Source organism: Trifolium pratense, linkage group LG1, assembly GCF_020283565.1.
Source record: "Trifolium pratense cultivar HEN17-A07 linkage group LG1, ARS_RC_1.1, whole genome shotgun sequence".
Classification (NCBI taxonomy): domain Eukaryota; kingdom Viridiplantae; phylum Streptophyta; class Magnoliopsida; order Fabales; family Fabaceae; genus Trifolium; species Trifolium pratense.
Genome location: NC_060059.1, coordinates 50,922,648 through 50,994,736, shown reverse-complemented (window position 1 = coordinate 50,994,736; position 72,089 = coordinate 50,922,648). Strand labels below are relative to the sequence as shown.

The 72,089-nt window shown below is 32.7% G+C and overlaps 4 protein-coding genes and 4 long non-coding RNA genes across 14 annotated transcripts; 4 read left to right on the top strand and 4 right to left on the bottom strand.

The window, feature by feature from the left end:
• Positions 1 to 1,384: 1,384 nt before the first annotated feature.
• On the bottom strand, positions 1,385 to 4,007 carry LOC123903277. Of its 6 annotated transcripts, none has more exons than XR_006807882.1 (8): positions 3,993 to 4,007; positions 3,354 to 3,645; positions 3,171 to 3,245; positions 2,997 to 3,070; positions 2,719 to 2,825; positions 2,455 to 2,557; positions 2,094 to 2,250; positions 1,385 to 1,564 (listed from the first exon to the last, which is right to left on the bottom strand). It is a non-coding gene; the product is annotated as an uncharacterized LOC123903277 (long non-coding RNA). The 6 variants fall into 6 exon arrangements; XR_006807881.1 differs by having other exon boundaries at positions 2,094 to 2,206; XR_006807880.1 differs by having other exon boundaries at positions 2,455 to 2,825.
• A 20,367-nt stretch (positions 4,008 to 24,374) lies between these two features.
• On the bottom strand, positions 24,375 to 27,651 carry LOC123903276 (ubiquitin-conjugating enzyme E2 variant 1D). 2 transcript variants are annotated; one of them, XM_045953225.1, is made up of 4 exons: positions 27,445 to 27,651; positions 25,787 to 25,926; positions 25,067 to 25,198; positions 24,375 to 24,894 (listed from the first exon to the last, which is right to left on the bottom strand). In XM_045953225.1, the coding sequence occupies exons 1-4, from the start codon at positions 27,476 to 27,478 to the stop codon at positions 24,754 to 24,756; spliced, it is 447 nt and encodes a 148-aa protein (XP_045809181.1). In that variant the 5' UTR covers positions 27,479 to 27,651; the 3' UTR covers positions 24,375 to 24,753. The 2 variants fall into 2 exon arrangements, with proteins under 2 accessions (XP_045809181.1, XP_045809182.1); XM_045953226.1 differs by having other exon boundaries at positions 25,073 to 25,198; positions 27,445 to 27,635.
• Positions 27,652 to 28,883: 1,232 nt separating this feature from the next.
• On the top strand, positions 28,884 to 34,447 carry LOC123903275 (serine/arginine-rich splicing factor 4-like). Its single transcript, XM_045953224.1, has 3 exons — positions 28,884 to 29,161; positions 29,620 to 31,672; positions 33,512 to 34,447. Exon 2 carries the CDS (start codon positions 29,620 to 29,622, stop codon positions 31,633 to 31,635), a length of 2,016 nt encoding a protein of 671 aa, XP_045809180.1. The 5' UTR covers positions 28,884 to 29,161; the 3' UTR covers positions 31,636 to 31,672; positions 33,512 to 34,447.
• A 3,379-nt stretch (positions 34,448 to 37,826) lies between these two features.
• LOC123903274 lies at positions 37,827 to 39,820 on the bottom strand. Its single transcript, XR_006807876.1, has 2 exons — positions 39,215 to 39,820; positions 37,827 to 38,818 (listed from the first exon to the last, which is right to left on the bottom strand). It is a non-coding gene; the product is annotated as an uncharacterized LOC123903274 (long non-coding RNA).
• A 7,935-nt stretch (positions 39,821 to 47,755) lies between these two features.
• On the bottom strand, positions 47,756 to 48,482 carry LOC123903272 (40S ribosomal protein S17-like). Its single transcript, XM_045953223.1, has one exon. The coding sequence runs from the start codon at positions 48,327 to 48,329 to the stop codon at positions 47,889 to 47,891; it is 441 nt and encodes a 146-aa protein (XP_045809179.1). The 5' UTR covers positions 48,330 to 48,482; the 3' UTR covers positions 47,756 to 47,888.
• A 782-nt stretch (positions 48,483 to 49,264) lies between these two features.
• LOC123903270 lies at positions 49,265 to 52,624 on the top strand. Its single transcript, XR_006807874.1, has 5 exons — positions 49,265 to 49,530; positions 49,614 to 50,883; positions 51,580 to 51,803; positions 52,066 to 52,373; positions 52,499 to 52,624. It is a non-coding gene; the product is annotated as an uncharacterized LOC123903270 (long non-coding RNA).
• Positions 52,625 to 52,902: 278 nt separating this feature from the next.
• LOC123903271 lies at positions 52,903 to 55,093 on the top strand. The gene is made up of 3 exons (XR_006807875.1): positions 52,903 to 53,508; positions 53,631 to 53,696; positions 54,058 to 55,093. It is a non-coding gene; the product is annotated as an uncharacterized LOC123903271 (long non-coding RNA).
• A 3,467-nt stretch (positions 55,094 to 58,560) lies between these two features.
• LOC123903269 (2Fe-2S ferredoxin-like) lies at positions 58,561 to 62,432 on the top strand. Its single transcript, XM_045953222.1, has 7 exons — positions 58,561 to 58,862; positions 58,953 to 59,011; positions 59,970 to 60,085; positions 61,204 to 61,310; positions 61,645 to 61,694; positions 61,782 to 61,864; positions 61,959 to 62,432. The coding sequence occupies exons 1-7, from the start codon at positions 58,799 to 58,801 to the stop codon at positions 62,071 to 62,073; spliced, it is 594 nt and encodes a 197-aa protein (XP_045809178.1). The 5' UTR covers positions 58,561 to 58,798; the 3' UTR covers positions 62,074 to 62,432.
• The last annotated feature ends 9,657 nt before the right edge of the window (positions 62,433 to 72,089 follow it).

The window sequence follows — 72,089 nt, the reverse complement described above, 5'->3', positions numbered from 1 at the left end:
AATCCTGAGGTAGATTATGATGATGCCGACGAGAAAGATTAGGAGCTAGCTAGGTTTGTGTGAAGTTACAATGGACTAGTTATGATTATGTTTTAATTTGTATTTTGGATAGATTAGTATTAATTATTATGATGTTTGTATTTGGATTTCAATGGTTGTACTTTAATGACATTATTACTATATATATGTTGAATTTGGCTACGGATGTTGAATTTTAGTATTATGTTCTTGATGCAAGTTATGTTATATTGTTGGCATTGTGGGTTAGATTTTTTTTAATAAAAAAAAGGATTTAAAGTATTAAAAAAAAACGCAGGTTTTTGAAGAAAAAAAAAGTTACGATTTCACATCTGGTGGACTTGGTCAGATGTAAAAGGTCCAATTTAATTTTAAAAAATAATATTTGATTTTCGCCTTGGTCAGAGGTAAAAAGTGTTTTTTTACATCTGACTACGCTAGATGTAAAACGTGTATACTTACTAAGCCTCGTGCGCCTACATCTGACATGTTTCAGATGTAAAAAGTGTTTTTCGCCAGATGTAAAAATGTTTTTTTCTACTAGTGTTATTTTATTAGTTTTTATATAGCCAGTCATGGAAAATACCTAAGAAATGAAATTATAATTGAAGCAAAAGTTAGGATAAAAAATTGAAGAAAATTTTCACAAGATCCATCGTGCCACAATGCATGGGAAGATTGTGAAGGATCGTGCCACGATGGGCACGATAAGCACGGGTTCTATGCACAAGAAATCCTATAAATAGAAATCCAGACCACCATAATTCACAACTCACAACACATTGAAATTGAGAGTTCAAAAACGTAAAGATCACTCCAAGTTGAAGGAAGGCAATCTCTCACCATTGGGAGTAGTTTTTCTAGCGCTTTAACACTACAAGAAAATAAGTACTTTGCGACGGTTAAAATTGCACTTTGCAACGGTTGAAACTGTTGCAATTATACATTTGCGACGGTTGGCAAACCGTTGCTGATTTGTGTGTCGCAAGAGAACTTTGCGACAGTTCTGAAAACCGTTGTTACAACAGTTTCAAACCGTCGCTATGTTTTTCCCCACATAATACTAAATTTAATAGCAAATATTGTTGCAACGGTTACAAAACCGTCGCAAACTTGTTTTTTTTTTTTAAAAAAAATAATTTAAAACATTTTTTATTCACTATAAAAAAAAACATTTTATTCATTTTGATGGCTTATTAAAGAACAATTACGATATCCATGCCGGAGTAAAAGAAATTAAAATGCACAAATATATAAATATAAATAACTTATTCTCATTTATATAATTCATTCAATAGTGACAAGATCCATACATCAAAAATTTAATTCAAGTACTTGAAGTTCCAAACGAAAGAAACTAATGTAGTTCAAACATTCAAAAACTAAAACATAAATATTAGTAGAGTGGTTAAACATAACATTACGTCAAAATTAGTTCATAAAATATCTAAATATCCCTAGTATGTGATGTTGCTTCATAATCCTTAATTAGTGTTAACTTGACTCAGAAACGCCTACCATCGCTCGACTCTTCTTATTCGGTTACCTGAAAAAATATAAGTATATATTAGCATACTTAAAAAAACGAATTGAGATGTACAAATTGACTTGGTTCATGGCATAATTCCACAAGATAATGGTATTTTCAAACATAGCATAATGCATCTCTTTTTCAAGAAGATCAAATAAATGAACTCATTAACAGATGCCAAGTTAAACTGCACCATATAGTTTGCTTCGCCTCCTAGCATCACCCAACACAAATAAAGGGAACAAGAACTAGCAAGTAGATAAAAAATTAACACTAGTGAAATTGAAATTGAACATTGTTGCATTGAGCAATTTGCAGCTGATGTGGGATATCCCATACATAACTTTGAGCCAACGGTCCAACTAAATAAATTATTAAGAGCAACAACTTTCATATATAGTTCTCCTAACATACTTAATTGAGACAAACTCAAACTTAGACATTAACCATTTGCAATCTAAAATAATAGGCTCTATGGCAGCAACATAACAATCATAATGACTAAAAATTGGAATAAACCCAAACCATAGTAGAGTATACTTACATTATCCAACTTCCCATGGGGATAACATTTGTGAACATATATTTCGTCCATTCGTCCTTCACTTCATCTAACTCATCCTTAGAGTATGCACCACATTTGTATTCATCAAAATACTTCGAGGAAAAAAACAAATTGGTCTTGAGCATTTAAGTGGAAACTATCATGGCAAGGTTGACAAAATCAAAACAAGACTAAAATGAAAACAGAGCAACATAGACTCATACTCTAATATTGTATTATCACTTATCAAATATGATGGCATCAGCTGATAAGCAAGATTCAATAACATGTCCTAAGATTACAATTTTCATGACATATGTTACTAAAACTTCTAAATATATTGCAATAAAGTCAAACTTACCCCATATTCAGACACATGGATACCCTGTTGGGAACGCACTGGGTGTGCTTGTCGTCAAGTCAACCGCTGCAAGGGGTTAAGCCAAAATGATTCCTGCAACAATCTAGATATGAAATAATGAAGATGAATAATATTTTTTTGCAGATATTCTATGTTTATAAGTTGTTAAGAACAAGAATAGCACATCAAATGGAGTGAAAAGAGATTGTGAAATGGTAATAACTCAAAGAAATATCTAATGGTTAATAAAGCATCAGCACAAACCATCCCCACTGACATGCAAGCAATGCAAAGAAGTCCATAGTAGCTAAAAAGTAACCAGATAAGAAATCCCCATTTCTGCTCCTCTTCAGGCAGCTGCAGATGATTAACTGCCGATGATTATAAAGTGTGGGTTATTGTACATTTAGATATAGCTTAACTTCAATTAGATAGATTAAAAGAAACACATCAGAACAGTGTAACTCCACATCTCATCTACCATAGTAATAATGAAGAAAACCAGCTAAATATATAAAAAGTGAATGGATGGAAGGGCTTACAAACTCATTCTTGCAGCAAACCCATTATCGACAAACATCAAGAGCCGGAAAACAAACACGGCAGTATAGTCCACCTGAAGAACATCAAGGGATTAATAATGAAGATAAAAATCCTAAGCGATCTTAAAAAGTAAAAATGAATAAATAGGAGGAGGAGTAAAGGAAGTTACTGACCACAATTAATCCATATGTGCAATGGGTATGTACAAGAATATATGATAGCGTTTCCAATTAATTGAAACAATAACTCTAAGAATTCAAGTGTCAAGAATACAAGCATACTATGTGGCAATTGAAAATGCAAAATGATAGAAAAATTAGGGAAAAAAAGCATGACGGTGAATTGAAAAAGGATACACTTGAAGGAATTTTGGAGTATAACATGAGAAGTGGTCCACTTGATATGGTCCACTTGATACTAATGGCTCTAGCATTGGCAGAAGTGATCCTCTCAAATTGCTTTAGTATTCAACCATAGCAGTAAATCAAATAATCCACTTACTAAAAATATAATTACAAAAACCATGAAGTTGGAAATATCTTCTTCAACGTCTAAGTATTAGATACATTATAAGTAACTGTGTCAAAAAAAAAAGCTAACAATAAGTAGCAGAAATGCTACATACACACGCAATGGAAGTCGGCGAATCTGCACATGTAACTGGAATGAATGGATACATACTTGTAAGTCTAACTGGGTTAAGGTGACCAATGTTTTCATGATTGGAATAACCATATACAATCCTCAAGGCTCGGTCACTACTACTACAAAATGCATTTGTTCCATACATCATCAATATATCATTAAAAATTAAAATCAGCACAAAGATTAAAACTTCATATCCAGGGAAATAAAAAATAGTACAGTATAGCAAAAGAAACAAAGCATAAATTGAGAGTGAAACAAAAACAAAGGGGCTTCTAAGGGGAAATAAAAAAATGTATTAAAAGAAACAAAAACACAAAGCATAACTTGAGACCATAAGAACAACTCACAAAGGGGCTTCTTTGATTCACAGAGAGAACAATTGAATCGATACCTAACAACAAAACAACAAGCTAAAGATAAACAACAAGCAATCAATCAATCAATACAATAAAACAACAGAGAGATGGAGTTACTCGATACCTCAGAACCGCGGAGAACGGTGGAGAAAGGCGGAGGAGTAAAGGAAAACGGCGGAGAAATTGACGAATTGAACGAAGGAGAAGGGCGAAGGGGTTTAAGTCTTCGATTAGGGATTCGGCGGAGGGGTTTGTGGTTCCATATTTGCGATTCGGTGGAGGATTTGCGATTCTGGGAAATTTGGGGGAAAGATAAACAATAAAAAGGTTATATGTTGTTTCTATAGAAAAATAAAATAAAAAACAATTTGAGTAATTTTTTTATTTACTAGAGGAAGAGGCAAAATTTTAAGGGGCGGCAAAGCCAAAACATTGGGACAGTTCATATAACTGTCGCAAAATTTTAAAATTAAGTCCAAACATTGCAACGGTTCATATAACCGTCGCATAAACTGTTTCAAAATTCTAACATTTAGCACATTGCAACGGTTTTGGTCAAATCGTCGCAATGCAAGTGTCGCAAAGTGACAATTTTCTTGTAGTGTAATGAGGTTATTTTTTATCTGTAATTTTCTAAACTCTTTTGTTATGTTTTTTTCTGACAAAACAACTCTTTGATATATTAATTATGCATATGAGTAGTTAATTTCTTAGGTTAGGTTGAATAAATGAACTCCCCTAAGATGATTTGATCCATGTAATTTGTTTGAACAAAATTATATTAATTGCAATTCTGTTTATCATTCATTTAATTATTTATGTTTATGTTTTTCATGCTATATTCATAGGTAGACATATTTATGAATTGTTTAAAAAGAATTAATTGATCAGTAACATAACTTTTATATCCCTCTCATTCTCAACCATGTTTCTTTCTCCCTCCCCCATAGTTACTAAATTTTATTTTCTTTCTTCAAGTCCTTCCCTAAATTTTTCGATAATCAAGATGCATGCTTCTGAAGCTGGATTTAGTTTTGTCGGTAGCAACTACAAGCGTGGAACATGTTTTTTCAGCTGTGAAGTTTGTCAATCAGCTATGTAACAAAATGAGTGATCAATGATTAAATCACCGTCATATAACTTTTATAGAAAGAGATGTTCTTGAAATAATTAACCATAATGTTATTTTAGCTCATTTTCAAGAAATGAATAGTAGACGAATTTGATTGTAAATTTATTACGTTAAATAAAATATTTTTTATTTTCAGTATAATTTAATTCATAGTATCTTTAATTTTAGTCACGCCAATATATATTTTATGTCTGGATCCGCCCATACTCTCCTTCCTATTTTATCTGGAATATTTTTATATATATATATATATATATATATATATATATATATATATATATATATATAGAGGAGGGTTATATTGACTCCAAGAGTAAGTTATAAAAGCTACTCCAAATCATGGCCTTTGATTTTAATATTTATTAATGGTTAAGATTGATTGATCATAAAATACAATCAATCTAATGTTCTTGTATAACTTACTCACTTTGTATTTTATGATCAATCAATCTTAACCATTAATAAATATTAAAATCAAAGGCCATGATTTGGAGTAGCTTTTATAACTTACTCTTGGAGTCAATATAACCCTCCTCATATATATATATATATATATATATATATATTGAATTAATAGTATATACTCACTTATCGACGTTTTACATGAGGGATTAAAAAACAACATTAGATATTAAGTATATTTTGAGGCAATTCATGTATTATATATGTGTTATTACATGGGAGGGGTAGGTGTGGCAAAGTGGTCCACTCTGTTTATGTCCGTGTAAAAGTGGGACGAACTAATTTAGATGTTTAAGTTTAAAATTTAAGTTTATTCCATTTCTTGGTGAGCTGATGGGCCGACTCAAATAATTGTTTTTACTTTTTAGTGATACATTTGTTACATGATTTTTATTTTTTTTTCCAACAAATTTTAATAAATAATAACTCAAAAGATTAACAAATTAAAATCATGTAATAAATTAAATTATTGAAGAAAACGTTTTAGCCTATGTCTCATGTCTTGATTGGAATGAAACCTTGGTAATGAAAATATTACAAACAACCCTTGAATTGGAATTGGTTAACATTCTTTGGTGTCTCTGTTAATGCTTTGTGGAAGGATCAAAAAGATCTAATTTTCAATCACTATGTTGTTCTCTATGAAGATTGGCTCCTTCATATTGCTAGTCAATTAATTAAGTGCAAATGGTAGTTGATTGTATTGTGAACATGTTGAGTATAAAATGGCTCCTACATGTACGAATAAGTTTATTATAGATGAAAACTCATGGCAAAAACAATTATTCTACACCTTGGCTAAAATAATTTGCAAGGAACTACGATATGGAGTTTACTTCATGTGCATTGCTTATAATTTACACCTTTATCGTGTCACTTTTGAAACTCCTTTTTTTTTCTTCTTCTAGTTATTGTTAATTTTAACTAATATTTTCTTCATGGTCTTTTGGTCTTTTCTTCATTTTAGTTCGCTAATCCATTCCTATTACTATAAAAAAAAAATCTCATTCATCCAATAAATTATTAATTTAAAAATATTTAATTAAATAATGTGACATACAACCTGGTAATAATAAATAATCAAAACTCATTAAAATGTATTGATTTTTGTAATCTAATAAATAAAATGTAATTATAACTAATCCACTTGAATAAATCTACATCATCAAGTGAGCAAAAGTTAGTCATTTAAAATATATTAAATCGCTGTTTTTAACTATAAAAATCTGATGAAATGAGCAAAAGTGAGTGATTTTAAAATATGAGACAAATTAATTTCATGAGTTAGTGAAAATAGAGGGACTATAACAGTAATTAAGCCAAAATTATAATATGATGTTTTTAACTTATATTTAAATCTTATATTATTTTTAATTTCAAAACTAGTCAAACTAAGTAAAGTAAAGTCATTATAAAGAAAATAATAAAGTAAAGTAAAAAATATTTTATAGTATTTCATCTTTCAAGACCAATTTACCTAATATTGACTATAAGATCAAAATAATAAGCCAATATATCATCTATCTATTAAATATATGAACTATTTGAAAATAATACTTTTTTTTATAAGGTGAAAATAATTCTTTTGACTCAACCTAGCAAATGAATCATATATAAGAAGTAAATATAGAAAATATTCGAAACAAATTATAACAACAAATGATTATATGCATAAAATATAATAAGTATTATAGAAATTAATTTAATAATTGTAGTTACTTTATGAATTCAAAATTCTATAAATTTGTCTGTTTTTGCATGGTGAGATACATAAACAAAACATTTTCAAGTTTATTCATCTAAACCCCAAACCCACATATTTTATTTATTTTTTCTCTATGGATAGTCGCAGATGTTATCAATGTTTGTTTTGTGGCCTAACTTTTTCAAAAGCTAATGCCTTGAATGGTCACATGAAAGTCCATAGAGAAGAAAAAAATAAGATGATGAAAGAAAGAATTGTGAAATTCAACCAATATGAATTGAACCAAACACAAGTCACTTCCAATAGCCAAAATGGGGTATATACCCCAAACACAATGAGTCACTTCCAAATGGGAGAGTGCGGGGGGTCTATATCCCAACCACAAGTCACTTCCAATATAAGTCAAGAAAGTGAAGAAGTAGATTTGGAACTAAGACTTGGTCCAAGTAAGGCTAGTGCTAATGCTAATGAGTTGGACCTTGAGCTCAAGCTATAAACTAGTGTGGAGTAATTTATGGATGTATTTGTTTTTTGTTTTATTTGTCAAGGGCTAGAATGCCATTTTTTAAAGGTGAATAAGTGGGAGTACCGGGGTTTGAACCTCGATCTCTGCAATAATTTGCAATGTTTCTGCCAATTGAGCTATGCTCACCGGGACTTTATGGATGTATTTCTATATTTTATTTATTTTCATTATTATGTCTTGAGTCGAATAATATGTTTGTTATCTTATCTTTTTTATTTGATTTTATCTTGTATTACAACTCATTTGATGAATGAAATATAATGAGTTTATTTTGATAAACAAAAAATGGGCTTTGGCCCCTTTGTTCAACAAAAAAAAATTAATCATAAAATTACATGTGATGTCATCCTTCTAACTCATCCTTCTTCTAGCAATTAAAATCCGTCATGTTCTTATGAAAAATGTTATTTCAACCCAATATTTTAATAAAAATACAACAAAGTTTCACTTTATGCTTTTTTTAATATTTTTTGCACATCCCGATAATTGTGCTGTGAGTGGAGAAAGGTTGTGTCGTATTTTTGTCCGGTTTTTTTGTGTTCATATAACACTACTCTGTTCTTATTGTAAGTGACAATTTTAATCGTTCTAGTTGTTACAATTACAACATAGCACTAGTTGGTTGTAAAGATTTTATGTGAAATTTCATATTTGAACTTGAGTTATTACATTCTCCTTTCGTGTGAGTGTTTAATGTTTTTTTTTGAGGTTATGTTGAACAAAAGTGTCAATCTCAACAACTCTTCTAATAATTTTGTTGCACATTAATGGTATAAAATTAATTATATCGCACGATAATAGTTTAAAATTAATTATGTCAATTTTTAGAAAAATGTCAATCTCATCAATTTATAAAATTAACTAGATACTATTATGTATGTGAATTCGCACGGGTCATATATATATATATATATATATATATATATATATATATATATATATATATATATATATATATATATATATATATATATATATATATATATATATATATATATATATATATATATATATATATATATATGTAATTTAATGTAACATATTTTGAATTGGGTACCCTTATATAGTACCTTATTATAATTTTGCTTATAAAAATTTTAGGGTGCGTTTGATTCGTAAAACAGCAAGAACTGGACAGAACAACACATGACAAAACAATATAATACAGGACAAGAAAAACTGTACCGGGGAGATATAGGGCGATAATATTTTTATATTCAAAAATAAAATGAGTATTTTTGTATTTTTATAGTTGTACTGTGGACAAAAAGTTGTCATGTGGTTTAGTGAGGGACAAAAAATCTTGATTTTGTCCTGTCCCTTGCTACCTTATTTGTCTAGTCTCATAACCAGTTTCAAATCAAACAGGGTACAGCAAAAGTTGTTCAGTCCTCTATTTTTTAGGAGATCAAACACACCCTTAAATGTTAATAAAAGTTTTTTCTAAATTAGGCCCGATACATAATGAAATTTATGATAAAAATCAGTTGGTATCGAATGTAACATCTAAAAATAGGGCAATTCATTGAAACTCCTTGGTCAACTATGGCTACATAGTACATACATAATATCATTGCAACTCTAACTTGGAAATCTCTATATAGGCTTTGGCTAATGGAAGACTTCAACAAGTCTTTCATGGTGCACAAGTTGAGAAAATTATTATAACGAATACGAATTTTATAAAATCGATCGTTGGACTGAATGTTTATATTATATAGATCATCCATAAATTTTTTTTAAAAAATTAAAAATCATTTGATATGTTATTGAGACACATCAAGATTAACAGTATTTAATTAAAACTCATAAACCGTTAATTTTGATGGGTTTCAATAACATATCAAATGATTTTCGATTTCTTTAGAAAAAGATATGGATGATCTATATGATATAAATTTTCAATCCAACGGTTGATTTTATAAAATTCGTATTCGTTATAATAATATTTGTAAGTGATGCATGGTGCAAGACTTAATGCATTTGTGCATGGTAGACATGGCCATATATATATATATATATATATATATATATATATATATATATATATATATATATCACTGTTGCAGCAACACCATACAATCTTTCATTTTAGTCACAATAATATCTTATGTCTGAATCCGCCAATACTCCCCATGATATATTAACTATATTTTGAGGCAATTCATGATCGATTAAATATATCATACCTACACATATATTATATAGAGGAATTCTTATTTGGGCACAAACTCAAGAAAAAAAACTATTTAGACACACACACATATGTGCAAAAAAAAAATTAAATGAAAAAAGATTAAATGATGTGACAATTTAAATTTTGTTTTAACTTTTAAATTTTTTAAATGTGTGCCTAAATAGTTTTTTCTTGAGTTTATGTCTAAATTTTGTTATTATATGGAAGGGTAGGTGTGGCAAAGTGGCCCACTTTGTATATGTATGTCTAAAAATTAGGAATGGCAACGGGCGCCCATATATGCGGGTTTGACACTTACCAAACTCACACCCGAAATCATCACCCAAATCCAAAGACTGTTCGGGTGACAAAACAACACCCACGCCCATGCCCATTGGGTTCGGGTTTTTTCCACCCAAACCCAAACTTGCAACACATTTGAAAATAATTTGCAAATTTAAGAAATTAAATTCCAACATAGACTTTGAATTAAATTACAACTATAATTAAGGTCTTCCAAGAAAATTCAAACATAGACTTTCAAGAAATTAAATTACAACTAAAATTAAGGTCTTCCAAGGAAATTGAGGGAGACTATGAGGGGTAATTAGGTAATTATAAAATATTTTGGGTGGGTGTATGAGTTTCGAGTGTGAGTTTGACTGATATCAAACCCCACACCCATATTATCGGGTGTCACCCGAACCCAAACTCAAACCCAGTCAAATCGGATTTCGCCCGTTGACTTGGGTTTGAGTTCGGGTGGGTCTCTCGGGTTTGAGTTTTTTTGCCATCCCTACTAAAAATGTGACTAACTAATTCAGACGTCTGAGTTTAAAATTTAAGTTTATTTTATTTCTTGATGAGCTGACGGGCCGACCCTCCAAACAATATTTTTATTTTTTAGTGATACATTTACTACATGATTTTCATTTTTTTTAACAAGTATTTTTCAACAAATTTTAATAAAAAATAACTCAAGATTAATAAAACAAAATCATGTAATAAGTTAGATTATTGGAGAAAGAGTTTTAGCCTATGTCTCATATCTTGGTTGGAATGAAATCTTGGTAATGAAGATATTACAAACAAATCCTTGGATTGGAATTGGTTAACATTCTTTGGTGTCTTTGTTAATGCTTTGTGGAAGGATAAAAAAGATCTAATTTTCAATTAGTATTACTATGTTGTTCTCATGAAGATTCGCTCCTTCATATCGCTAGTCAAATCTAAATGGTAGTTGATTGTATTGTCGAACATGTTGTGTATATAGAAAGTTCTAGCACCACCATGAATATAAAATGCCTCCTACATATACGAATTATAAGTTTATTATAGATAGATGAAAATTCATGGCAAAATAAATGTTTTTTCACCTTGTGGAGGATTGTTTAAAGACTCGAAAAATAATTAATCTTATCCAAGGTTTCTACACCTTGGCCAAGACAATTTGCAAGGCACTTAGATATGGAGTTTAATGTTAGAATGTTTTCTAACATTCTGTGGGCTGCAATCAATTATGGGTTTTGGTTTTAATAAAAACGGGTTGATGTTGTTGTGATCCATTTGATGATGCTTAAGCCCGGTAATTGTGATCAGTAATAATGGGCTTGAACACTAATTCTGATTTGTGTAGAAACAAAGTGTAGGCCCAACTCTAGAGTCCATGATGGGTGGTACTAGGGTTGTTATCTTATAAATAGATAGGCTAGGTCCCCTTTGCCGTCACGTTGTCAAGCTAGCAATCAGCTGAACGCTCATTTGTTGTCTTCCCCATCAAAGACCTCAAAGACCGGAGCAAGTGATAGGCAAAGGAAGACCTTGTCTAGTATATCGATGTTTTCGATATTGGTGCGATTCCGGTAACGATGGTTTGTGATTATGATTATCAAGTAAGTGTGTTCTAATTTCATATAATATGTCGATCTCTTAATTATTAATTATTACATGTGGTATCAGAGCTTGTTATTATATGATTTAGAACCCTAATCTTTTATCGTGAATCATAACCGTTTTTGATCATTGAGAAAATTTTATTCAGCTATGGTGTCTTTTATGCGATTGATGATCTGGGTTTATAACAATTTTCCAGCGATTATTATGGGGTTTTATGTGATTTCAATCTCTCAAATTTTTATAACCTTGCAATTGTTTCGGCTATTGCTACAATATTGTTTTCGTCAAATAAATTTGAGGATATTCTTGTTAATTAGATACTTTGCAAATTCCGTGTCTTGTTTGCAATTGAGGTAGTAGTTTTTTATTCTGTAATAAGGTTTGATTTATCATTTCTTTTAATTCCGTATCTTTTGTTGCGGTGCTATATTTTTGAGCACCTTATTGAAAATCAAGTTATGCGCTGCTTCGCAAACAAAATTAAAAGGAATTGTACATGTGATTGAATTATCAAGCCTAATTTTAATTTTAATTGTGAAAGTGGATCATATTTGTTTTCCCAAGGTTTAACGATTATGTGAATACAGTCGGCTATAATATATTTTAAACTGTATTTAGCATGTTTAGTTTTTCATGCTTTACTGTTGAGTTTGGCATTTATGCGAGAATTAAGAATCGTTTTGGCCATACCATGTTATGATATTTATTTGTGTTTTGGCCATATCATTATTCTTATGCTGTGCTAAATTTTTATGCACATTATCTCAAATCAGGGTTTATAAATATTTGTTAAAATAAATCGTATGTGTTTTGAGAGATCAAAGTCGTTTTCTGAAACCATTCTCTTTCGAACCTTTTATATCATACATATAAATTCGAATTGGAATTCATGATTCAAGACTATCATCTTGATTTTTTTTTTCCTTCTCGAGGGGTTATCTTCATTGCTATTGTACTGAATATATTGAAATGTATCGGTTTATGCAGTCATTACTCTAACCTAAACATAATCAATTTTGTTTTGTGTGACTGCCATGGCTTCCGATGAACTTTGAGCCTTTAAATTAATTTCTCATTCATATGAACACTTTATATCCTCTGATGATGATTTGACTTTGAGGCAGTATAGTTAAATCGACCAATCTTAGAAAATTTGTGTTGTTCTATTCTGGATATTAAGTCAGGTTGAACGACCCGTTTTGCAACCTGAGTTTGCACCGTGTGATTTTCAGTAGACCACTTGCTGTATACTTAAAATAAAATTACTCGCATACTATTTTTTGGGATCACAGTGCACAATATAATTTGTTGGCGCTAGAACAAAACTTTTTCGATTGGTATATGTAAATTTGCTGCGTACCATTGTTGTTCTCCTGTCTATGATTCAAAAATTTATTCTGCTTTATATTTTGGCAATTGTGATGCTTCCATTTACTCTCGGGTTTTGTTTTAATCAGATTATAAGTTTTACTGAGATAATTCTGCAACTTTGAACCTATGTCATTCAAATGACTTTATTTTGTTCAATTGCCGTCATATAAGACAAAATGTGTGAATGAGTTTCACAGTTTCATAATTTATACCTTTTATTTGAGTCGGTTATTATTGAAGTCATTTTATTATGATATAACGGTTTGTCTTTGATTTGTGGCTGTTTGAGATGACACCGTCAAAGATTTTATGGAAAAGTCATTGATGCTTATCGACTCTATTTGCAAGGATGAATGTCACACTCTTAGAGGTGAGTGGTGCAATTATTTATTCTCTTGTGACTTATTATATAATTGCACATAAGGATAAATTCTTTTAAGAATATTATCGACTCCTTTTGAAATAATAAATATGCAATTATATATGAAAGTTTTATTGTTTTTTCAGAATATTCTAAATTAGAAACTCTCTATATAATGATTAATTGATTTCATGTTATATACTCCAATTTTTTAAAAATTTACTCTATTGAGTGAGAGTATTTCAACTTTAATATTTCGAGAGTTTTATTCTGGAAAAATATAAATTTGTGTGACATTGTTTGACATGTCCATTGTGTGATAGAGAAAATAGTTGAATATTTATTTAAATATTTTAACACTTTTGGATTGGTAATTCAACTATAATTCTCTATCAAGTGGGAGAATTTTACATGTCAAGTATTTATAAATGTTTATAGAGACTTATATTGAGGAGTCCTATGTTATTTATTAAAGTTCGGGACTATTTGTTTTATATCCTCAATTGATTTAAAATTGAAGTCTCTTATTTTTCCGCTGCATAAATTATATAATTATTATATTGAGTTGATTGTTTTACAGTAATGAGCTCTCTCCCCAAATAATAACACATAATATATTAATACCTTTCTGTGCTTTTCTTATACCACTTCTCCACTACAAATGAATGGAAATATGTTGAGAATGCGAATTAAAATAATGGATGATTAGTTTAGATGCATTTAAATGATGCATATTTTTACTGAGTCGTGTTCTGACAAGTGATATTGATTCCTATGCAAGAGATTTTGTGCGTTGGTATAGGACGTTACCACCAAAGTGGGACCGCTTATATTGATTGATGAGATTTTCTTTGTAGCTTGAGGAATGTTTTAATTGTGACATGTGATTTTCTGCCCAAAGGTGATGATTATATGTTATAATTAAAAATAAAAAAAATAAAATAATAATTTACGATGAAGTTATTGGAAGATGTATTGATCAGAGGAATTTGTCTGCCTAAAGGTGACAAATTTCAAAGTTCAATGTATACTCATTGATTAACTCATCTGAGATTTTGACTGAGGATTTGACCTTAGTTTGTACATTCTGCCCAAAGGTGATTGTACTATTATATTGGCCTCTTATGATAATACTACAAAATGGATTTCTCCACTCATAATTATGTTTCCATTGAAATGTTGAACATCTTAAAAATTATAAGAAATGGAAGCAAGTATTGGAGTTTTCTTTAAAAAAAAAATTGTGAAGGAACATTTGGATAAGTGGGAGTTTTAATATACCACTTGATTAGTGGGAGATAACTTATATTCTTTTGATATGCTTGATTAGTGGGAGTTTGAATTTTATATTAACTCCTTTTATAAATTTGAAATTATTTGAAATATAAAAATATTTGAGCTCAGTGTTGTTGGGATCACTATGCCGGTGATCAACACTATTTTGGAGCTGAGGCATTATATAAATAAATATTATAGCTCAGTGTTGTTGGGATCACTATGTCGGTGATCAACACTATTTTGGAGCTGAGGCATTATGTGAAAACATAAATAAATAAGCTCAGTGTTGTCGGGATCACTTAGCCGGTGATTAACACTATTTTGGAGCTGAGGCATTATGGTATCTTAAGAACCATGTAATTTCCCTGGCTTTGAAGCATTTGAGAGAAATTATGTCTAAAATATTGTTTTGGAGCTTGAACTTGTGGTATCTTATGAACCATAGAATTTCTCTGGCTTTAAGGCATTTGAGAGAAATTGAGGACTGGCGAAGAAAATGATAGAATAGTTGAGATCACAAACATATCATTTTCTCGCTACACTCTACACAAATGACTAGTCGACGGAGTTTGGTGGTATTTGTAACCATGGAAGGTGTTGTGTCGATAATGATATAATTACCGCTATGATTCGATATCATTTAACTTTTGTTGGACGGAGTCTTAATTAGATGTTGCATCTTGGGATCAATGTGGCCACGTTAAAATATGTTGTCAACCCGAGAGTCGTTTTCAAAATGTTTTCTTCAAATTAAATATACACAATTGATTTTGCCCAAGTGGGAGAATGTTAGAATGTTTTCTAATATTCTGTGGGCTGCAATCAATTGTGGGTTTTGGTTTTAATAAAAACGGGTTGATGTTGTTGTGATCCATTTGATGATGCTTAAGCCTGGTAATTGTGATCAGTAATAATGGGCTTGAACACTAATTCTGATTTGTGTAGAAACAAAGTGTAGGCCCAACTCTAGAGTCCATGATGGGTGGTACTAGGGTTGTTATCTTATAAATAGATAGGCTAGGTCCCCTTTGCCGTCACGTTGTCAAGCTAGCAATCAGCTGAACGCTCATTTGTTGTCTTCCCCATCAAAGACCTCAAAGACCAGAGCAAGTGATAGGCAAAGGAAGACCTTGTCTAGTATATCGATGTTTTCGATATTGGTGCGATTCCGGTAACGATGGTTTGTGATTATAATTATCAAGTAAGTGTGTTCTAATTTCATATAATATGTCGATCTCTTAATTATTAATTATTACATTTAATTCATGTGCATTGCTCTTAATGTTCAGTTTGATCGTGTCACTTTTGATACTCCTTTTTTTTCTTCTAGTTATTGTTAATTCTAGGTTTAATTACAATACTGGTCTCCCTATTTTAGTCATACATGAAATTGATCTTCCTATCTTAAAATTATGATTTAATATATTTTAATTGATGTGACATACAACCTAATGATAATAAATAATAAAAAGTCATGGAATACAATAAAACTCATTAAAACATCAATTTAATTTCAGAATTTATTGATTTTTGTAATCTAATAAATAAAATGTAAATAACTAATTCACTTGATAAATCTACATCATCAAGTCATATGTTATGTCATTTAAAATATATTAAATCACCATTTTTAATTATAAAAATCTGATAAATGAGCAAAACCGAGGGATTTTAAAATGAGACAAATTTTGTGAGTTAGTGAAAATAGGGGGACTATAACTGTAATTAAGCCAAAATTATAATATAATGTTTTTAACTTATATATAAATCTTATATTATTTTTAATTTCAAAACCGGTCAAACTAATAAAGTAAAGTAAAGTCATTATAGAAAAAAATAAAGTAAACTCAAAAATATTTTATAGTATTTTTATTTTTTTTTTGACATAATTTTATAGTATTTTATCTTTCAAGGCCAATTTACTTAATATTGACTATAAGATCAAAATAATAAGCCAATATATCATCTATCTATTAAATATATGAACTATTTGAAAACAATTTTTTTGACTCAACCTAGCAAATGAATCATATATAAGAAGTAAATAATCAAATATAGAAAATATTCGAATCAAATTATAACACAAATAATTATATGCATAAAATATGATAGGTATTATAGAAATTAATTTAAGGGTAAATAGTGTTATACCCCCCTGCAAAATAGACGAGTTTTGCGTTACCCCCCTGCAAAATATTTTTTTGAGATTACCCCCCTGCAATGTCAAGATTCTTTGTGTTACCCCCCTGACTTAACAAGTGGGCATATGACATGGAAGAATCTTGACGTGGCATGACACGTGGAAATTAATTTATTTTTTATTTATTTTTAATTGTTAACTCATTAATTAATGTGGGTTTTTAATTAAAAAAATGAAAAAAAAACTTAAAAGTTGTTATATTTTTATGAACTTACTTAAAAGAAAGTTTTTTTTTTTTTTTTGACTAAAAGTTGTTATTATATATAATAAAAAAATTCTTATATAAATATAATAACTAATAATAGAGTAACCAACAAAAAAAACGAAGATGAAAAAAAAACTAATAATAATAATAATAGTAACCAAAAAACTAATAATAATAATATTATTATTATTAGTTTTTTTTTTCATCTTCGTTTTTTTTTGTTACTCTATTATTATATATAAACAAAAAATTCTTATATATAAAAGTTGTTATTATATATAAAAAAAAAATTCTTATATATAAAAGTTGTTATTATATATATAAAAAAAAATTCTTATATATATATATATATATATATATATATATATAATAACTAATAATAGAGTAACCAAAAAATAAACGAAGATGAAAAAAAAACTAATAATAATAATAATATATAATATTATTATTGTTAGTTTTTTGGTTACTATTATTATTATTATTATTAAAAACTAATAATAATAATATTATTATTATTATTTTTTTGGTTACTATTATTATTATTTGTTTTTTTTTCATCTTCGTTTTTTTTTGTTGATTACTCTATTATTAGTTATTATATATATATAAGAATTTTTTTATATATATAATAACAACTTTTAGTCAAAAAAAAAAAAAACTTTCTTTTAAGTAAGTTCATAAAAATATAACAACTTTTAAGTTTTTTTTCATTTTTTTAATTAAAAACCCACATTAATTAATGAGTTGGCAATTAAAAATAAATAAAAAATAAATTAATTTCCACGTGTCATGCCACGTCAAGATTCTTCCATGTCATATGCCCACTTGTTAAGCCAGGGGGGTAACGCAAAGAATCTTGACATTGCAGGGGGGTAATCTCAAAAAAATATTTTGCAGGGGGGTAACGCAAAACTCGTCTATTTTGCAGGGGGTATAACACTATTTACCCTTAATTTAATAATTGTAATCACCCTATGAGTTCAAAATTCTATAAATTTGTCTGTTTTTGCAGGGTGATATACATATACAAAACATTTTATTTATTTATTTTTCTCTATGGATAGTCGTAGATGTTATCAATGTTTGTTTTGTGGCCTAACTTTTTCAAAAGCTAATGCCTTGAATGGTCACATGAAAGTCCATAAAAAAGAGAAAAATAAGCTGAAGAAAGAAAGAACTGTGAACCAACATGAGGTGAACCAAACACAAGTGACTTCCAGTAGCCAACATGGGGTCTATACCCCAAACACAATGAGTCACTTCCGTATGGGAGACTGGGGGAGGTCTATATCCCAACCACAACAAATCACTTTCAATATAAGTCAAGAAAGTGAAGAAGTAGATTTGGTACTAAGACTTGGTCCAAGTAAGGCTAGTGCTAATGCTAATGAGTTGGATCTTGAGCTCAAGCTATAAACTAGTGTGGAGTAATTTATGGATGTATTTGTTTTTTTTGTCAAGTAGTTTAGTGGCTAGAATTCTACCTTTTAAATGTGAATAATTGGAAGTACTGAGGTTTGAATCTCAGTCCCTGCAATAATTTGTAATGTCTTTGTCAATTGAGTTATGCTCACCGGACTTTATGGATGTATTTCTATATTTTATTTATTTTCATTATTATGTCTTGAGTAGGATAATATGTGTGTTATCTCATCTTTTTTTGATTTGATTTTATCATGTATTACTACTCATTTTATGAATGAAATATAAGGAGTTTATTTTGATAAAAAAAAAAAAAGAGCTTTGGCCCCTTTGTTTCAACAAAAAAGTATTATAAAATTACATGTCATGCCATCTTTCTAACATTCCTTTGAAATCCGTCATGTCCTTATGTCCTTATTGTAGTAGTAAAGATTTTATGTGAAATTTCATATTTGAACTTGAGACATTGCATTCTCCTTTCGTGTGAGTGTACAATGTTACTTTAAGTATATGTGGAAAAAAAAAATGTCAATCTCAACAACTTTTCTTATGCTATAAGTCTTCTTCCTTAAAAAAAAAAAAAAAAAAAAACCTTTCTTATAATTTTGTTGCACATTAACGGTATAAAATTAATTATATCGCACATTAATAGTTTAAAATTAAGAGGAGTGCTAGCAACACACTCCAATAATAAACACACTCTAACACACTCTCTTCTATTGGTTAAAATTTATATGGGTCCCATAAAAGTTATATGAGTCCACTTTTTTTATGGGACCCATGTGAATTTCAACCAATAAAAGAGAGTGTGTTAAAGTGTGTTTGTTAAAGAGTGTGTTGCTAGCATTATTCTAAAATTAATTATGTCAATTTTTAGAAATGTGTCAATCTCGGCAACTCTTCTTATAAAATTAATTGTTGTAAAAATTGTGTATATCGTGAAACTGCATGGCATAGTAATTGCAACGGATTTTGCAATTAGTTATTGTGGAAATTGCGTATATCTGAAAATCTTCATCTATTTGTCCTCAGAGGTGAGGGCCGATTCCTTCAAGCGTGCTTAATCTCATCGAATCTCTGTTTACTACCTAACATAGCAAGATATCAGACCATATTCTTGTTCAGCTCAATAGTTAGTTCAAGACAAACGATGTTGTGATCTTCAATAAATTTGCTAAGTAGGCCAGAAAAAACATGGAAAACATAGTGATCGTTATTGGCAACGATCGTCATGATGGAAAACATAGTGATCGTCATGGAAAACATGGAATACGTACTCGTACATAAAAATAGGAATTGGGCTATGTTGGGCCAATTGCGTTTTGCTGGTGCAGCTGAAGCAGGAGTAGGAGACGTGCACTCTTCTGACTTACGCCTGATGACCGCGACACATGTTTGTCCGGATGCAAGGAGTCCACATGCTCAAAAAAAAGAAGATGAACGCTTAGTAGAACAATCCTCCCGACTATAATGCAAATACAAAGTTTCTGTATTAATATGCTTAACCAATGCTTCGAGATAATGTTTAGCATTTTCATTAAAAATATAAATCATCACATACTTAGACAATTTTGTTTTCCAACAACCTAGTGGCTATTTTATGATAAACGATAATTCAATTTACTTTATTTCAAACCTGAATGTCTTCAAATAGACTTACAATAAAAATCCTAGTTAAAATAGGTTAATTGTGTTTGTCCCTACTTCTCCTTAAAAGAAGTAGAGAAGTAAAAAATAAGTAGGGTCAAACGAGCACTAAATAACATGTTGTGGAAAATGATGTGTTTTAGAAAATTAATATTTTTATAAAAAAATAATATTCTATACCTAAATAAACGTCGCAATCTAGCAGAAGAGATAATTCAGGACGATCTTCCTTATTTACTTCAGCATCGTCAAAATTCAAGTGTTTCCAATGAGTGTGAATTTCAGACAGACAAATGAATTTACCTCCTTAGTATTTTTTGGTAATGTCCCCCAAACTATTTGCATCGGCCCCAAAATAGTACCCTCCACATATTCAATAAAATTTGGAAACTTTGCTAGTGTACCCTTCTCTAAACATACGGAAGGAATCCGCATATGTTTCCTCCGAATCTAAGTCCACTATATTCTCCCAAGCCTCCATGATATTTTGCCACACCTCATTTGCATTCGGTTTCCCTTTTTATCTTCTTTTGACTTTGCATTTGGCCTTGCAATTTTCTTTGATGTTTTTGGAGATGTGAAACTGACAAAGTAAAACAGTGTACTTGGGAAAAACTTTGTCAACAAGATTCATCAAAGCAAGGTCCTGGCCAATCACAATTATCTCGGGATTATCTTGACATTTCAACAGATCACGACACCTCTCTAAAGCTCATATATGAAGTTGTCTTCCTTTTCAGATGTCATAAAAAGCAAATGTAACAGAGTATGTTATCTCAGTAGAAGTGACACCGACAAACTCAATAAATAGTAGTCTATATTTCTTGGTCTTTTAGGTGGAGTCAATGATGTGCACAGTGGGGAAAATGTTGAATAGCTTGATAGAATTCAGATGGGACCAAAACATATCACTGATTGTTTCGGTACCAGAAACCAATCTGTAGTTATATGTGTACTTTCCATCGGTCAAACACTTTAAATTGAGTTGTTAAAATCGCGTTTTAACGCATAAACTCGTTCGATTTTACGTTTTTAGGTATGAAAAACGTGTTAAATTGGATGTAAACTCATTTTCTGGTAAACTCGGAAAAAAAAAACGAGTTTACACCAAGTTAACTCGGTCAAACTCGCTGGAATCGTGTAAACTCGTCACAAGAGTTTACTTGTGATTGCGAGTTACCTTTAAATGCCCATTTTCATTTTTTGGTCCAATTGTTTTTTGGTCTAACTGTCAAAATAAACAATTTTTCTCGGCTCGACCTTCAATGAATTTGATCTTTGGTTCGAATATTGAAAATTCTTTATCATATGGAAAAGAATTTGATGATTTTGGAGATGAATACATCAATGAAGATATGATGGTGTAGACTTCTAGTAGAATTAAACTTTTGAAAAGAGTAACTCTAGTTTTTTTGTATACTTTAACTTTTTAACGATTTTAGAAACTTACGAACTTTCTTATCTAGATTGTTATTTGGACGTTTATATGATTTGTTGGAATAATTGTATATATACAAGTTTATGGACATAATGCTATTTATATGATGATTTGGTATATTTTTCCTTTATAATTAAGTTTATATTTTGAAATATTGACGTTTTTATAGTATTATACTAGTATATATAATGTCATGTACATAATAATTTTAATATTATTTTAATTTTTGGTAAACTCGTACGATTTTACTAGTCGATTTTACGTGTTGAGTTTACCTAGGCAAAACGAATTGAGGTAAAAACTCGATCCTGACAACCTTGACTTCAACAGTTGTTGCATCTCTGGTTTTCACCCCAGGCTGAGTTTCTGTATATATGACGCGCATTATAAATATGCTTGATTATAGTCGAACTCATTGAACTTCTATTCCTCAAGTGGATGGATATTTCTTAGAAGTACTAAATTCTTCGTCATCTTGCGCATAAGTACTGTCTCATCCGGATTAAGCCTCCCAGCATATTTGTGACCTTCAAATCTTTTTGCCATTTTATGATTGTGTATTTTGTCCACGACATTAAGACTCCACTTACCAAAGCTCAACAGATAACTCCTAAGGTTAAACTGAAAATTACATTTTAAAGTTATTGTAGCTTACCATTTCTTGTTGATGTACGCCCTATATTTGCCACTTCTCTGACAGCTCATCATAACAAAAGTTTTTCTATAATTACCCTCGTTGTCGGACTTAGCAACCACAACTATAAATCTTAACTTCTCCACTTCAACACAAACCCATGCTTGCATCTCTAGTCGTGAAGTAAACTTCTTAACAATCGTGAACTGTATGCGAAAATCAACTGCGGGTTCCACAACCATCGGTTTTTTGCTTGGTTTCCCATCGTCCTTATGATCTTAGAAGTTACACGACGTCTCATCAACCTTAGGTTGTTTGTTTGAGTTAACTCCAACCTTAGGTTCTTTGCTCCATTTAGGATCACCTATAACTAAAACAATTAAAAAAAAAACGTTATTTCTCAGCTCCAGTATGAGAGTGATCGGCTACTTAAGTAGCTAGCTATTGGGTTTGCTACTTAAGTAGCGGGTGAGAACAAAAATTTCCTATGGGTCTCTAGGGCGTGAAGTCTGAAAACATTGATGAATTTGAATATTTTTTTACCTATTTACTACCTATGTAGTAGCAGATTTGGTACCCTGTCTAAGTAACGATCAGGGGTATTTTGGGAAATTTAGCAGGGACCGCTAAAAAATGAAGGGGGTGCCAAAAAAAGCTCTTACTCTATTCTTTCTTATATTTTGCATTATTTATTTATCAATTTAGTACTACTTAGATTTATTTATGGTTAAATAAATTTTTGGTCCCTATAAATATTTTAAATTTCATTTTTAGTCCCTATAATTTTTTTAACGAGTTTTAATCTTCAAATATTTCATGTCACAACTTTTAGTCCCTCATTTTAAGCAACTCATATGTACTCTTCACATTTTTTAACGACTTTTTGTATTTATGTTCATAATAGTATAAGAATCTCTCCCACAAAAGTTTAAAATTTTTTTTAACAAAAAATGAATTAAATATGATTTTTATTCGCCAAAATTTAAAAAATCATATTTAATTCATCTCTCTTTAAAAAAAAATAATCTTTTGCAACGGAGATTTTTATAATATATTAAACATGACCGCAGAAAAAAAAAATCAAAATTTTGAATGATACCCATAATTTGATTTAAAAGCAGGGGCCAAAAATTGTGTTAAAAAATATTTGGGGAAGCAACACTTGCTGAAATTTTATATAGGAACTAAAAATCAAAATTTGATATATTTATAGAGAACAAACACTTATTTAACCCTTTATTTATTAATAATCAGATTCAACTACTTAACCCATCAAAATTTTTTTAAAAAAAAATTATGGATGATCATCCATAATTTTTAAAAAAAAAAATTAAAAATCATTTGATATGTTATTGAGACTCATCAAGATTAACGGTATTAAATTAAAATCCATAAACCGTTAATTTTGATGGGTTCAATTAAATATCAAATGATTTTTGATTTCCTTAAAAAAAATTATGGATGATCTATATGATATAAACTTTCAATCCAACGGTGAATTTTGTAAAATTCGTATTCGTTATAATAATATTTGCAACTTGTGCATGGTGCACCATTTGGGCCACTCATGCACATTAGAACCCGCCAAGAGCATTTTAAAGAAGAATTTTAAAAAATTCAGATAATTGCAAGCATCAAATAATGAATTACGTTTATAATGAAACTACGAAAGGACTCAAGTCTTCAATATCTAACTCCATGAAGATTGAAGAGCTTGCCATCGATAAGGGATTGATGAAAATCATTCTGATGACAAACCTCTAGGTCAGGCAGACCATCACCCCATTTGTACAAAATAAAACAACTCATTCTATGAAATCAAATTAGTCACAACCATCCAATTTCCGAACAGACAAGATCACCCTAGAGTCACTTATAACCATAGGGAATCCGAATCCGCATTAAACTAACGAAAACCAATTACCAAAATATAAAGGCACACATCCAAATTGATACTTCCAATTTTCCATTCAGCTCCAGATTACTTACAAGGCAGAAAGAAAGTAAAGCAAAAGGATGCAAGACTAAAATTGAAAATACCAAGTAATCTGAAGAAAAATACTACTTAAAAGAGTTGCTTTCAATATTTGACACACATAAATTCATCAAACAGCATCCCTTCAGCACAGTTGACAAAGTACGACAACAAAAATAACTCTGAAGCCATAGAGATGGAAATAGGAAGCTTTTTGGGGCATTCCCCAATATGTTCTTGAATTCAGAAGGATCCAAAGCATTACACACTATATATTGCATACTGCAAATGCAATATGATCCGACAAATATGTGATCCTGGATACTAAAAGTAAGTTCCTTCTGGAGGCTGGACAAGCTTTCGGTTATGGGGAGATGCCATTTCTTTCTTCAGCTGGGTAAGTATATCCTCCATGCTGTACTCTCTTTGCCAATTTGCAAGAAGCCCAAATTTCTTTGGTTCAACCTGTTTCATATAAATCTTGATTACATATCTAATAATATTGGTTTCAAGGTTATCACGAAATAGCAAAGCGGTCGTGTTAGCACAATTTGCAACTTCGTATATCCATCAACAGCATGAACAATACAAATAAAAATATTTAGAAGATGAAATGAAAGCATGTGGAAGTTGTAACTGATACCACGCCAGTTTCATGGTTAACACAAGTCATATTGATTCGTGAATGAAACCGAACACTTGGGGGCTTTTCTGGGTAGTCTTTATCACAAAACAGCTTCAGTTGATAAATTCTTCCTTCATGTACAGTCTGACAGAAAAGATGAAAGAAAACAAAATTATATGACCAGCAAGCAACCTTTAAGTATACACAAAATGAAAGCAGTCACAATATACAGAAAAATAATTCATACTCCATAATCTGCCTTAATCAAGCCATGCAAAACAGATCAGCAAGAACATTGGAAAAGCATATATATTGTATATATATTAAAGAAAGCCAATAATATTTATATTATAAACATTGCCTATATTAGAATTGTAATCAACTTTTCAACTGATTTAATAGCCTTAGACATTATGCTCAATGCAGTTGTAGAATGATTGCCATTGTTCATGTGCAAATACAAAGAAAGTGTAAGCTCACAAGCATCCTAACAAGCTACTATATCAGAACAAGAACTCAAAAACATGCTGGTGTACACTGCAATTTTCAATGAAAGTGGTTCAAACTAGACGCAAGGACTTAAGAATGTCCAACATCCACACAAACTGGTTCTGACATTTTTAGGCAGATTGCTGCATTCAAATTTACTTGTTCAAAGTTCAAACATATTAAAAAACCTGACATTACACATACATAAGAATGGATGTTGAGCAGTTACAGAGAAATAATTACATTATGGGGGCCAATGATGGTGCCAGTCCATGAGCGCATGTAAATGTCGTCACCATCATCCATTCCATAGCTGACTGTGCCATCACCAATACCTTTTTCTCCTCGTTCAAGTTCCTCCAGCAATCTGAAGTTCCTTGGAACTGCATTGAAACACACATATTTTTATTTTGAAACAAACTAAATATAAGAATCTTTAATTAGAATAACAAAATGTAACTATGCATTGTATGTGCATGTCAATAATGACTGTGATATTAATATAATTATTTCTCCATATTTTAACTGTCCCCAATTCAAATTCTTAAAAACTTATAGACCAGAGCAAGTGCACTTGAACTTTCATAAGATCTTCAAATGTTTAAAAAACTTTTATCCAAGAATTATAAGTCATATAACAAATAGAACTTTCTATATTCACAAGACATATGAATGAAGTTTTCAAATTTTCATCATCTCAAGACAAACACGTGACAAACAGAATGTTAGCTGGATAAAAAGAACAATAAAGAATTGTATTTTAATTACAGAAGATGGAAATCTATTCCTTTTCTCCCATCGAACCAACAATTATATGTTCAGTCTAACTCTCTTTAAGTCTTCACTATCCATGCATTCTCTAATAGGAGAAATTGGCTACTTATGTTTTGGGACAAATATGTGTTTCATTTTAACAAGAGCACATTCTGATGACAAAAAACTGTACAAAAGCATCACTGTCAATTCCACAAATTAATTTTTCTGAAAAAAGGATAATCTAAATCCCCAAACACACTTATCCTCCATGTATCAGAAGTGTCTGACACATGATGGTATCCAACACCGCGGACACCAACACAGGTAGTAACATTATCAATATTCAACAGTGACAACACGGACACATGCAGTAACATTTGTTCACTTAAAAAGTATCTGACACAGGTAGTAAACATAGTCGGTATTCAACAGCAACGACACTGACACATGTAGTAAACATTCGTTCACTTAAAAGTGTCCGACACATGTTGGTATCCAACACCGTGGAGACTGACAAAGGTAATAACATTGCCAGAATTCAACAGCGACGACACTGACACATGCAGTATATAGGACTCGACGACACTGACGCATGTAGTAACATTTGTTCACTTCAATTTCTTTAAATTATTTAAATTATATAGGAGTCTACATGACGGTGATTGCGTCTTTGCTTGATATAGCTTAACATTCAAATGTATGAAATTAAAGAAATATATCATCAGATAACAGCAGATAAATCACATCAACTCCTAATAAGCAAGAATACCAATGAAATATAACACAATTCACAGAAACATAACAATCAATAACCTTATGACAAAAACCATAATTAACACTTTACAAAGAAAAATTATATTATTTATATTAAATCATCAACAAAAAATTCCCAGCAAAAAGCTTCAATCACCGATCCTAAATCCCAACGGTTAAAAATTAAACAAACAAAAAACCCCCAAAATTAACAATAATTAAACAATTAACAAAACCGAAATCAAATTTTTTAGGTCAACGGCAAGAATTGGATAACAAAATCTACATAAACAGAAAATGAAATTGAAAAATAATAATAATTGACCAAAAAACGAAAGAAAAAATTGTGGTCAAAAAGAAAGAAACGATGATGAGTTTGAAAGGTGACTAACCGACGACACTGGATCCTCCTGAGCCAAGCGTCATGGATGATGAATTTGTTGAAGTGAGTGTTGTGTAGATCTGATCGGAAAATCGAAAACTCCGTTGAGGGAAGAAAAGGGGAAAAAGGAGAATCTGAGAAGAGAAAACAAGAACGCGAAATGGGGTAAAGAACTTTTGTGATCGATGATCGGGTTAAGATTGATTTTCACCAAAATTGGATGGATTGTACTTTGTCGTTTTCTTTATGGACTTATTGGCCCATTTTGTTTTTGGCCCAATTTATCATCTACTAGTATTTATTTAGAAAGATTTTTTTAGTTTTAAAAACTATAGAACATAGGTCGATTTTGATCCCTTACGAATTTCTGACAGAATAATTCAGTTTGTAACAAAAATAAAAATTAAATTAGTTTATGATATTTTTATATTGAGGATAAACTAATCCCCAATTCGTTATAAGATAGGACTAATCACGTGATAGATTTAAGTAAACTAATGTATGTCTTTGATTGAATTGAAATATAAAGGAATAAAGATTTGGTGTCAAATTAAACTAATCACCCATCTTGTTAACAATAATAACAATAATGTAGTTACTATTCTTCCTAAAAATATTTCAATGTTTTAAAACCCAAAACCTAAAAAATTCTACCAGGAATCCTTATTAGGCACATCAATATCATGCTTATTGCAAATTTCTATAACCTTAGATACAAGTCCTCTTTACTTATTGTAATGAGGATTTGAGTGAGAAATTAGTATGTGTCTTGATTGGTGGAAAATTTAGGGAAAAAAATAAATTAAATTTGGTGGTTATGGCTACGAGGAAGAGGCTATGGGGAAGATTAGGGCCATGAAGAAGAATATGAGAAGGAGAGAGAAACGCGATTGATGTTGAAGTCTCTAAGAACAATTTTGATTTTTTTTAGTCTTTTTTTTTATAGTAATTGGTATTCACTCTTGTCTCATATATAGCCAAAAATTTACTTTTTATATTCATCGAAAAAATAATGTATCCAGTCTATGATATATACTGGATACATGATGATTGTTTTAGCAAGTGCACTAATCTTATCAAGTAATATTGAAGATATCGATCCCACAAGAATTGCGACTAATCGAATACAGGACAAATGAACATATTACTTAAATTGAAGATAAAGTAAGGAGAGTTGATTGAGTTAAGTGTTAACGAGAGTTAGAGATTCAAAGTTTAAATATTGGAAAAAGAAAGAAAAAAAAACTAACATAACAAACGAGTGCCCTCGTGTATTAGTTGAACATATAATAAATAATTTTTATTTTGAACCTTGCATATTCAATATTCAAAAATTTAAATTTTCTTTTTAACATTAATCTTAAAAAAGTTTATTTTTCAACTTTAATATTATTTTCTATTTGATTTTTCAGTATGCTTAACAAGTGTACGATGTTAGGGTTTAAGATACATATAAAACCAAGTAAACGAAACGCTACTACCGCAGTGTGTCACTCCTTCATCTCCCCTCCAAGCTTACACAGTACAAACCCAACACTGTCCGTCTACTCATCTTCCATTTCTTCTCCAATGCTTTTTCATCACCTCATTGATCTCGTACCAAACTTCTTTCACACATTCCCATTCAGATTTTGACGATTCGTTTCTCGCACGTCGCGCACCATTTCCCTGACACGTTACTTTCCAACTCTTCTCAACTCGGAAGGTTCAAATAACGATTCAAGAAGGTTTGTTACTTCACCTAATCACTCTTACTATTTTGCTACATTTTCATTCACTTGATCATCGCATTCAGTAAAATATGTTGAATATCTTAATGTCTTGTTTTTAGGGTTTCTCGTTAGTTAGTACTACTATATTCATTCATGCATTTTACGTGTTTGATGTAATTACTGTTCCATTTTTTGTTCATGTATTTGTCATTATAAAACATGAAGTTGTTAGTCCACAAATCCTAGCTCAACTGGCAGAAATACTGAAATTGCTCGTGTCAGACGCCACGACCAGGGTTCGATCCCCGGTCCCCCACTTTGTGGGTGTGAGTTTTCAATGACTTTTCATTTCGTCTATGTACCTAAAAAAAAATGAAGTTGTTAAGTTTGTATCTGCATAGATTTTTGTAACTTTCTTTAATGATGTTTGTTTGCTTGGAAATTGGAATGAAATGTGTGTTGTTATGTTATAGATGTCGCTGTATATCGGTAAACTGTCTGGACGCGTTGGGAGAGATGAACTTGAGCGTGTTTTCCGTAGATTTGGGCATTGTAATGTTCAGATGAAAAGTGAAGGGTATGGGTTTGTGGTATTTGACTTCCGTAAGGATGCGGAGAATGCTTTGAGAGCATTGAAAGGTAGAAATATATGTGGGGAACCATTGACTTTGATGTGGTCCAAACAACAACCCAAGTCACATTTTACAAAATTTGATAAGGGTGGTGGAAGAAGTGCTCATGAGTTGCAAGGTGGGAGGGTTTTTGACAGATTGGGGTATGGAGGAAAGAAACAGGGTTTTGATGGACGGAGGAATCACAATATGAGTATTGTTGAAAGGGGTAAATCCGATGATATGTCTGGTGTAAAGAGGGGATATAATGAAGATGGTTTTAAGGATTGTGGTGGAGAAAAAAAAGATCACGGAGGAGACTTTCCAGATGAAGGTGGTGGAGTTGTTCCCAACCAGGAGGAAAATGGTAAATGCGTTGAGCCAACTCATGATCTGGAAATTGACTATGGGAATGGGAATACTTTGGAATTTGATCGTTATGAACCTTCCCGTTGCTATGACAGGAAGAATGGCAAAGAAGATTACTCTGGCAGTTTTAGAAAAGTACATTCCCAAGAGAATGTAGGCAGAGCACAGATTGGAGAGGACACATTGAATTGCCCAAATGGTTCAAAATTCCAGCAAACTTGTGGAGAAGCAGGTCATAAAATGCAAAATTGTAGGAAAGAACGCACTTTACAGAGAAAATATAACAGATCGGAATTGGATGATGGGAAGGATGATAAAATAGACAAAAGGCGTAGAGTTGAAGATGATATTAAACCTGTACATGGTTCTTGTGTGAATCCACAGTCAAATAGTGATGCTTCATTGACGAGTCACCAGAGAGATAAGTGGAGGGTGTCTGATTCACAGCATGATTGTGCACCATTGAGAAATGTATCATCCCTGGTAACAAAGGAAGCTGATATATATCAAAGAAAGGAGTATGGAGGAAGAAAGCAAAGTAAAAATATTATAGAATCACCTAAAAGATCTAGGGCAAAGATATCAAGGCAGTCAGTCTCATCATCTATGCTTTCAGATTGCTCTGCATATCGCTCACTGACACATTCCCAATCATCCAAGTCATTGCCCAGGCCTTCTCCATATTGTAGATCAAGATCAGTGTCTTCTAGAGCACACTCTTCATCTCCAAAGTTAAGGTCTTCCTCAAAATCTCAAAATTGTAGAGGAAAAAAATTACATTCAATGAGTTCAAGTTCCCCTACATCTTTGTCTGGATCACTCGATCAGCCTTTACTGTCATCTCCAAATAAAATCCAGTTTAATTCAAAAAGCTCATCCACTGACGCTGATGCTGCACTTGAGCCTATGGATCATATGGTTGCACAGGGACAACAGATTGGCAGTACAATGGGATTGGAGAATTTACAGTCCAAGGACTCAGGTATTGCTGTAAATGGACAGGCTGCAGTGTCCGCTACAGCAGTGGATGCCACAGAAAAGGATCAACATGAGCAGGTGGACAATAATGGGGATTTAACCAAACCAATTGTTGCAGGGAATTTGTATCCCAGGAGGGTGAAAGAGGCAGAGGGCTTTCAGAATTCTGGAACACTGATGGTGGATGATATTGATATTACAACTGAAGTTCAGAAGCCAACTTTGGAAACCCATATTAATTCCAGTTCTGGCCGCTCAACCATCATATCCACAGAGGAAATGCACATGGTTCTTAGTAAAAGTGGCTTGGATCTTCCGAAAGGCCATGAAATAAAGTTAACAACGGATGACTTCTTTGGTGCTGCTCGGTTGTGGCCTTGGTATATTATATATTACCGTAGGTTGAAGAAGGGCCCAATTTCAATTGAGAACTATGCCAGGCGGGTTGCTCAAAATGAGGAATTCTGCATTGTTGATAAGTACATAAGAAGCAGTAGTGGGTGGGGAGAATTCAGTCTTGAGCACTCTTGATAGCTTACACTGCTCTGTGTCTATAAAGTTTGCCCAGGTAATTATGCAAAATATTCCTTAACTAATCAAATTGTGTCGCCTGCTTGTAGTATCTACTCAATTAATGTTTGTAACGAATGGTAGTATGCTGAATATTTAAATGATGGTTCTGATTCTGGAAGGACATGAAACCAACATATTTTTATCATCATTATCTCTTTTTTTTTTTCCTCTGCTTGCTTAAAAGCATAAATTCATCTCAACACACTACAAGCATTTGAAAAACTATTTTATTCTAATATTTTGATCCACTTTACATTTTTTATGTACTTATTTCTTGTCTTTCAGTTGTTAGCTGAAATGGCTATATTGGTTATTCATTCTAGTCTTTACCCTTTATTTTATATATCTGCCATATTTTTTATTTTTTTATTTTTTTAATTTTTATATAAGCCTTCTATTTGTTTGAGTAATGATAAACACAGGCGCGCGCGCACACATACACACATAAACACTTACCTCATTTACTATTAACCAAATGTGGTAACAAAATTTACTTTGTCGGGTGTTTAAGTAGTTAATGAGGAATAAATTCTTGGTTAAATAAGTTTTGGGTGCAAGAAGTTTGATTATCATAACAGATACAGCGCAATTAGTTTGACAATATACCTCTTCTGAGGGCAGGGCTAGGTGGTGGTCGGAGGGAATGTGGTTAACTTATGAATTATGATGGTGGAAGTGATCATTATTGTTGTTTTATGGGGTGCGACTCACCTCAAACAAAACTGATTAGTTTATTTGAGTACACCTCTGAAAACTTTGATCCACTTATTGCCTGCACTCGATGTTGTTTATGGGGTCCTAAGTCCTACATCCAGTGGTATGAGATGCTCGATAGAGTATAGTCTACAACCCCACACTTATTGGTCATTAGTCGTACCGATTTCAACCACTTTCCACAACCCCACACCTCTTGTAATTCTCTAATTCACTATCTTAATTACAGGCTATAAGCCTGCTGTTTGTATTTTATTTTGTTAAGAATACCCTTACTGAATGTACCCTTGTTAATATTTTTTATTCAATTCAGAGTATGAAATTAAAGATTTGTGAAATTAAGATTTGATTATTGATAGAGGTCGTACAAGCAGCAGCTGTAGGCGCTGCAGCTAACCAGCAAAAGAAACTAACAGGACAATAATGATTTTTGTGCTCTCTCTGTTCATGTTTTTTATGATTATTTTTTCCGCACTTTATATCTCAACCGTTTGTTTAATCCAATAGCTAAGATTTGTTGGAAAGGGGGTGCTAGAGAGGATCTGTACTCTTGATTAATGCAAATACTTATAAAAGGGCCAATGGATAAATCTCCAAATTCTTGTACCTAGGCTGGACATTGTTAAGCTTTTTTGGGTTCAGGATTTAAATAGTTTGGTTGGTTTCTTTGGCAAATCGATGGATTACCGAGGTTTCATAAGTCATTTTCCAAGTGGATACTCTGAACATTTGTTAGCTACTATTTCATATACATGGAGCAAACTATGATGTTCCTATATAAGTTATATTCATGGGGTGCTATATTCATGATGCTGCAAATTTTATGTATTCTACATTATTCTAAAAGAATATGAAATCCTTTCCATCAGAACCGTCTCTAAGACGTGGTATCTTTGATTGACTACCTGATGATTATTTATTTTATTTTAATCTAGCATGTCATGGATAAGTTGTGCTATGCATTCTTAACTTAAAAAGTAGACTCAACTTATTTTATTCTTAACGAATATGCCGTATCATGTGTTCTGATTGATGAAATGCACGTTGTTTGTTTTCTTGCAAATTATGGACATGAATTTATGAGTATTAAGGAATATTTAGTGACCTTTTATTTTTGCAGGTTGGTGTGTCATGGAGAAAAAGGTGTTGCTCATCATCCAAATTTAATCACTTGTCTGGTATACTATTATTATAGCTGCTTATTTTCTTTTATGAGGAGGGTGGGTTTTGGATTAAATATTAGTGGTAGATCTTTCATCTTTGTGTAAGTATTGATCATGTGTCTATGGCCATCCCGGGGGGAAAGTAGGAATCAGAAAGGAAATACTTTTCCATAATGATTAAGTTGTTATTTTGATTAACATGATATATATTATAGAAAATGGAAAAAACATTGATATGGGTAATGCAAGGGCGTGAAAATGTATTTGGCTAGTGTTACCAACAAGAACTTGTTTGCCTTGTGACTTAAACAGGAATGATAAAATGAGTAAAATCAAATGTATGTATAAATGAAAAGTATAATATATCTTATAGCATGCATATGTAGAGAATGCATGCAAAATATCAAACTTATCACTAAGTAAGACAGTTTTTATTTCTACAAGTGCTATTTTTGGTTTGAGTTCGAAAGAGGGGTTTCATCGGAATTGGAGTCCCATAAGGGTTTGGGATTGGATTTGTTATGGTCAAGAGTGTAGGAAGAAAAAAGAAGTGGGGAAATGAGTTGGTGGAAGTGATTAGTTGTGTCCTTGTTGTTAATTTGGATATGTGGGTGATTGTGGAGAGGAATAGTAATTTGAGAAGAAGAGGAAAATAAGAGTTTTAGAGGGTGTTAGATCTTGTATTTTTCTGCTACAAGGCTGAAGAAATTCCTAATTTAGCCCTACATTGGATTTCTGTTGTTTTTTGTCTAGTAGCTAGAAAATTCACCTTAAAGGTTAATAAGTTGAGTATCCTGGGTTCAAACCTCGGCTTCTGCACATATAGTGCGATGTTCCTACATTGAATTTCTATTGTTTTTATCTTTTATTTTTAGTTTAAATGAGTCAGGAAATAATATTCCACATCAAACCTTATTATGTCATGTTACACAATGCCACATCATTAAAAATGTGGTAGACCAACTTTTTTAAACGAAAAAATCCACCAGGGATCAAAATAAAAAATGAAATACTATATTGTAGGGTTGTCAAAAAAATAAAGATGGGACATGTACGGTGAACATTATACTAGTAGCTGATATCATAAATTACCATTATCCTGTGTAATGGTTTATGAGCCTAAGGCTAGTACTATAACCCTGCAATTCTTAGACTTTACTCGCATTCATGATTGGTTTAATGCTTGATGTTCCTTTTCTCTGCCCTGTTTTTTTGGAATAGTTTTTGAAAATGAAGGTAAGGAAGGGTTACTTACCATTTTATGATGCTGACTTCATTTTGTTTGGTATCACCATCATCAAAGAAAAGATGATTTTTTTTTATGCAACATTGAAAAGATGATTAGTATCAAAGAAAGGAGATGTGCTCATTAAAATTTCTATTATTTGCATTTTTTTTTTGTTGGTGTGTTTTTGCATTTTTTCACACATAAGGAAAGGTGAGGTGGTAAATAAATCTAAAATAAATATTTGCATTTTACTATTTTTATTTTTTTTATCAAGTTGTATAATTTGTTTATGCTACATTCGATAAATGTTTATGATATAATTTACCGAGAGTTTATGTGTATACTAGAAGTATACCTAGGGATGTTTGCGGTTTGGTCGATCAAACTTGTTATTTGACCCGATCAAAATAATTTTATAAAAAAATAACAAAAAGTATAAGTTGTCTTGAAATGTGTAAAAAACTTTAAAACGACAACTAAAAAGGAACATGCGGAGTAATTAATAGAACTAAAAAATCTAGGAGGCAAAATGGTTGGTGAGTAGAGAGGCATCAAAGAAAGTCATATTAATCAGTAAGTTCAAGGTTTCAATCCTGACCAAAACCTGGTTAAAACGTAACAAAATGTACTAATATTTGCCTATAGAAAAAAATACTTATGATAAATTCATTTAGGCTAAATAAACCCTTTTTGGTATTTTTAGCGGTTGTTTTTTATTATTAGCTGATGTATAAAAGTGAATAAAGACGTCTTTTCTTTTAAGGAAAATGTTAATCGGTGCTCTTGGACACTAGTTAAATATATTAATAAGTAAGTTTTATCTTGAACTTTGTGCATTCAATGCCTTAAAAATATAGTATAAAGTTATCTTTCTAGCATTAACTTTATCCTTAATTTTCTTTTTAAGTATGCTTAATAAGTGCCCCAGAGTTCTATTTAGCATACTTTTCTTTTAATTCCTTTCCCCTATGAAATTGACCTAATTTTGTATGTAATTCTTTTCTTTCAATCGAGTCATTGGACCCTCATCTTGATGACCTACCCTATTATACTTCCCTTCTCTTAGCTGTAATCCTTTGTCAAATTGCACATCATTTATTGATGTTAATCACAACATGATAACTTAGGTTGATGATGCCTTGATGATGTTAGCATGTATAATTTGAGTTATGACTTATGAGTGAAAGCAAAATCAAATTGAGACACATGAATTGAATGAAAATAAAAATGGATGGCAACTTGTAGTTGTAGACAATTGTGGACAGTGAGTTTTTACTTTTCAAAGGTTAAAATTCAAAGAAAAAAAAATGATGATAATGGTGAGAAAATGGATGGAAAAAAAGGTTGGGCATTTATCATAGGGAACAAAATATCTCCTTCATTATTCTCAACTGTCTCAATTACTCTTGCATTTATGTGATTTAAATGGTCTTAATAGAGTCGCCTTTTTTTTCAATGCTTGGAACTACCCAACCGACCCTCTACCATCCTTCAATTCACCTAATTGATTATCTCTGTCTTTCAATTCAAACCTTCAATAACATTTTCAATACACACACTATACTACTTCGTACTAGATAACAGCACATATATTATTATGACTTTCATGCCATTGCTCTCATTATACTTGTGTATCATGATTGTAACTCATAACAGCTTGCTCTTCAATGTGTGTCTGTGTTTGAGCTATCCTTAATTATATGCAAAACTTGACCTTCTCACTACCTTATTCATGTAAGGGGAAACAAAAATTCATATAGGATTTAATTCCTATACACTATCACTGTAAAAAATAATTAACGTTCATGTTAAAATTTATGATGTTTTCAGAACTAAATAAAAATTATAAATCTTGATCTTTGTTTATGTATTTGTTGGTAAGTTATGCATATATGATGTGACTCTTCTAATCTAAATTTTTATTATATCAAAAATATATATATATATTTCTTTTTACACTTTAATTGTTAACAGGCATACTAAAATACATGAAATTCATCTGAGTATTCACCTGCCATTTGTTGTCAACATTATATTTCCTATGGATTTCAACATATATTTTCATTTGGTCCCATTCAAACTTAGGATTTCATCCTAGACACTTTTGTTAGTTAATCTTGCAGAAAAGTTTACGTGTCAAACTTGGTGAGGTTCACTTGAGTCACTATTTAGCTTCTCAGGTGGTCAATTTTATAGTGGACCTAGATGTATACATCGGTTAGATTAGTTGTTTACCAGCCATCATGCTTCATGAGATTTTACAACAACCACAAAAGTGGGCCTTACTATCTCTTTTAACTGGTTACAAAGTACATTGGATTGGATCTACATGTTCTCTTACACAATATAAACTTTTTGTTGTTGCAGCTGCTACTTTATCTGTCTTAGTTTTAACCTATCAAGCATGGACACCTACACTTTTAGACACCAATACATTTTAGACGGATTTGGATTGGCTGCAGTCAGCACCTGTGACGGCATGCCGTCGAGCCATCACAACCATTCGATTTTGATCGGATGACTTAGATTTTAAAGTTAAATTTTTTTATGTTTTAAAAAACAAAAATTGTATTAGAATCTGTGCTACATGATTCTGGTCAAGCAGTTGAGAGCTACTGACTACGGCACGGCTTGACTGCACATAAAGTGACTGCACTAAATCCATTTCCATTTTAGACACATATTATTCCACATTTCTTATCAATGCTCAATTAAGGAGAGATAAGGATGACTTGGTGGTAGTTAGAAGTTCGAACGTCACCCTCAACATAAAAACTAGTAATAATTGTTGTTTTGGAAAAAATGAAAGTGTTAAGTTAAAAAATATTTTTGATTTAGACACTTGTTAGATACGTCTTAAACACGAATTAAGAGACTGAGCTGGCATCTACTTTTTGGCCAGACCATTCTTAAACACTCCTAACCTCATATTAGATCTTTTATTTTTTTTCTTAAGCAAATAATTACATCATGCTTTCTTGGTTGGTTGGATGAAACAGTGAAATATAAATAAATGGTAAAAATAATAATGATACATTGGTAGATTTGATCTAAAATTTCAATAAACATACTAAGATGGCACCTGAAAGGGTAAGTCCTATTACATCTTTGCTGCTAAAAAGCAGAAAAGTTGAACCCAATCCCACATAGATTTTACATAGACTTCCCCTAACATTCCCATATTTCTGACTAGTTTTACTTCTAGATTCTATATAGAATAACTTGAATAGTGCTATTTACGCTCCACTCTTATATCTATCTACTTTTCTTGCTTTAACAAGATTTTGTGATTTTTCTACCTCACAAGTAGATGTAAGAAATGGAAAAAGTGGAGTGCAAGTAGCACTATTCATAGAAATGGCTAAAATAAATAAAAACATAGACAAGAATTAAAACTAATAATAGAAAAGAAACATATTGAAATGGAGATTCCTAGGTTAAAAGCTAAAATGTCCTACAAGTAGTAGAGAATGCAGAACTGGCAACAGGATAGTCTATACTTATAAGTGCATGTCTAGACGGCGAGTTTATTATAATCACTTATATGCTACCGTAATTTTGTCAAAACCTATACTTTCGAGTTTCAACAAAATTAACGACAGGTACTACTGTGATTGATATCATCGAACTAACTCACCGTAATTCCAAACATGCACTTAATTCCTCCTTTTGTTGTTATTTTCATGGAGAAAATCAAGCAAAACAGTGCTTTTGCATTTGGGACACTTTGGATCATCTTCAGAAAGCATGACATACATAAGACAACGAGGGCAACCAACTAAAACCATGGAAGTAGCTTCAGGGCTGTTAGAGTGTCTCTGCTGGTTGTTTCCATCTTCTTGGTTTAGCTCAGTTGAGACACATGAGCTTGGTGGTGATGTTGGTGAAACTGTTGCTGATCTTGTTGGTGATGATTCAACTCTTCTGTGGTCAGCCCTTGGTGGTGATAGGTTCAGTTTCAAGTCAAGCTTTGGACCACTTCCATTTCTTCGACTCATTGTTTTTTGCTCCTTTTCTTTCTGCAAAAGTATGTTACCTGTTTTAACACAAACCAATAAGCATAACATAAAAAGAGGAACACAAAAAGTGTCCTTATAAAAGAAAGAATATATTATCACTAATTGTCCATTGATCATGCAACTCGGTTGGTGAGTTGAAAGACACCGAAGAAGTTTTTAAGAGTTTCAGGGTTCAAACCCTGAAAACTAACTTAATTACTAGTCTAATAACATTTGATTTATATATATTTTTTAGTTATGAATTATTATATATCTTAAAAGAAAGAAAAAACAAAACAAAAAGACGATTACTCATCGCTAAAAGGCGGTGAAGAGGTTTTACTTTTAAGTAAAAAAGGTTCAGAGTTCAAACTCTAAAAACTAATGTAACTACTAATATTTGATGAATAAAAAAAATAAAATTAGTTATGTACCTTAAAAAAGAGGGTTGATGAAGGAGGAAGAGGAAAGTGTTGCTAAAGGTGATTATTATAATAAGCTCCGGCAGCAAGAAAGTGAACTGTGTGAAGTGGTTGGAACATGTAGGCCATTTTATATAAGAAAAATTGAAGGGGGTGATTTAAAGCTTAATTAAATTGAGGGAGAGAGGTGGAGGGAAGAGGGTATAGGGTGAATGAATTAGAGAGAGAAAATGAATTGAATTGAATTGTTGGGTAGAAGAAAGAGTGTAAATTGTGGCCAGGAAATGTATTAATTGTTTGGAAAAATCCCAAGAAGTATGCAGAATGAGGAAATTTGGAGTAAATATTGCAATTACAAAGTGCAGTGTGAGGGCCTTTCTTTTCATTCATTGCTTTATACAAAGAGTGTTGAGTCGGTGTTTAAGACTCTTTCAGAGCAATTGTAATACCAATACAGAGCATAGTAGCATAGCATGGGAGAACACACTATGGCTTTTAAAGCTAATTAAATCTCTATTTCAAATCACCCACCTACAAAATCAAAATATTATTTAAGTCTAATAAAAACACTAGAATCTCAAATTTAAAATAAGTACTAGTACATAAGATGATCCAGGTCTCTTCCAGCTTAACCAGATGTTTGGAGTTCGGATCCGTTCTTGGGAATGCAGCAGAATTAAAACTCTTGACAGAGTGTTTTGTTGTCCGTTGTAGTCTTATTCAGTTCGAGATGTTAGTCTTTGCAGTTGCGCGCCTATAATACCAAGTTCACACCCAAAAACATCAACCCCAAGAAAAGTACTAATCTATTATGACAATATTAATTTGATTGGAAGTTTAGATACATTTATTTATCTTATATTTTCAAAATACTTATGGAATTATTTTTTGGTTTTGGATTGAAGTATTGAGGAAAAGGTTTGGTGTCTGGTTTGTTTTAACAATGTATCTAGATTTAACTAAGCAACTATTTTAGTTAATGAAACTCTCATGGTTCTGAGTCTATGATGTTCTTTTGAGGAATGTTTAGTTCTCACTTGACTTGGTTTGGGAAGTACAAAACATTTGTTTCAAGTGTTCATCTTCCGACAGACATTACAAGATCTCTTTGTGTTTTTATCATGGACACTGAATGGACCATTTGTTGTTTTGAAAAACATTGTCCCAATAACCAAACACTCAATTTATCTTCTTTTTTTTAAAAAAAAAATTATTTTTGTGAATAATAGTTCATGAAATTGTTTATGTAGCAAGAGACCATGTATAAGGCGCAAAAAAAATAAAATAAATGTTGCATTGGTCCAAGTGGTTGATTATTGTCGCAACGGTGCTATGTTGACACGTCGCCACCGCAAAAAAATGATTATTAATAATAAAATATATTTGCTCTTAAAAAAAAACCGTCGCCACCATTATTATTAGGATGTCTTGTTTTATCCGTTCATGAATTTATTTCTTGTGTCATCACATTATCACGTTGCAAAACACTTATTTTTTTCTTTCGGACAACCTGTCTTTTATTTTTGTGAAATTCACTTTAATCACAACAAAATTTATCCATTTTATAAACAAAAAATCATGACAGTGTTTATGTAGCAAGATACTATGTAAGGTACACAATAAAAAAATGTTGTATTAGTATCAAAATGGTTGATTATTGTCACCGAGTACCGCTGCCACCATTGTTATCACTCAAGATGTCTTATGTTAACCATCGGTAGTTTTTTGTGTGCGTGCATAGACCAGACATCCTTTAAATGTAGAAACTAATCCTTCGAGTATTGTGAAACTTGGCAAATTCAATACTCTTGGGTTGTTATCCATCAATAGTGGCTTTATTTCTTCTGTCATCGCCACATAATTATGTTTTAACACTTTTTCTTTATTTTCTTTTAGAAGATTCGTCTTTTATTTTCATGAAATTCCCTCTAACCACAATGCTTTAGGTCAACAAACACAGTAGTTGGTCCCATATCGGATACAATCCCATATTTGAAGTTTTTTACTACTCTAATTGTCTATTATATATTGACGTGAAATATCTTGTCAATTGTAACTTTAAAATCGAATAAAGACTAAAAGAAATTCTCATATTTGGATATTGACCTACTTCAACCTTATAAAATCAGTTTGTAAGGTGAAAATTGTCACTACTTTATAATCACATATTTAGATCATCTTTCAACAGATGTGAGATTTCTTAACACACTTTATCGCGTCCAACACTGTTAGGCTTGGTGCACGAATATAAATGGTGGATGACCCGATCAAAACTTGATAGCAGACAATTCAGTAGATCGTAGAGAGGCTCTGATACCATCTTAGAATAGGGAGTTTGGCCTAACACAACCCTACAAAATCGGCTTGTAAGATGAGAATTGCCACTACTTTGTAAACACATATTCAGGTCATTTCGTAACCGATGTAGGACTTCTTAACGGAAATAAATTATGGTGAAGTTAAGTTTCTCGTACAAAAATATTACCAAATTAATCTATTTCTAAAGTTAAAAAATATTTATATTTAGGAGTGTGCCTATATCTAATGTACGATAGTTTTTTTTTTTTTTTTCTCTTCAAGAGTTTGGTGAGTAGAATTTGACACCTTAAAGTGAATAAGTAGAAAATTTCAAATTCGAATATCGATTGATGTATATAAATTTGTAACGTTTCTATCAACTGAGTTATATTCACATCGTATGAACAACATCTAATAGTATTTTAAAGAGAAGTGAGGGAAACCTATGAAAAATAAATATGATTAATTAATTATTTAATTTTCAAATATTTTTTTTAAGTAAACCTACATAAATATTTCCACACCTACTCACATGACAAGTAAATGCATTTGTCAAGATATAAAAGTAATTTCAATACTCCCTCCGATCATTTTTATAAGGATCACTTTGAAAAAATTACATCGACCAATGAAACACATTGTAAATAGTTATCTTCATTTAATATTCCTATAAACTTAAATGTATTCCTTGAATACCCCTATTTAATCACTCTAATTCCACAAACTTACTTACTTTTAAGATTCTTTCACATAATAAATAAGGGCACAAATGAAATTAAACATTTGATACATTTAAATATTTGTCAAAATTTCTTATAAAAATGACCAAATTTTTTTCCAGTTTTATTTCTTATAAAAAGGACCGGAGGGAGTAATTAATACTCTTTCGACATTTTTTATAAGAATCATTTGATTTTTTAGGTTCATTGAGCAACTAATGTATTTGATTTTTTAATTCATCATATATATATATATATATGTTAGTTATTAAATAAACTTAAAACTATATTATTTCTTATTAAAAAAACATCAGAGGGAGTACATTTTAAAAGTTGTGTAAATGATTCAAATGGTTGATGAATTATTTTTTATTTTCGGTACAAGAATTTTAGTGAAGTTTTTTTTTTTTTTATTATTGTCAACTGGAGTTGATTTTCTAAACCTAAAATACCCATTAGGTGATAAAGACACAAAATTCAAATAAACATATGTAATTACATATTTTTCATCAATAAAATTATCATTGTTGATGTAACCAAAAAAAATAAAATTATCATTGTTGTTTTGTCAAATAATTTAGTAGTTGAAAAATTCACCTTAAAGATAATAAATAAGTGAAGTGTCCGAAATCTAAATTCACGGGGATACTAAATTATCACTTCTACAACAAACTTCAAACTCAAATTCTTGTAGTATATAATTTATAAATTGTTTCCTTATGAACCGGATCAACATTCATTGAATACCATGGATAGTATTTAAACAAAAGTACCATTCTTTAATTATACTCATTGACTTCAGTTAGAGAAAATGTAACATGGGAGGATGAACTGTCGATACCTAATTTTCATTTGGTTTGTCAAAGCACACATGAATGAGGGAGAAAAAGAATGTGAGAGTGATTAAGGAAGGTACTTCAATGGCAGTTACTTCAAAAGGTGAAATATTTTTTTTAAAATATTAAAAAATTAAAACATGTAATATTTTAAAGTTATATTTTAATTTTTTAAAACGGTTAAATAATGATTAAATAAAAATCTCAAATCCTGCATTAAGGGTCCGTTTGGTTTGAGGGAGAGAAAGTGGCAGAAAGGAAAATTACGCAAACCAATGAATGAACCTAGACTAATTTTAGTCCAAATTCATTCATTAATTTGCGTAATTTTCTTTCCTCTCACTTTCTTTCCCTCAAACCAAACGAACCCTAAATGTGCGTGAAAAAAGAGCACAAATTACATCTCATAAATAGATAACTCAAGCCACTATATTAGACTAGAAATCCATAACTTGCTTGTCTTTTTCTTTCATTTCAACTATGAAACAAATAACAGTCTCAGTCTATAAGTAGAAAGGCTCAAGGAAATGCGAAGTATAGAGAGTATAATCTAGACTCACAGATGAAATACCAATAAGCAGGATTAGCTACCAAGTGGAGGAGTTTCAGGAGACCGATATGCCGTAAAAGAAAAAGCTTTAAACCTTAATTTTAAACCACCACTAAGAATGATTTTAATTTGATCAATGATCCCATATTCCCATCAATGTAAAACTCATTATAATTACCAAAATGACGATAGTTGCAAGCTTTTCCAATCGTCCAAGTAAAAGTAATATTAAAAATAAAAAAGATATTAAAGCTCTTATATATTTTTTTAACTAGTAGTATAGATAAGGATTAAAATTTTCAAAGGTTTGCATACCAATGATCCATTCGAATTGACTTATTTTTAAGCTTAAGCAGAACAACTTATACAAATCAATAAATTTTTATGATTGTTATAAGATTTTCAATATATTGTATGAGACAACGGCCTATAATGATACAATTTTTATCAGTAAAACAAAAAACTTATGAAATAATATAAAAATTTATTTATTTACATAATTTATTTTCATAAGCTAAAAAATAAATCAAATTCATTATTAAAAAGAAAAAAAATCAAATCCAAACGGAACCAAATACCAAATTTTATATATCCGTTAGGATATAAAAGAAAGCAACTAGAGTACTAGACCATTGAACACCATTAATGAAACCGTTTGATATGATATATTTTTCACCAATTAGAACCGTTTTTTCATTCACCAAAACTCAATCCTAGAATTAACAACGATATATTTGAGAAGTAACATTGAATTAGTTATCTGTCACACATTTAAGCGCATACTATCCGTGCATGTTTAAATCGCTATACTCATCAATATGTACCAATAAAGAACGTGAAATGAATAATTCCCAATAAATTGGCTGATCACAATGTATGTACTCTCCTTTTCCAATATTAATAGTCATTTAACTTATGTTTACATATATTAGAAAATAAAAAAAAATAAATACTCTTTTTGGAGAAAGTCCCTCTTGCCTCTTGGGATGTTTGTACTTCAAAGATTAGTACCGAAGTAGTGTTGGTCCCGATTATTTGGAGTAGAGATGTCAATTTGATCTGTAAATGAGAATTTTTGTTTGGGAACCCGAAGATAGAAAGAAAAAAAAATGTGGGGATGAGGATGGAGGAAAAAGTTCTCCGAAGGAAGTTTGAGAATGTGGATGAGATTTTATCCTCCGTCCCGCGGAGATTTCCATTGCCGAACACTTTATTAAAATAATCTTCATATGTCTATATGTGTATATTTAAGTACTTTATGTCATATTTATTTATGTTTTCTTTTATCTCAGTCAGTTGCAAACCTACTATCCATACTTTTCTTTGACGGTAGAAATTAAGAATGTAACAAAGAAAATTTACCTAAATAAGAAAATAGTTGGTTTTGTTCACGTGGACCGCATAAAGGTTTATTTGATCAAAGATGTTGTGATTTAAGACTTCTTTGATCAAAGATGTTGTGATTTAAGACATTTGTCAATGGCTCTATGCTACAATAGTTAATAGTTAAAATTTTCAACAAATAATCAGTCATTAAATTAACTTGGAGCTTGATAAAAAAATTCTGTTCTAAACTGGTTTTGATCGGTGATAAGCAACAATGGACAGAAAGAAGGGGGGCCATATATTTGATCGGCAAAATGCAAGTATTTAAATGAACAATACATCATAAACATCTAAGGTATTGAACATATATTCTTGTACGATGGTGGAAAAAAAATTATTTTAGTAGTGCAAAAGGTAAAAAATTATCCCATGGTTCAGTGGGAAACATAAATTTCGATTTTTGTCCAATTTTTTACCCCCAATTTGTAAAGTTTTAATATCAAACACGATACTATTCTAAGTGGTGATATATGTAAGATGCACTTTTAAAAAATCAATGTGAGATACACTTCCACAAAAAATCAAACATGATAATACAAATGTACTTAAATAACATTACAGATCAAAATATGAGTGTTAAAAGAAATCATAGAAACAAGGATGGTATGTGTTACAGTTATTATCCAAAAACGTATTTAAAAATTAGTGTTCCTACCTCAACAGTCACTTCAGGCCATGAACTTACTGCATATGGACATGGACAAACCTTGTAAAAAATTTGCAGTCTGTTTTTCTAATTTTTGTTTCTAATTATTTAAAAAGATTAAAGGTGCTTAAATTCTACATCTTGTTTCCTATGTCATTGTTGGAATGTAAAAGTGAAACTTTCAACACTTCAACAGAAAAATTGTTCATAAAAACAGAAAGATCTAAAACTCAAATACATAAAAATTAAATCAAATAAATGAAGAAAACTTTCAGTTCACCAAATTCAATCCCAATGGAAGAAACTTGCATCACACAAGAATTACTCTTTCTATTAGATGGTGGTAAACAAGAGGATCAGCTAAGTTAGCGACAAACCGGCATTTGGGAAAGGGTGATGTAGTAGTGATAATAGCAACCATAGGGGCAAAAAAAAAAGTGAAGACGGAGGGTTAAAAATATAAATGTTGCAAACCAAGGGAATAGATTTGAGCTTAAATTTCTCGATCTATATCACAAACCAACATCCACCTTCTATCTCAACTTCCACCTATCTAACTCCGAATCATATAGCAAAAAAATCCAATCCAACCAAAAAGTTAAACAGTATCTTGAACAAATAAAACGAAAGCATTGCAACCCAATGAAACAAAATCTATACTATATCGTGATCACAAATGGTCAAACAAATACTTTAAACCAGTCCGTATGCAAAATTTTAAACGTAATCAAGTTATTGCACAAATAAAAATGTCCTCAAAATGATAAAACTCCAAAAACTCGAAACCAAAATTACATTGCAAATTCTTAATCTATAGGTTGACACCTAAATAAAAAAAATGAGAACTTTAAGTTGCTTTCCCCTGTTATTATTATTATAATTCATCTTCATCTTTACACATGAAAGCAAAATTCATGCAAGACACTCAAAACAATCAACCAGTAAGCTATAACTATTAGTAAAAAAGAACCATTAAACAATTTGGTTGAAAACCATCAATCCTTAACTTAAGCCATAACTATTGACATATCATATATATAGGCTAAAGATCTGCCATCAGCATCACACATAGCTCTTTGGAAAACAATCCATCAATGTTAAAGTCAAGCCATGGGTTTACAGCAGCAAATTTTATTGACAAGAATTGCATGTAATGATAATATACAGCAGCAAGTAACAAAGGACTTTAATTAATCTTTAAATTGATCAGTATAAACTTTATATTTCAACTCAGACAATGATGTAGCCTAATTAATTTCCTATGTTCTTCCCCAGAGGTGCTATTGGTATTAGGCTCAATAATCAGGTTGGCTCTAGGGAACATATAATATGAAATCTTTAATAAGAGAACAATTGAAACATTCATTTTGTGTTGATGTCATCAACTATTGTACTGAATCCCAAAATATTATTTATAGGAATATTAAAATCCTCCACGTTTCGGTAACTAAGGCCATGCCAACCCCCCTAGGGGGAGTCCAAAACTAAGCAATCACAATGAAAGAGATAATAATGCCTCAAAAAGTTATAGATTTTAAGAAACTATGCAGTTTTACTACAAAGATGGAACTGCAATCATCCTATATTTGTTTGATATGTTTTGTTTAGTTGGTTGATAGTTTCCCCTGTTACCAATTTAGTACAACTATGGCCCTGTTTGTTTTGTCAAAACGAAAACAGAAAACTCTGAACCTGCAAGTTAAAATTAACATATTTTAAAAATAATTCCTCATTGCTTCACTGCGTTGACGTACGAGAGATAAGCTCCGGCACCCATCAACAAAGCACAGACAACAAAAACGCCGGCAGTTAAGGCTATTTGTCTCACCATCAGCGGATACGACCACATTTAGTTATTAATATAGCTGGAACTAAACACTGGTTTTTTTTTTGCTTTGTTTTGTTTGAGAAGAAAGTAACATTCTTGCATCAGTGTTTAGGTGATTCTCACCGAACCAAGATAAATTTTCTTGGAAGTTGTCTAGTTAAGTATTTTTTAGGTTAAATTCTTTTCGTCCTAATTTTCATAAAACTAACTTAATCCAGCAAATAATAATATGATAAAATCATAAAACTTAATCCAACAATATAATTGGAATTAAAAAAAATCATCCAAAATAAACAAAGATAAATTCCATAACAAGAACTTAACTAGTTTTGAAAAACCAAAACACAGTAACATAATATTCATAAAGAAAACATACAATCCAAAATTACTCTAAAAAACAAACATTAAACCTCAATCTGAATCTCAAAACCTTCTTCCAGCACCAGCAGCACCACCAGCTCCACGGCCAAATGGAATCTGCTGAACATTAACAGGGACAGGATCGACTTGCACGACACCGGGAATCTCCGCCATTCCAAGAGCAGAAAGCATGTCAAGTGTTTCCTTATCAACTGCAATATGGTCGGTCCTGATGGCAGAAACATCAGGAACGAAGTCCATGCGACGTTCACGCTCCTCTTCTTGTAACTTCAATGAAATTCCACGGACAGGTCCTTTTTGAATTCGCTTCATGAGATGAGTTGAAAACCCAGCAATTTTGTTGCGGAGTCTCTTCGATGGAATGAGTGCAACTTCTTCCAGGATTTTTTTGTTTGTGTGGAAATCTAAGGTCATTCTTGAGTAGTAACGTTCGATCACTTGACGTGAAGATTTCTTCACGGTTTTGGTTCTCACACGACCCATGTTGTGTGTGTGTGTGCGGTGGTGGTGAAGGAAGAGGAAGATGAAGACGATGAGAAATTAGGGTTTTGAGATTTGAGGCGAAACGAGGGAAAGAGTTCGGAGAAAATATATGTTTGTTATGTGTATTGGGCTGTTCATTGAGTTAAGGCCCATCGTAATAGAGGAGCCAAAGTTCAGAATTTCTTTTATACCAATTTTCAAAGTGTCCTATAAAATTTTGTTTCAAAAAAAAAAAAGTGTCCTATAATTATTTTTTTTGACGAAATAAAATTATTAAAAATATCTTTATTTGCTATTTAAGTGACAAATGTTATAAAAATTAGAAAATTAAAAGAAAACATCATTCTAATATGAAAATTTTAATATTTTACACATCCATTATTTAAATAGCGGAATGAAATAAAAAATTAGAAGGGCTACGAGAAAGTGGTATGGTGTCAAAAAAAATTCTTGACAAAGTTTTTATGTATACTCCCATTTGGTTGGTTGCTTACCCCATAGTTAAAAAATTTTAAAAAAAATTATATTTTACCCTTTTCAATTTTTACTATTTTTGTGTTTCGTAACACAAAAATATGTTTAGAAAAAAAAATTGCAATTTGAGTATTCCATATTTTTTTTGTTACAAGTGTAAGCATAAAGGGCATGAAAATCCGAGTTATAGAGAACCAAGTTCGTATCCTAGAATGTGAGTTCAGTTCGCATTCTAAAATGTGAATCTGCGAACTCAGACATTTTAAAATGCGAACTTTATAAAATAGAGGAGAATGAAGCGAAAAATATACAAAAATATTATATTTTATAAGGTTCACATTCTAAAATGTGGGATGCAAACTAATTACTGATCAATTTTTGTTATTTACACACTCACATCTTGTGTTGCATGAAAATAATTTTGGAAAGTGGCAAAAAAACGGGTAAACTAACTAGTGTATTAGTACTTTCGTCTCAAACAAAACTAGGCAAAAAAACGCTAGTGTTTAGTTAGTTCCAGCGATATTAATAATTAATGTGGTCGTATCCGGCGACGGTGAGACAAATAGCCGTAACTGGCGGCGTTTTTGTCGTCGGTGCTTCGTTGTTCGGCGCCGGAGCTTATCTCTCATATGTCAACGTTGCTCCTCAGCAGGCTCGCGCTAAAGAACGCAGTGAAGCAATGAGGAATTATCTCAGAAAGCGTCTCGGTGATTGATGCGGATCAGTTAAATTCTCTCACATTTCTTTCACTTTTTATTTTTTATCAATTTCCCATAAGGTGATTAAATTCTCTTTGTAATTTTGTAGGTACTATTTCATAGTGGATAATTGAAGATATGAATTCTGCTAATTCTTTAGTGAAGGATTTTTATATTTTGTATCTAGAATTTGTTTTAGTTATGTTTATGATAGTGGATATGTAATGTAACCACTTACCAGTAGGGTATGGTTTCATAGTTATTAGTTTAAACTTAAATAAGATTAGAGAAAGCTTTCTGGCACATGTATAGTTTATGTTGATGCTATAAAGCTTGAATTTTTTCTGGTGCACTTTTACATGTTTTTAGCTATGAAACACGAGCACAAACACGATACTGACATGTCGACCCCTATAATAATTTACAAAAATGAATTGATTGAATGTGACAAGTTTCGTGTCAGTGTGGACATTGACACATCTTGAACACCAAATAAACCCTCAATTAGAAATGTGAATGCTACATAGTTTTATAAGCATGCGATATATATAAGCATGTTGATTTCGAGGGTCTATTATCTCTTTGTTAGTAAGTAAAATTAACACAAATTTTAAAAAATGAAAATAGAAAACATTTTGATAAAGCAAATAGGGCCATAGTTTTCCAGAAACAAAACTAAATTGGTAACGGGGGAAACTATCAAACAACTAAACAAAACATATCAACCAAAAATATGATTGCATGTTCCATCTTTGTAGCTAAACTGCATAGTTCTGTAAAATCTATAACTTGTTGGGGCATTATTATCTCTTTCATTGTTATTGCTTAGTTGTTGACTCTGTTGCTCAGTCCCAATCCTAGAGTACTACGTTGTTTAAACATCGTCATGATAAGTACACATCTTCATTACCCTTTACCACCTTTTCTTCTTGAACTTCTATTCCAAGGCCTAAACTATAATTTGCACAATACCCACTTTTCACAATGTTCAAAACAACACAAATAAGCTTTCTTTGTCTCCTCTCAAACTTCTTTACATATGATCCACTGAAAACTTCAAATTCTCAACAACAAAACTCAGAAAAAAGTGTAACAGAATGTCATGCTTATGAAGAAGCAGATAGGTCAGGTCACAGCCATTGGAGATTAACATTAGTGAACAGGCTGCTAAGTTTAAGATTGGTTTGTATTTTGGTGGGCTTTGAATGTGGTGTTCAATATTTACAACAAGAAAGTTTTGAATGCTTTTCCTTATCCATGGCTTACTTCAACTTTGTCCCTTGCTGCTGGTTCTCTCACCATGTTAATCTCATGGGCTACAAGGGTTGCTGAGGCTCCTAAAGTTAATTTGGACTTTTGTAATGAAGGCCTTGTTTCCTGTAAGCATGCAAATTCTTTTTTGTTTCTTTTTTTATTTTGTTGTTTTTCATATCATCATATGATAAAAGTGATTCCAAAACTTTCTAATTGATTATTCTAACATTCTAAATTGTTTTGAATGTTTGTGTGATTACAACTAATTTTCTATGCTGAATTAAGTGCGTGTTTGACTCTGCCGTGACAAAAATTGATTTTGAATGAATTGATTTTGTAAAATTGATTGGGTTTAAAGTGGATTGAAGGTAAAGACTAATTCTTTGTCGTACGAAGATCCACTTAGGGGTTGCTTCTCCCTATAGGTGATCTTCAAGACGCACCGGCTAGGGATCAAACTCATGACCACATACTTAAGGGATCAATTAATATGTCAATTGTGTCGCACTATTTTGGATCTAAAATCAATTTTGTCTCCTCCAAACGTGTAACCACAGAGACTATTAAAACTAGAATTTAGAACTTTTGTTTCAGGAATTGATTTTTAACCTCAAATTGATTGTTCAATTTATTTTTACATAAATATATTCAAACATAAATCACTTCCCATTCAACCCACTTTTAAATAAAATCAATTTTACAAATTAATTAATTTAAAATTAATTTTTGTCATTGCAGAACCAAACTTATACTAATATTCTTTCTTTTTGAAGTAAGGGAATTTTGATTTAGTACTGAATGGAGTATTTTAACTGCTGCAGGTTGCGGTGGCACATACAATTGGGCATGTTGCAGCTACTGTGAGTATGTTCAAAGTTGCAGTTTCATTTACACACATCATCAAAAGTGGAGAACCTGCTTTCAGTGTTCTGGTATCAAAGTTCTTGCTTGAGGAAGCATTCCCTATCCAGGTTTACCTTTCACATACCAATCATTGGAGGTTGTGCACTTGCTGCTGTCCCTGAGCTTAATTTCAATATGATTGGTAAGATTATATTCACTTATTTACATGGATGGTTTTCATATGCTGATTGAGTTCTGTTATAGTAGATTGAGTTCAAGAATAGGATGATTAAATTAAGTATCACTGACACGACACTGGCTTATATAGCTATATTTAATTGTGCTATTTTCTCATATTATTTATTATCAATGTTGGTGTCAGTGTCGTATTTGATGAACGTCCGTGTATGTGCTTCAAAGATTCTAAATTTGTAGTTTGTTGACCAATCTTATATATGTTTCAGGGTTTATGGGGGCTATGATATCCAACGTGACCTTTGTGTTTAGGAATATATTCTCGAAGAAGGGAATGAAAGGGATGTCTGTTAGTGGTTTCTTTTGTTTTGAATCAAAGTAGGTCGTGACTGTTGTATTTTTGTTTAGTAGGTCGGGGGAAGCTAGCTACTGCTTATACGACAGCTCTGCTTCCTCGTCTTGCGAATGAACTACTATGCTTGCCTCTCCATATTATTTCTATTGCTGTGGAAGGCCCAAAGATGTGGGCTGCTGGCTGGAAAGCAGCAGTGTCTCAGATTGGTCCCAATTTTATCTGGTAAGTAAACATAAAATCTATAAATCTCAGTGCATTGTAGTTAGAAGAATTAGAATGCTTATAGCTAGAAGAATTATTCTATAGTGATTGACTAATGAATTATTTCTGCACTGTAAATTTTACAGGTGGGTAGCTGCACAAAGTGTGTTCTACCACTTGTACAATCAAGTCTCTTTTAAGTCTCTTGATCAGATTTCTCCATTAACATTTAGCATAGGGATTACAATGAAGAGAATCTCGGTTATTGTCTCTTCAATTATTATCCTCAATACGCCAATTCAGCCAAACAATGCCCTTGGTGCTGCCATTGCAATCCTTGGCACCTTCCTCTATTCACAGGTTCATTCCCATTTCCTTTATATATTCAGTATAAAGATCATTCTATATTATTGATGTTTATTCATTATAATGTATATGCTTGTCATCAATAAACTATAGTATTTCTCAATATATATACTTGCGACACAACTGATATATTTATATGTTATTTTAATTATTTGAGCAGGTTAAAAAGTAATCTGTAGTTTAGAAGCTGCTATGCTATGCTATGCAAAGCAAAATGAATGAGGATTCAAGGCTGAAGTTCCAAACTAATGATATCACAATTGAAGTGTGCTTTGAAGCTGCATATAGTTATAGAAATCTTAATCACACAATTCAATCTTGTTTTCAGTATTCACTTTTCAATATAGATGATTTTTTTATTTCTTTCTTGTTATTGGATTTTAAAGAATCAATGCGTCAGAAATTTTGCAATTTGAGGCTGATCCTTTTCTTATATTTATTTTTTACGATGGTTGAGGCTTTCTTTTTTTTAAGGTGGACAAATGACAACAGTTGAGGTTGATTGTTACCAAATATGATATTGATGTAAATAAGATGATACTATGGATGTAGGCTCCTTGGCTTCCATTTTATAGTCAGTTAAAAGTTAGTTATGTTAGTTATTAATTGGTCCTTTGTATTCATTAGTATTGATCAATTCATCAAGATATCAATAATTTGTACATTATCCTTCTATACTCTATACTTTTCTGTCATTTATTAAATTTAAATGCTAATAGTATGAAGGTGCTTGCTTACTTGAGTGATGGCAAAGGATTGAGCAACTGGGATGTCTTCACTCACAAACCAGGTCATAACAACAATTGCCACTTCTCTGTCCTTCGTCGACAAAAGAAACAATATTTCTGTCTTCTAGATACCCATTTTTCCATACTTTAATTCAATCGCCTATGTTACATAATTATTTTGCAGGTAGTACTGAGGATGGAAGTAATGGTGATGTTTCTGTTGATCAGTACCATCGTCCATCGGTATCAGGTACACATCATAAACTTCACTTATATAAAATATATCTATACATCCATTTGCAAGCGTTTATGTATATGTTCGGACATTATTTGTTCAAGTGATTATCACAAGACCGAAAATTATAACTAATCTGATTATAATAATGTAACTTTATTATCATTATCATCACAGTAATTTTAAGTTCTTCATAATCCAAATCCAATCTAGTTTAACAGGTTGCAGCCTTAATAAGTGTCATGAGCTCATCATTATAAACAAGCTTAATGCTAACTTAATTTCCTTTAAGTTTCTCACGGAGCACTATCTAGTTTAACTAATTGCACTTATTATAGATGTTCTAATTCTAAATATCAAATTGTAATAAATACAGGAGGATGGAGATTTAATGGAAGGCGGAGAAATTGGCATCGTCGTACACTGTGAGTTCTGGTTAGAGCTGTGAAGCAATTCCACAGCAGATCAATTAGCTGCTGAAAGAGCACAATCATTCAGCATGAACTAGTAGAATTTCCTCAGTGTTCAATGTTCATGGCTCATTCACGTAGCACGCATTCACTGATTTGAACTGTCGTATGTGAAGATTGACGTAGCACGCATTTTGACGGGGAGCGTTGGAATTGGACTTTCTCATGGCGGAGGGCTTTATTCCTTTGGGAGGAGGAACTTGTAGTGCGTTTTAGAGATCTCTTGGCAACGGTGAATTTATTAATGGAGGATGATGGTTGGAAATGGTTCCGGATCCGGAAGGGGTGTTTTCGGTAAAATCTACCTATCTTCACCTTGTTGATGAACTTCGGTCCGGGGAGGTGTTGGAAGATGGTAAGGCGATGATTTTTGATCATATTTGGGATAGTCCGGCTCCGTCTAAGGTTATTGCCTTCTCTTGGCAACTTCTTCATGATCGGATTCCAACTAGAAGTAATCTTGCGGTTCGGGGAATTTTAGTTGCGGATGTTCCTTGGGAGTGTGTGGGGTGTGTGGGAAGTGTCGAATCATCCATTCATCTCTTTTTGCACTGTCCTAGTGCTTTGAAGGTGTGGTATGATATTTTTAGGTGGCTTGGATTAGTGATTGTGATCCCTCCTTCGTTATTTTTGCTTTTTGAGGTGTTGAGGGCGTCGGCGAGGAATGTCAAGATCCGTAAAGGATTTTTGTTGATTTGGCATGCTACAATTTGGTCCCTTTGGAAGGCGCGGAATGGCTCTATCTTCGCGAACGAATCTTTTGCCCCTAATGATATTGTGGAGGAGATAAAGGTCATGAGCTGGAAATGGAGTTTAGCGAGATTAAAAGTGCCTCCATGTATGTATTATGAATGGACATGGGATCCCGGAGATTGCTTACTGCGCTAGTTTTCCTTTTGGTGGTTTTTTGGTGCTGTTTTTTGTTGCTGTGTTGTGCTGCTGCAGCAAGGCTTTTTGGCTTCTGCAGGTGTTACCTTTGTGTTTTTTAGGCTGCCTGCCTTTTTTGTTTTGTTTAGGGTGTAGTTTTTGTAAGCCTTTATATGTTTGTCCTTTTTGTTGTAGTGGGGGCAGACTTTGCCTTGTTGGTTTCAGATCTTGTAATGTTCCTTTTCTTTTGCTGCTACTAGTACTCCTTGTTCTAGAGTAAGCTTTAATAATATTTGCAGATTCAAAAAAAAAAAAAAAAAAGTCAAAACACGTGAATCAGATCTTGATCGAACGGTTGAAACCGTGTGATTGCGTCGAATACATGATTCTCTAACCATAGAAAATCTACCAGATCACAAAGTTTGATTCTATAATAATGCAGGATCTTGGATCCAATCATATTCTGCTTTTATTGGCATCAACTACTACACAGCTTCCTATGTCCAAGACTGCATATACACCTTGAACTCAATTGTTTACTTTGACATTAATCAAACATTATGAGATAAATTTGTATCTCTGTTTCAGGAAAGGAGCAGATGTTAGGGGATACTTTGCATGGTCCTTGCTTGATAACTTCGAATGGATATATATATATATATATATATATGGATTCCACCATGTGGATTTTGCTACACTCAAGAGAACTGAAATCCAAGGTTATCGGCAAGGTGTTACAAGCATTTCATTGCAAATTATAAACAAACTGAATTCACTGGGGTACCAAAACTGCTGCAAACACATGACACTAATCACAAATTTTTTTTGACAGACTAATCACAAATTTTTATTGTTATCTATATAATAATCCCATCTCTTCAAAAATATAAATAAAGTTTTTTTTTGAAGCAAAATATCTCTTATATTTTAAACTTATTCTGATATGCTAACCCTAAACCTAATCATTTTCCCGTTCATTTTCCCTCTATTTTTATTGCAGTTTTATATTAAAAATTAAATTTGTTTACAATAGGAATAGAATCCGCATCATCTCTTATATTATAAGCTAAGCAAATCCTAAACCTAATTTGTTTTCCCTCCACTTTTATATTGTAGTTTTTTATTATAAAAATACAATTTTGTCTTGACTAGGATTCAAACTCGCAATCCTTCATTACAATACAACACTTCAACCACTATGACAGGTACACCGGTTGTGATTAAAATTATGTTCACAAAGTGTTAAGCACCATCAATTTTCATAGGAAACATTTCATACGACAATTAAGCATCATCAATTTTCATTGCACAGTTTAAACAATTAAAAACCGATAATTAAAAATCTATAGCAAATCATCAAATCTCTTATCTTATAAGGTTATTCTGATACGCTAACCCTAAACCTAATCTTTTTCCCGCTCAATTTCTCTCTCATTTTAACCCTAATTTAATTCAAATAAAATGTTAAAAAATACATCAACAAGAATCGAACACATGACCTTTAAGATTTACTTGGTGAATTTGCCACTAGGCTACATGAATCAATCTGATATAATTTGGTAATCCACGTGTAATAAATATGAAATCAATGCTTAGTTTTGTTTAAATAGAAATCAACCCCTTTTTTTTATACAACTCCAATTTTTTTATGTAATACACATTCAATTTCTTTTTATACAAATCTTTTTTTTTTGTTTAAATTGAATTCAATTAATTTCTTTCCTCTCATTTTTCGCCCAATTTTTACATTAATTAATTTTCCATTGGATTTTTGCAATATTCAGTTCCAAATTAATTTAAATAAGATACGCTATAGATTTGGATTTTAATTATATCTCTTATATATTATAAGCTTGCTAACATAAGTCAACCCTAAACCTAATTTTTTTTCCCTCTCATTTTCCCTATCTTTTTATTGTGGCTTTATATTTTAAAAAAATACAAATTTGTCTACAATAAAAATCGAATCTGCATTTGCTTACAATAAAGTCTTTCAACCTTTAGAGTATGTGCTTCAATCGTGATAAAAGTTAGGAATTCTAATATGTTAATCCTGTTTTTCAATAAATTTGAACGGCAACATCCCTTATCTCTTATATTATAAGCTTGCTAACATAAGCTAACCGTAAACCAATTATAAAAAAAGTTTGGGATATGACGAAATGTGTATATAATTTTTACACGTCTGATTACAAAAAAATATTTACTAAACTTTTTTAAATTTTTTTTACAAAACATGTCTCATTTTTTTTTTCTTCGTTGTCACTATTCTTTTATGCCAAAAAAATAATAATTCAATTTAAGATCACAATGTGAACTTTTAATATTTAATCAAAATTTAAAATAAAGAGTAAAGACAATCTGTTAAACATGTTAAGATATATCTTTCGTCGTCGGTGTTTTCACATGGTCAGTTGTATGTTGCATCTCCAAGAGTTACTTCAAGAGAATGATTAAAGATTCTGATTATCGACAAATACGGTGAAGATGCAAATAAAATTTCTATTGTAGTTTATAAGGAAGTATTTCGTAATATATCATAATTTTCGTTGCATGAAAATTTATGGTTAATATTACTCCAATTTTTCATATACCTTTTAATCAGACCCGTGCATGCACGGGTCGAAAGTTCTAGTTTGGTTACAATAAAGTTTTTCAACCACTAGAGCATGTGATTCAATTGTGATTAATGTTAAAAATCCTAATATGTTAAGCTAATATTAATTGCATTTATAATTACCTAATAGGTAATCAAACAAAGAAATTGATAATTACATAATGTTTAAACATATTAAATACATTTATATAGTTTATAAACTAAATTGAAGAGTTATTGATAAAATGTATAGACTAAATTGATGAGTTGTTAAGAAAAACATATCACACTTTTAAGCATAATTTTTGTATAAAGATAAAATATTGAGTGTAGCACAACCTAAAGTAAACATTAAGAAAAAAAAAATTATAAAGTGTTTTTTAATGCCATACAAAATGAGGCAGTAAATAAAGGTAGAATTGGAGCTTTCAGACAAATTCTACTAGTAATACCCAAAGGTACAAGGCCAGAAGTTGTTCATGCTACTATTAAAGCGCTCTCTACGAAATTATCAAAATACTTTCGTCCGCTACTTAAGTAGCAGATTTTACGTATGAGAGTGTTTTTTTTCTCAAAAATCTCATTTTAATAACATCCGCTACTTAAATAGAGGATTTTATAATTATCATCCGCCACTTAAGTAGCGGATGTTATAAAAAAGAGAAACTTTCATGGTAGGGTTTTTTTTTTTTTCTTTCTCAAATTTCATATTTTTATAACGTCTATTACTTAAATAGATGATTCTGTCCTCTACTTAAGTAGAGAACTGATAAAAATCTTGGTAGAGTGTGTTTTCCTCAAAAATTTTCATTTTTATAAGCGGAAAGGTAAAATGAAAAACGCACATGGCGCGCGAGTAACCGGTAGGGTGACAAAACTAGTTATCATAGCAACCATCTTACAAACGGCCCTATATGTGTCCGTTTGGGCCCATGATAATTTATATGGGCTTGCCATTACAGTGCAATCTTGAACAAGAAGGAAAAAGAATAATAATAAAAGAAAAAACCGCACCGTGGTTCTTCTTCAACCTCGCGACGGCTTGTTGTCACAGGAAGCTGTGAACAAACAGCTTCAGCTTTTTTGCAATTAATTTATCAACTTCGCATTTTCTATTTGTTGTGAAGAAATTATCCTTACTTTCATAACTAAAATTTAGGGTTTGTGAAACACCTAAATCCACTATGCTAAACCTAAATTCACGATTAGCTAGAGTAGCAATTTCCATCGCTAAACACCTCTCCACAAGTAATTACTTTTTTCTATCTCCATTTTTCATGATTTTTTCCTATGCTAATAATTGAGCTTAATCATTCTTTCATTCGTTCTGTTTGACAGGGGATTATACATCCATGTGTAGAGCTGGATATACTCCAACCGCCCACCTCCAACCTTTGGTTAGTCTTTTATTTTTATTTCCTACTAAACCATATTCAGAATTTGAAGCACGCACACCCGACACGACACAAACACTGACACATAGACACCGATAATAATTTTAGAAAATGAAACAGTGTAATCACAAGTGTCGGTGTCCAACACCGACGGGTATCTAGCACCGGGACACACCTAATATGAGGAGTGTCTGTGCTTCATAGGTATGGAGTGTAATCACAAGTGTCAGTGTCCAACACTGAGACGCGTATCTGGCATCACAAGTGTCGGTGTCCAACACCGACGGGTATCCAGCACCGGGACACACCTAATATGAGGAGTGTCTGTGCTTCATAGGTATGGAGTGTTATCACAAGTGTCGGTGTCCAACACTGAGACGCGTATCTGGCACCAGGACACGTCTAATCTGAGGAGTGTCCGTGGATCATAGGTTGCTAGAGATAAAATTAACAACATTTGGTAAACCAGTCTTGTAAAATAGAGCAGCGGAATTTGAATAAATCACCATTGTTTTGCGATATGCTATTTAGTACAAAGTGTTGCTAAGTAGCGGATATTGCAGCACTATGTCATAGTGGAATTTTAATAAACCACTCTTTTCTGTGATTCCTGAATCCTGATCAATAACAGTAGTAAACAAAATAGTGTAATCCATAATACTTGAAATTTTATATCGATTTTGGTATTGAATTTTAAGATGGAAGAATGAAGTTTCCGGGAAGAAGAGAGGAGAAATTAGAGAACTGATATATTGCAATCATTGTCATTTTTTAGTAATGGTGATGTGGTGGTGTTTGGAGTCCATAAATTTTAGAAAATGTAGATAGAGATGTGCTTGGGTTACTTGATAAATAGTTTTATTTGATATTTGCTCTCTTATTATGAATTATGATATTGATTTATGTTTATCTATGTTTCACTCATGTAATTTTTTTTTTGTTTATTGTGATGATTTTACAGTTTCAACAGAATTCATTGACTAATTTATACAAGGGATCCATGTTTAAAAAACATAATTTCCTGTCAACAACGACATCTAACAACACTGCTGAGGGTGGGAGTGAACAAAACGAAACGTAAGTTTTCTTTGTTTGAGATGACAGATTCTGTGGAAGTATCTTATACTTTTGTAAATATGTCAGCATTCAAAATCACAGTAATGGCTGTGTGCATATTTTACTACTTACAGTTTTGGATGTGGAAGCAATATTGATCATCTAGATCAATCATTTCAGCATTAATTTTTTTGAGGTTGCTGGCACAGTGGCACTTATAAAAGCCATTTCTTAGATCTACAACATCGTACTTTTTTTGTTACCTTTTGACACACTACATATATACTTTGCCTGCTAATTGTAAACTGGCAATTTCTTATTTTTAGCTAGGCATATTTGATTATTGGACAAGAGATCACCAGTGTTACAAAGTGTGACCTTTTCTTTTACTGACAAGTTTTAACTTAGATAAGTAGTTAATAACAGTGTTATGAGTTCTTGATCATAGAGCTTATTTTAAATACGGTCCTGCAAACACGAAAGATTTAATAACAGTGTTATGAACTATGAAACTGTTCGATGTGATTCATTTTCAGAGGCATTTAAGATTTTGTAAATATGTTTTGTCACACAAGTATTGATGTCTGGCATTCTGCTTTACCCTTACATGTATGTTCACATCCTAATTTTCTAGATTTAACGCACTCAACCACGGGGTTATGATATCTGAGCAAGAGTTATGTTGATGCTAGAGTTCAACACTTAAACCAAAATGGCAACATTAGCAATCTTTGAGCATATGTTGTTCCAGCTTTCACATTTATCTGAAATTACTTCCTTTCCATATTCACATCCAATTTCGAGAATCCTCATATTTATCAAATGCCGAACTGGCTTTTCATGATTGTGACCAGTGAACTTAACCTGGCATAGGATAGATTGTGCAATTATTGTTGTACGTTGGCCATATATTCTATTTGATGTCAGTTGTGCATCATGTGAGTGTGATGGATCAAATGACTAGTTAAATATAGAATGGTGTAGTAGCATTCTTGGTTAAGTGCATTAGGATACGATATCTTCATTTTTTATTGTTTTTGTGCCAACCCTCTGGTTCCCAGATGACAATATCTTCATTTTAGAAAACAGTATGTCATCTTTTTTATATGCTCCTTACTCTTCATGATAACTTTGTGCAGGATATCTGTGACTTTTGTTGATAAGGATGGTGAAGAAAAGCTTATAAAAGTCCCTATTGGAATGTCTATGCTAGAAGCTGCTCATCAAAACGACATTGAACTTGAAGGTATGCACTTCTGATATTTGCCATTATACTATTTCGTCCCTAAATTGATGCGGATGCATCTTTGTTTCTTGATGTGTGGTTTTTGTGTTTGATAGAGCACACAAATATTATTCATCAATGTAACTACAACGGGATCATCTTTTCATTGTTGATTTTCATAATTTTTTTCATTCTTGCTACATATTTTGTGTTGCTTTCCTCATGATAGATACATCTCGGTCCTTTTCACGTGCCACATTTTTTATTGACACTAGGTGCTTCTATTGGTTCATGTCAGTTTGCATCTCCAGTTTCCTCCCACCAATGTTAAATTTCTTACTTGATGTTATTGCAGGAGCATGTGAGGGCTCGCTTGCTTGTTCAACTTGCCATGTTATAGTCATGGTACAACAGGGGTGATTTATGGAGTGAAGTGCCGTTTGAGATTAATTTTATTATTTTCCTGAATGGCTGTTTTCATCTTACTTGCAGGATGTAGAATATTACAATAAATTAGAAGATCCTACCGACGAGGAAAATGACATGTTGGATCTAGCTTTTGGGCTTTGTGAAACGTGGGTTTTCTTATGCATGGAACATGGAGTTTAATTTTCATATTCTATTTATATTCCTTCCAAATTCTTCAGACTAATTTTGAAAGTTATGCAGATCACGTCTCGGTTGCCAAGTGATCGCCACACCTGAACTTGATGGAGTTCGTTTAGCTCTTCCTGCTGCCACTCGCAATTTTGCTGTTGATGGTTACGTGCCGAAACCACATTAGTTATCACTGGATTTTTTTGGTGTAATGCAAAGAATGCAGCTATCTCAGTTTTGTAGCTTCACACACCGAGTTAGATAAATGAGCGTTTATTGATCTTAGTCATTTTTTGGTACTGAGTTTAGTCGTGATCACCGAGCTCCTCTGTATGACAGACCAGAGAGATCATGCAATGGGCTACAATTGCTTGCCAATAAACTACTTGTATTGTATTATTTTTTTATTGTACCAGTGAGTTCTGTCCCAACACTCTCTAACTCTAAATAAATAAAGGAAAATGCTAAAAGGAGGAAAGGCTAGCGTGTAGTTCTTGTATTCGAGAATATTTTGATTCAAAACAAACAACTGATCGTTTTCATTTATTATTCTACGTAACATGATTTGTAGTTGAAATTGATCTAAGAAATAAGTTTCACGAAGCCACTATTATAGTAGAGATAAAAAATTTAACTAGAGGTAGAATATGATAAGTTTTAAGATTAACTTGGCTTTGCGACTTTGGGTCTTTTAGCCAAAATGCATCAACGACGCAATTATCAGGGGCACGCTCTATCACTGAGCTAATAGCCCGCTGTGTGGGTCTCCCGTAGGGGCCCACTCTATTGGCAAAGAGAAATTTTACCATTCAACTGAGCTAATAGCCCGCTGTGGGGGCCTCCCGTAGGGCCCACTATGTTGGCAAACAGAAATTTTACCATTCAACTATATCTGCATTTTTTTTTTGGTGATATATCCGCATTTTTCTTTTGCACTTCTAAGTTACTTCCTCCAAAACCCCCACTCCAAACATATATCAAAATACATATATGTTCCAACATCAAAATAAATATATCATATGTGTTTATCTCTATATCTTACGGTAGAGCAGTTTATAAATGTCTACGCAGTGGACTTGATCTTACAAAGTTAAAGATGTAAAATAGATAGAAAAACAAACAAGAGTTCAAAATCCAGGATAAGAAAGGAAAACAAATCTCACAAAACACTGAATTGTGACATGATATAGTTATTATTTTTTCTTTTTGGATTTCAATAATGTAATTGGATTTCATGATATGATATAGTTATCGTCTTTTTATTCTGGCCAGCAAACATGTCATAAGTAACAAGATTGAAAAAATTATAGTTTTTTAGTCAAAGTGGGTAGAATGAGTTGATATACTTCACCGCCTTCTGACAAGAATTAAGATTCTTATGGTCTGCTTGGTGCGCAGAAAAAAAAGACAAGATATGATAATTAGTGTTCGGTGAAATTGCATGATATGATAAATTAATCCTGAAATTTATCCTATCATGTCTCTCTAGTTAAAAAATCCTTGAAGTTGTTGTAAAGAGACTAGCAATAAAAAAATGTTAAGTCTCTAACTTGGAACCTACTTAAATAACCAAAAAATAGTATGAGCCTAAGAGGCTCATTATTACATATTTAAATAACTAAGCATCTAGAGGACTTGTGTGATGGTTGAGTAACTAATTTTCTTAGGAATTAGGTGTTACCGTAACAAAGCCCTAAATCTGGAACTGAGATACTTAGTCTAGCCGACATGAGAAAGGTAACTCAAACACCCGAGGCTAAGGGCAATAGGATTAACGTTCACAAATATTAATGCTTGCTATAATTTACTCATGATGAAGTTGCGGTTAATGGCAAAAATAGTTGTGGGTTTAGACTAATTTTCTTATAGTGGGATTCACACAACTCATCTCACTAAAACCATCATGCACCCTCTCTTACTTTGATATCAAAGTGTCATTGCAGCTACAGTCTCTCATTCGAAGAAGGACCATATGAGAAGAAGGCATGAAAATCACATAAGAAGGCATGGAGATTACATCACAATCTCAGGTGATCCGCAACCTTGTGTTTTAGACAAAAACACTTTTAATATAGTTGTGTATATTTCTCTATAAACACTGATAATGTCTAAAAAATAGAGAATTGGATTGAACAATTTTTGTTGTATCCTGTTTGATTTAGAAATTGGTTACTTGACCGAACAAATACGTAGTAAGCGACAGGATAAAAACACGAATTTTTATCCTTCACTGAACCACAAAACAATTATAAAAAATACGAAAATACTTATTTACTTTAGAATATAATAAATATTATCTCTATCTCTCCGGTACAGTTTGGTCTCATGCATGCTAATTAAGCTTTTAATTTGTCTTCGCATCAAAATAATTTTGAATTACTTTTCTCCACTAATATACCTTCCGTTATTGTATCTTATTCCACCAAACTACTCACGAACTATTATTCTTAATTAAACATACAAGTTGTTCTTCTTCCTATGTACTTTAACTACACTTTTAGAAAATTTACATGCATCTCTTTAGCTACGCACGACTCATTTTCTCTTGGGAGAAAGGTAATAAAAAAAAAGAGGTAAATGACATTTGCCTCTCTTTGTAGAGGACGTAATGTTTGTGCCCTTTTTTGTTTTTGTTCATGTCCAATAAAGTCACAAATGCATTGTTCCGTGACCTTAACTCAGTTGGCAGAATATTACTCCATTCGGTCCTTAATATAAGAGAAACTTTACTTTTTAGATTCATTGATAATCTAATATATCTAGTCAATATAATATTATAGGCTAAATATATTAGATTCTCAATGAATCTAAAAAGTAAAATCTCTCTTATATTAAGGACTTGAGGGAGTACATTATATATGTAGAGGGTCGTAGTTCGAACTTCAATCATCCTACTTATCCAGGTAGACTATTTGAGGAAAAAAAAGGTCACGCATGCATTCATTCAATAACAACTTCTTTAAAAGTGGCAAGTCAAAATTGATGTTCTTAGTTACCAAGTTACACAAGTTATTACAACCAAGAGAGAATAATTGGTGTCATACATCTTGGACGGTTAGGGCCTAGTGGACCATATACTATTGGGCCTTTGGTCCCACATCTAGAGTCTAGAATCTAGATCCCACACCTCTAACCCTATCTATACCCTACATAAAAACCACAGTCCTCACGTGTGACACGTGCCACTTACTCAATTTCATCAACAATATTTTCTGCAACTCTTATGCTATGGATTTGTACAAGTGAAAAGAGAATTGAGAAAGAGGCATGCCAACGATAGAACGATAAAGAATAAAGATAGGTTGACAAAATGGAGGGTAAAATAGTACTACACTACTACCTGTTCGGGCTTCTGGTGTGGTGGTGGGCCCAAAACCCAAAAATTTATATACATTGATTTTGTGGGTCCATTTTATAAGGTTACCCTACCACCACCCCGCATGCATTCTATTTCCTTTTTTGTCGTCGGTCATCAAATTCAATCAGCAAAACCATTTACATTCTATTATTATTCACGTGGTTTTAAGGAGAAATGCTTTAGCATAAAATTTGACAATCACAATGCAAAGGCTAGAGGAAACAAGAGAAAACCAAAAATCAGCCATGACGTCAAACACAACCACCGCCGGATCTCCAACAGACCTTAGTGAAAGGCCATCAGTACACCACCGGATACGGACGTTGCTTCGGCCTTCATAGGTTAAGGCAAGCATGGGAACATATTAGCCATCCCTGTTCACGACCCATTATAAATATATGCAGGGGTCATGATTCGAATTTTAGACACTACTTATTCACCTTATAATGGTGGAATTACAAGCCACTAGATTACTTGACCGGAAAAAAATGGCATAAAAAGTTTAAGGGACAAAAATATTTTTTGAAGTTTAAGAAAAAATGGTCTCTTTTATTCTATGCACTGTTTCAGCTCCCACAATATTTGTTTTACACTACATGTTTATTTATAGTATTGAAATATTAATTTTTATTTTTCAAGTAATTAATTGACAGTAACAAACCTGATTTCTCATACTCAGAAGACTTATTTTCACATATTATTAGATTACACTAACAGTTCAAATATTAGCTCATAATATAATAATAACTTGTGATTTGTTTTTCCGTGTCATAATATATGTGACACTCAATATATACTATTCCTAAACTTTGAGAGGTTGCAGCATCTAGGTAGTTGCCGTTAATCATATACTTATTCTTTTGGGTGAGAGAGTTGTTATTCGGTCGTCATTTTGTTCTATAGTAAATTTTATTATGTTTTTTTAACTAAGGTATTAATTTTGGTTTCTTGCTATATCTATATAGCTATATAGGCTCTTTTGTTAGCCTATGCTTGCACTAGCTAGGTGTTTAGACCGTCTATCACACATACCAGATATTCCTTTATTCTTTATTTGGATTTGCAATAGTGAATATTTTTTCCACTATCAGTATTGGCCTACTGAACCCCGTTTAATTTGGTTCAGGGGTCAGTTATAAGATATTAAGTTGTTTCAATCTCCTTTCGAATCGTAGTCATCCCTATCACCGTGGTCATCTCTACCAAGTCCAATATCAATTACGACTGAACCAAATAATGATTGGTCATTGGTCAATAGTGAATATTTTTACCTAAGGCGAGTTTAACGTGCATTAAAATTAAAAAAATTGGTAAACAGTGTTTATGGGACACTAGTTAAACATATTAATAAGAAAATTTCACTTTACAATTTGTGTTTTCATTACTTTAAAAGTGTAAAAAATTATCTTATAAACATTAATTTTGTCTTTTTTATTTCTTTCTTTTTTTGACATGCTTAACAAATGACTCCGGGGAACTTTTAGCATGACTGTTAAATGGTCATTAATGCTTAAAATTATCATAAACTCTAACAATTGTCAACAACATTCTTTAAAATTAAAAAGCGCACATGATTCTCTTTGTCTTTACGGCTAAAACAATAATATAATTGACATCGATTTAATACGAGTTACATCTTTATTTTTCATTATTTTAATCTAACGGATAACAATTAAATCATTTTTTAATTATAAAAATGAGAAAGATCATTAACTTATAATTTTAAACAACAATAATGCTGTTGTTAAAATTTTAAATTTTTTTAATATCGGTACACGATAGATACAGATGATGTGGTCCATATATTAGAATTTTCGTTAATATTAATGGTGCGAATTAAATTTGTCTTTTAATTTCAATATTGGTATTGGACGTAAGCACTTCAAATAGGTCATCCGGCCATGTCCCTAAAGTAAGGCCCAAACAAAATCTAGAGACATTTGAAAAATTCTCTTTCCTGCCCCTACGTTTATTTTATTGCCTTGAAATTTTAATTTTATCTTTGAGGAAAAAAATTGGAACGTATTTTTCAAAGTTTTTTTGCCGTTGACAATTAGAAAAAGATCGATTTTTTTTTTTTAAAAAACTTTTTATACATGGGCGAAATTGAAATTTCAGTGGAATAAAAAAAACGTGAGAATTGGGAGGGGGGGGGGGGGGGGGAGATCATTTTTCGAGAAATTCGGTGATTGATCTTGTGAGAAAAGTTCAGGTGAACCACTAAATTAAATATGTAAATTATTTTATATAAAAAGAAAAACTCAACCTGTAATAAGCACAGAATTTATGATTAAAAAAATTAAAGTATACCTTAGAAGTTGTCACTTCTTCGATTCTTAAAACTTCAATAGATTCACTCAATGAGTTTATCATTTCTTCAATTCCTAGAACATTTAAGAGGTTTGGATGTAGAAATTATCACTTGTTCATCTTTTTCATTTCACAAGCTTTCCTTCTTGAAACAATTATCAATTGTTATTGAAGTGTATTAGATAAATTCCTTTAAATTATCAATGGGTTTAATATTTGGATTAATAGATGACAATTTTTTTATTTTTTTTTAAAAAATTAAAGGTATTCTCCGCGCGCAACTGCTGAGACTAATCCCTCGAGATAACTGAGATCCATTTAAGGGGTTGACCTCTCCCAACAAATGCTTCTCCATACGCACCGACCAGAGATCGTACCCGGGACCAAATGGGATCCAAGTATCTACCACTTGTGCCACACTATCTTGTTTAAAATCGACCAAATGATTAAGGGATCCAAGTATCTACCACTTGTGCTACACTATATTGTTTAAAATCAATAGCAAATGTAACAAAAATAAATTAAAAAATCAACAGGAACAATTTTAGTCATAAAAAACAACAATGGCTTTAAAGTATTTTCTAGAGTAATTTTAAAACTGTTGTCTATCTATAGTATAACAATGACTACGGTTTTTGTTAATGTTGCATATAGTTAATAAATCTTGTTGTCATAGGAATTGCAACGCTTCTTCAGACAAAGTGTATTGTTGGTTTCAATTCTGGAGTATTCAGAATTGATTTTGGACGTGTATAATTGTTCTGGACTAGACTAATGCTAGTCCACCTAGACATTCACAAAGTCCACATGGCTTGCCCAACCACCTCCATGTCAGCATGGCACAACCTCTCCACCAAGATAGGGTAAAATTACTACTCTACCCACTATCTAAGGGTAATATCTTGGCAGTCCCTCTTAATGGGCCTTGGCTAGTCCAGCCCATTAAGAGGACCTTTGGCCCAGAGCTGGGGGCTATAAATACTCTCCCTTATGGGAGAGCAAGGTAGAACACTATTCATTATCACAATTACTCTCTCTCTCTAACTTCTCTCTAGTATCTCTTTTGCTCTCTATTCCTTGTCTGACTTTGGCATCGGAGCACCTGCAGGTACAACCCCCCCCCCCTCCGTGGACCATCTGCTCGGATTGCTGCCTACCACCTGCTCAACGGACTTCCAGCTGGCCTTCTACCTGTTCTGATCAACAGTTAAGATCAGTGGCGCCGTCTGTGAGAATCTGAGTTCTCCCCTTCTTTATTTCGAACAAGAAAACTAAAGAACAAAACCAATCAATCACTTTTTCATCATGGCCAGTTCATCTCATTTCAACAATGACGTTGAGGACGCTGCTCCTCCATCTTCTCCCCGTCTGTCTCCTGCTCTCATCACTGACCTCCAGGCCCTCCCCGAGTCAGACCCTAGAGACGGGCAGGCCACTTCCTGGACTTCTGAGGATGGCGACTTGGTCGTCTTGACTGAGAAGCAGGCAGGGAAACGCCCTTAGTCCGAGCAGGGCAAATCAGCAGAGACCGACTTGTCCGCTGCTTCAGTTACCAATGCTGAACTAGCAGCACTCATAGCTGCCCTGAAACAAACCACCGAAGCTCTCCAAGGCCAGAATCGCCGAATGGACGAGCAGAATCTGAGACTCGATCGCTTGGAAAGGAATCAGCGATTCTCAAGGAACAACTCTCCCCCGAGGAGAACTCCTACTTCTCAATTCCCTCCTCGTCAGGAAACTGTCAAACAACGACGACCTGCCCTCGAGAGGATCGAGCAACCTGGCAAGAAAAGAGACCATGTCTCCCCTCCCCGCGAGGGTATATCTTCTCCAAATGTGAAAAAAGGAAAAATTGTGGACCGAACACCTCCTCGTCGTCATTCTCCCCAGGGACTCAGCTTGATGGCCAAACAAGGGCAGTCAGTAAGCCGCAGCTATCACACTGACCAATTCTCCAGGAGCCCTACTCCTAATCGCGAGGGTCCACCTCCCCTCAACTCACAAGAGGGCGACGAGGAGGATCCCCGCTGCCCTTTATCTCACGACATCCTTCAAGCACCCGTTCCAAAGGGATTTGAACGACCACCTGCTCTCCCAGCTTATGATGGACTTACTGACCCAGATGAACACATCGCATCAATCAATGCTACCCTGAACTTCTTAAGGGTCAGCGGAGCAATTAGATGCAGAATCTTCCCAACTACACTGAGAAAGGGAGCTATGGCCTGGTACCACAGCCTAGCTCCTCGCTCCATTTCCTCATGGATGGATCTGACCGACCAATTCTGCAGGCACTTCACTGCTTCCCGCAAGAAACCAAAGACTGAGGCAGTCCTGGACGCCATCTTCCAAGCTGATAACGAATCTCTCCGCAGTTTCATAGAGAGGTTCAACAGAGAAGCCGTCCAGGTAGAAACAACTGATGACATGAAGAAGTACCTGCTCCAAAGGGGCCTTAGGCCAAACAGTGACTTTGCAAGAGCCGTTGGAATTGAAAAACCACGCACCTTTAGCGACCTCCTCCTCAAATCTCAAGCCTACATCCAATATGAGGAGCAACAAGCTGCAGATGCTGCCCGTTATGGGCGAGCAGGAAACAACCAACCTGCTCCTCGTTCAAATGCTGAACAGTCCAGCCGGGGAGGAGGAAGACAAAGAGGCGAAAGGCCTAGAGAGCCCCGTGGACCTCCCAGCACATTCAGCAACTATACTCCCCTTAGTAAAACTCGGGAAGAAATTTTTAAAGAGTGCAACTCAGCTGAGTTCACTAAAGCAGGAATTAAATTCCCAAGACAACAACCCTCAAAGCATGGCCAAGACAAGAGCAGATACTGCAAGTACCACAAAGGCTACGACCATCTGACTGATGACTGCATCCAATTGAAAGACGCCATTGAAATTTTGATTAGAAATGGGCAAATCAAACAATACGTCAAGAGGGGCAATGCTGCCCGTGCAGAAGCTGCTGAGACCAGCAACACTGAAGAAGCTGCACCAGAAAAATCCGGGCACAAGCCAGTTGCCCTTGCCATCTCCAGACCTGAAGACTTCTTTGTCCCTGACTACTTGGACGACACCTATGTTGCTCCCACGCTGAACAAATGGGACGCACTTGCCCAAGCTATGGTTATCTCTTGTGGAGGTCTTGATAAACAAACTGTGGGATCCATCAAGAGAAAATTTGAAGAATTGATAGATGGCTCCTCCAACCTGAATGCAACTTTGGATAAACCGAGAGGGCAATCAAAGCCCTTAGCCTTCTATATGGAAGAGCTGCCCGGTGGAACTGCAAACTCCCAGATACCCCTGCTCATCAGAGTGGACATGGCAAATATGGACGTCCGCAGGGTACTGGTCGACCAAGGAAGCTCCTGTGATATCATGTATTCCCAACTTTTCAAGACTCTGCAACTAGATGAGACCTACCTCACTCCTTACTTTGGATCTGATCTCTCCGGATTTAATGGAGCAACAACTAAGCCATGGGGCTATGTAGACCTGCTAGTCACCGTTGGCTCTGAAGAAACTTCGAAAACCATCAAAGTGAAATTCTTGGTAGTAGACTGCCCTTCTCTCTACCAGTGCATCCTGGGCCGGACAGCTATTGCTGACTTAATGGCTGTCCCTTCAACTGCCCACCTCAAGATGAAGTATTATACTCACAAAGGCCAAGTTGCGACACTGCATGGAGACATTGAAGCTGCAAGGAGAGTCTTCAATGCGTCCTCCAAAGGAAACGAATATATCGGGCAGCTCCCCGAATCCAAGAAGTCCAAGGCAACAACTTCCCTGCCCTTGCCAGAAATCAGCTCCATCGACCTCGACAGCCGCTTCTCCAAACAGGAAAACAAAGATGAGAAGAAGCTCCGAAAAGAGAAGAAGGAAGACGACGAGGCAAGCCAAGAGCACCGTCGTCCAGTTCCAGACGGGGAATTCGAGCTGGTGCCCTTCGGAGAAGACCCGAGCAGGGCAGTGAAGATTGGGACTGGGCTCCCCGAACTTGCTAGGAAGCAACTTGAAGCCTGCTTGAAGGAAAATGCTGATCTGTTCGCCTGGCACGCTTCCGAGATGCCCGGCTTGGACCCCAACATAGCATGTCACTAGCTGACTATTGATCCTGCTGCACTTCCCATTGTACAACGTAGGCGTAAGCAGTCTCCTGAGAAATCGGAGGCTGCAGAAAAAGCTGTAAAAGACCTCTTAGAGGCAAATTTCATTTCGGAGGCCAGGTATACAACCTGGCTGTCCAACGTTGTACTTGTCAAAAAATCTAATGGAAAGTGGAGGATGTGTTGTGACTATACCGATCTTAACAGGGCTTGCCCTAAAGACTCTTATCCCTTACCTTGCATTGATAGACTTGTTGATAATTCTTCTGGCTTTAAATTATTATCTTTTATGGATGCTTATTCAGGTTATAACCAAATTCCAATGGCAGTGGCAGATAGAGAAAAAACAGCTTTCATGACTGAGTCGGGCAACTATTACTACAACGTAATGCCCTTCGGTCTCAAACGCAGGAGCCACATACCAGC

Bases quoted from the DNA above. Each gene is read 5' to 3' on its own strand.
- LOC123903275 (XM_045953224.1), top strand. From the start codon at position 29,620: ATGTCGCTGTATATCGGTAAACTGTCTGGACGCGTTGGGAGAGATGAA.
- LOC123903272 (XM_045953223.1), bottom strand. From the start codon at position 48,329: ATGGGTCGTGTGAGAACCAAAACCGTGAAGAAATCTTCACGTCAAGTG.
- LOC123903276 (XM_045953225.1), bottom strand. From the start codon at position 27,478: ATGACGCTTGGCTCAGGAGGATCCAGTGTCGTCG. The intron at 25,927-27,444 runs GTTAGTCACCTT...GTTTCAATGCAG, and splicing joins AGGAGGATCCAGTGTCGTCG to TTCCAAGGAACTTCAGATTG. The intron at 24,895-25,066 runs GTTACAACTTCC...TATATGAAACAG, and splicing joins ATGAAACTGGCGTGGTATCA to GTTGAACCAAAGAAATTTGG.
- LOC123903269 (XM_045953222.1), top strand. From the start codon at position 58,799: ATGCTAAACCTAAATTCACGATTAGCTAGAGTAGCAATTTCCATCGCT. The intron at 58,863-58,952 runs GTAATTACTTTT...TCTGTTTGACAG, and splicing joins CGCTAAACACCTCTCCACAA to GGGATTATACATCCATGTGT. The intron at 60,086-61,203 runs GTAAGTTTTCTT...AACTTTGTGCAG, and splicing joins GGGAGTGAACAAAACGAAAC to GATATCTGTGACTTTTGTTG.